We start from the raw sequence: 72,089 nt of genomic DNA on the forward strand, positions 1-72,089 counted from the left end.
CTAGGGCTCTAGGTCTCAACTCTGACAACCAGCTAAAGATGTTTGTGAGAATTGGCCACAAGTCAGGAAAATGGAGTCCACAATGCAGTTTAAGGTGTTGGGGAGAGGACGCCTGGCAAGTGGAATCATGTGGTGACTGAACCCTATGGAGCTGGAACGGGTCTTAGGGCCACTAGGAAGAAATGCGGGCGGCCGTAGGTTTGGAAATGTGGGAGCCATCTAAACGGGAGACTGGGGGAAAGAGGGTTAAAAGCCGCACGTGCAGAGAACCGTCTCCACTTCTTCCACAAGTAAATTCCCAGGGCCACTACGTGACCGTGCCAATCAGCAGACAGACGCGCGCGGGGCGCGCGGGGCAGGCGTGTGGGCGGAACTCAGGGGCGGGGCGGCGCGCAGGGGGCGGGCTCAGGGGCGGAACTTGCTTCCCAGCGCGGAGCTGTGGGGACAACGGTTGAAAAGAGCATTGGGCGAACCTCTCCGCTTCCTGCAGGCGCCGCCTCTTTCTCGCCTCCGCCCCCTCTTCGGCGCTGCGCCGGCTTCTTCCTCTTCAGGTTGCCCTCCGCCGGTGCGTTTGCCGGTTCCGTTATGGCGACTCGCAGCCCCAGCGTTGTGGTGAGCAGCTTGGCCCGTCCGGCCCTGGCCGGGGGAGCCAGCCCATGAGGCACGGGGCCTGCGGTGCGGGCGTGGGCAGGGTGGCCCAGGGTGACCCGGGGAAGCCCGGGAGCGGGGTGAGTGGGGGGGCGGCCGTAGCTTTCTGGGTTCAGCTTTACGTCACACCAGGACGGCGGGGAACGGAATGGGGAGGCCGGGGTGGGTGCCTCCTTTGCAGAGTCGTGGGAAAGCGTGTGGAAGAGTGTGTGTGTGTGTGGGGGGGGGGGTGCTGGGGGGGACGGGTAGGGGAGAATGGCGTGTTGGCGGACTTGTGCTATTTGCGAGTGTGCTGGTGGAGAGGGGCCGTGGGCCAATTCAAGAATTATCTGGTGGGGTGAGGGAGAGGCCCTTTTCTGTACATTTGGGGGATGGAAGTGATGGCTTCCGGGTACCCCTTTGGAGGGCCCAGGCAGGAAACCACCACATGAGAGGACACGTGGGTACTGATGTTTTCATCTAGTTCAGCAAATATTTGTGCCTCCCTGATCCCTACCGGACTCTTGGTAGCGGTAACCATGTTTACATTTTTACTCACGAAGGAAATAATGAAATGATATTAGGTGATTTTGCTTGCGTAGAGGTGACAGACCTGGAATTCAGATATGCTTGAAACCATATCCCATGCTCTTTGAGGCTGCAGGGGACAAAAAAAAAATGTCTATCTCATCCTTATCTTCAGGGACATTCATTCCATAAGCAGCCTCTCACATCGTCTCCAACCTCATTGGTTCCTTTTCTTATTTCTAGAACAAACCAAGCTGCTCCCCTTCCCCCCTCACCTTTCTGATCATGCTCGTTAAAATAGCCAACCCCTCCCAACACTTAGCCTGCATCATTGTCATCATTTTGTATTGCTCAAGCAGTTTCCTGATTACCTGTTGACTGTCTCCTAATAAAACATAAACTTTATAAGGGAAGGAATCACCACTGTTACCCTGCCTTTATAGTACAGCGTTTGACATGTAAGGCATTCTCAGTAATGGTTTGTTGAATGAATACTTTAATAATGTTTAAAAATTTTTTTATTGATTTTTATAGAGAGGAAAGGTGAGGGGGAGAGCAAAACATTGATCAGCTGTCTTCTGCATTCTCCCCAATTAAGGATTGAACCGAAACTCATGCTTATGCCCTGACTGGGAATCCAACCAGTGACCTTTTGGCAACCTTTTGGTGCCTAGGATGTGACCCAACCAACTGAGCCACACCCACCAGGGCAATAAAAATAATTTACCATTTGATCCCTATAAAAGAAAGGATTCTATTTCTTACTAGGCATTGTGAGTTCAGGTAAAGATCAGTGTTCTTTTATTTTTTAAATCCTCACTTGAGGACATGTTTATTGATTTTTTTTTTTTAGAGAGAGAGAGAGAAAGAGAGATTCGAGAGAATTATCAATCGGTTGCCTCCCATATGAATCTGGACCAGGGATTGAACCCGAAACCTAGGTATGTGCCCTGACTGGGAATGAACCTGAAACCTTTTGGTGCAAGAGAGGATGCTCCAACTAACTGAGCTGCAGGGGACAAAATGCTCTGGCCTGGGCAAGAGCAGTGTTCTTAATGGAATCTGGCCTAGAAATCAGTTGTGTGGTGTTGGGCAACTTATTTCACTTTTTGGCTTAAGTGTTTTAGGGGAGGAAAAATAATTTCCCTTCTACCTGCTAAATTCTTCTGCTGGACTAATAATCAAATTAGCATGAGACATTAACCAAAGAAAATGACCAAATTTATTATGTATGTACATACAGGGGTTCCATAGTAATTGAGGCTTATATGTGATCTTGAGAAGAGGGAGTTGTAGTTTGGGACTTCAAAGTAGGATGGCAATTTGCAGGGAGATGGAAAAGTAAATGTTTGGTAAATAAACATTTGCTGGGCCATCTTTAACAATGGGACACAGAATCCTGTCTGTTACACTTAATTCATATTAAACTATAGCTGTCTATGATGATTGCTCCCCTCTATCTAAATTCTTTTAGGTAGTTCCAGGGAAGGTCAAAGGTTTTTCCTGAGTCTTTTGTTTCTTGAAAATAATGAGTTTATAGTAATATACCCAAAAAGTCTATTTTGGGGTGGCAAATTCTGTTTCATCTTGGTGTCCTTAGGTATAACTGAAGTGTTAGCTACCTCATGGTATTATTGAAAGGATTATAAAATGCTTTATGGGAATCAACCTTTGTGTGGGTCCTGACTGGTAATAGTAATAATAGTTACCATTGTGTTTACCTACATGGGCCTACCCTCAAAACATCCCTGTAAAAGTAATATGATTATTACCATTTTACAGAGAAGGAATCTTTCAAGCTTCAGAGAGGTTAAGTAATTTAACCTCAACATAACATACCCACATCACGCAGTTATTAAGAGGAGCTCAGATTTAAACCTAGGTCTCTTTAAGAGCCCATGCATTTAAATGTTGTATTAGTAGTAGGTACTCAAAAAATGGTGGGGATTGTTTTTATTCAGTTGCTGAAGAAGTTGGATGCTTTTACCTTTGGGTATGATGCCTGCCCCAGCATAGGGTGAATTATTATGGCTAGAACTGGCTGGTGCTAATTTTGTTTATCTTTTTGATTTGCAAATTCCTGTTCTATTTTTTATTTCCTTCCCAGAAATTGTCTGCATGTTAGCAATAGTGCTTGCTATGTATTGGTTACAGTTTGATATTTAGAAAATAATTTATGAGGCTCAAGAGAGGTTGAGTATCTTGCCGAAGATCACTCAGCAATGCTAGGATCTGAATCTTAAGTTATCTGGCCCCAGAGTCTGTTCTTAACATCTTTACTTTTAAGTTAGTAGTGACAGTTGTGGCTAATTATTTATAACTAGAGGCCCGATGCACGAAATTTGTGCAAGGGGCTTGGCCCTCACAGCCCCAGCTTCGTCTGGAAGGACATCTGGTCTAATTAGCATATTACGCTTTTAGTATTATAGATTATTTAGTCAGGCATTGAGGTAAATATTTTGCAGACATTATTGACTGTGACTGTCCCAAAGTTACATAATATGTATCTGTGAGGTAGATAAATACTAGTATGACCTTGGCCCAACATCACTTCGATGAAATTGTCCCCCAGATATGTTTGATATAACCCATGCTGCTTATAACTGTCATTAAACTGCCAGGATAAGCTTGGATATAGTTGAACTAAGAGCAAACTCCTGGAGTTTTGCAAATTGATGTAAAACATCAAATATGCATTATGTGAATATTATATTTTCTAAATTTCAGGATGGTAATGTTAGAAATGTAATCCTGTACTAACCAGATTTAAATCTTACCCTACCAATAATTTTCACAGAATTGATAAAATAGTGCATTTTTTGATCCACAATCCTATCATTTTTTAAGAGAGAGAGAAGAGAGAGAGAGAGAGAGAGAGAGAGAGAGAGAGAGAGAGAGAGAGGAGAGAGAAACATTCATTGGCTGCCTCCCATATGCACCCCAACTGGGGATCAAACCTGTAACCCAGGTATGTGCCCTGACCGGGAATTGAACCTGCAACATTTTTTGGTGTACAACCAGCTGAGCCACCCAGCCAGGGCTCCCCTATTTTATTTATAACAGGGTTTAGACCAGTGATGGCAAACCTATGACACAGTTATAGGCAAACCTATGACACCTCTGACACGCGAACTCATTTTTTTGGTTGATTTTTCTTTGTTAAATGGCATTTAAATATATAAAATAAATATAAAAAATATAAATCTTTGTTTCACTATGGTTGCAAATATCAGAAAATTTCTATATGTGACACAGCACCAGAGTTAAGTTAGGGTTTTTCAAAGTGCTGACATGCCAAGCTCAAAAGGTTCGCCATCACTGGTTTAGACTGACAATAGTGTAGACCAAAGTTATTATTTGTGACCACCAAAAAATGGATCAGATCATTTGGAGGTTTTATTCTGCAAATTGAGTAATGTAGCACATAGTTATAGATCCATTTTAATTGTTTTCCATTATTTGTATCAGTGTATTGTGGGAAGTCCTTTGTAAGGAGGTAGGAAAAAAGACAAAAGGACCAATCACATTAGCAGAGAAGAGAGGCCATGGAATTTTCTGTAGTTCATTAGGCAGTAACTGGGCCATGCCATTTTCCCCTGTGTGAAGAGATGCTAAAGATGAACTATATATTCTTCTTTCTTTCTGTAATTTTATATTGTGTGGATTCAGTAAATTTATATGTTCTGAAATTATCAACCATCCTCGTTAATATCAATCAATGTTTTTCTTGCCAGTGATAACCAAATTGCTAGCATTTAGAATAATTTGCAACTAATAAGAATTCAGACAGATACTTCAAATTGCTATGGAATTACTATCTTCCACACTGTGATTCTGATAATTGATAGGTATATACTTTTTGCCCAGAATGAATATACTTATTATTCCACAGTGCACACTAATAAAAGGAAAGACCATAGTGTTGGATAAATTTATGTCCTTGCACATATAGTAGTTATGAGCCCACTTATCTAGGAGCAGCTAATAATTTATCCCTGAATTGAATAGGTAAGAATGCTGATTTTAATTTTGTAATGCTTACATTGTTTTAAAATTTTTAATTCTTTAACCATTAGAAGGGAGGGCAAGCAAGTTATATGTGTAATTTATTTGTAAGATTCATAAAATTGGAAGATGAATACACTACTAGCTTAAATTACTTTCACATTTAGGAATATGTGTATCAGTAATTCATAATTTTGGTTTTACAATACTCTGATATTGCATATTATCTTAAGGGGATGACATATCTGCTTTAGTGTGTTTTGAGAATTTTCAAGCATCCTATATAATAAAAGAGTAATATGCAAATTGACTCTAAAAGCAGAACGACTGGGAATGACTGGTCACTATGACACACACTGACCACCAGGGGGCAGACGCTCAATGCAGGAGCTGCCCCCTGGTGGTCAGTGCACTCCCACAGGGGGAGCTCTGCTCAACCACAAGCCAGGCTGACGGCTGCCAGTACAGCGGTGGTGGCGGGAGCCTCTCCTGCCTCCTCAGCAGCGCTAAGGATGTCCGACTGCAGCTTAGGCCTGCTCTCCGCTGGCAAGTGGACATCCCCCGAGGGCTCCCTGGCTGCCTGAGGGATATCTGACTGCCATCTTAGGCCCAATCCCCCAGGGAGCGGGCCTAAGCCAGCAGGTGGTCATTCCCCGAGAGGTCCCAGACTGCGAAAGGGCACAGGCCAGGCTGAGGGACCCCTCCCGAGTGCACAAATTTTTGTGCACCGGGCTTCTAGTCCAGTGGTGGCAAACCTTTTGAGCTCGGCGTGTCAGCATTTTGAAAAACCCTAACTTAACTCTGGTGCTGTGTCACATATAGAAATTTTTTGATATTTGCAACCATAGTAAAGCAACGATTTATATTTTTGATATTTAGTTTATATATTTAAATACCATTTAACAAAGAAAAATCAACCAAAAAAATGAGTTTGCATGTCACCTCTGACACGCGTGTCATAGGTTCACCGTCACTGTTCTAGTCTGAATATAAAAGGTAAAAATATAAAAATATGCCACCTAGCAATTTCTGCCCGTTCTAGTAGCTTAGAAATGTTGGTTACTAGGAAAAAAATGTAAGATCTGTTTTATCTATTATCGTATATCTTTTAACTCATATAGCTCATTTTAAGACTCACTTCTTCATTTCCATTCAGTCTTGTTTGGACCCAAAAACACTGTCTTTTTTTTTTTTTTTTTTTACCACAAAGAGACTTAAGCAATCCTAGTCACAGATGATAAATTGATGTTGCAAGTGTTATCTTAGCTCGAGTTAAATTCCTTGCTTACTATAATTTTATATATCTTTGTAATTAGAATTTTTATGTATATTTTTCAATTTTTCATATTAATAAAAGTACCTGTCTGGATTTTATCATTAACAAGTATATTACAGGTAGGTTAGAATTTGAGAGCTTTGTTCTAAAGCTCTGAAGAGATGCGTTTAGATTTCTGAAATGTCTGGCTAAGTGTTAAGTAGCTCAGAGCTATTAACCTATCCTTTGATTTCCAATTCAGCCAGAAATGGCAATAATGAGAAAGGTGCATCTGGAAAGAAACTGCATTTTCATTTGTCACCACTTGTGGTACCTCCAGAGCGCTCTCCCCAAATATTTTAGGGTTGGGTCCTCCCCAGAGCCATCCAGAACCTTCTTTGTGATCACTAGCCATTTTATGCTAAGTTTTTGTTACGGAATAAATGTTCCCACCCCTTCCCCCCCATATGTCTTGAAGCTCTAACATCCCCAACATGATGATATTTGCAGATGGGCCTTCGGTAGAAAATTAGGATTAGAAAAGGTCATGAGGTTGGGTCCCTTGTCTTTTTATTATTTTTATTTTATTTTTTTAAATATATTTTATTGATTTTTTTTACAGAGAGGAAGGGAGAGGGATAGAGAGTTAGAAACATCGACGAGAGAAACATGGATCAGCTGCCTCCTGCACACCCCCTATTGGGGATGTGCCTGCAACCAAGGTACATGCCCTTGACCAGAATCGAACCTGGGATCCTTGAGTCCGCAGGCCGATACTCTATCCACTGAGCCAAACCAGTTAGGGCTATTTTTTTTAATTTTTATTGATTTCAGAGAGGAAGAGAGATTGATCGGCTGCCTCCTGCACCCCCCCTCCTGGGGATCGAGCCTACAACCCAGGCATGTGCCCTTGACCGGAATCGAACCTGGGACCTTTCAGTCTGCAGTCTGATGCTCTATCCACTGAGACAAACCAGCTAGGGCAAAGAAAGGTTCCTTGTCATTTAAGAAAAAAGGGAGCTCCCTCCCCCATCCCCATCCTCTAGTCTATATTTATAGGAGAAGGTAGCCCCCAATGTGAAAGGTAGCTACTTACAATTAAGAAAAGAGGCTTCAGCCGAGACCGGTTTGGCTCAGTGGATAGAGCGTCGGCTTGTGGACTGAGGGGTCCCAGGTTCGATTCCGGTCGGGGGCATGTACCTGGGTTGCGGGCACCTCCCCAGTAGGAGATGTGCGGGAGGCAGCTGATCGATGTTTCTCTCTCATCGATGTTTCTAGCTCTCTATCCCTCTCCCTTCCTCTCTGTAAAAAATCAATAAAATATATTTAAAAAAAAAAGAAAAAAAAAAAGAGGCTTCAGCCCTAGCTGGTTTGGCTCAGTGGATAGAGTGCCAGCCTGCAAACTGAAGGGTCCTGGGTTCAATTCCGGTCAAGGGTATACATGCCTGGTTGTGGGCTTGATCCCCAGTAGGGGGCATGCAGGAGGCAGCCAATCAATGATTCTCTCTCAACATTAATGTTTCTATCTCTCCTTCTCCGTTCCTCTCTGAAATCAATAAAAATATATTTAAAAAAAAGAAAAGAAAGGAGGCTTCAGAATGAAACCTACTTTGTTGGCACCTTGATCTTGGACTTCCCAGCTTCCAAAGCTGTGAGAAATAATTACTATTGTGTAAGCCACCCAGTCTATGATATTTTGTTATGGCATCCTAAGCAGACTAATATTATTCTTTTAGAAGGTATCAGTAATAACCACATGCTTAGATATGTAACACCAAGACACAAATAATAAAACAGATATGACTTACATTCATACAGAAAGTGGATACTACTGTTACCTAGGTGACTTAGAAGGCTGTGCTAATTCAGTGTCAGAGATATGCCAGTCTACTCAATTTACAACCTAGGCAACAGAATATAATAACTTTGAGATTGATATTTCTTTTGGAAGGAGTCACTGGTGTTGGATGACCTTGGGTTCCAGGTTTATCTTTAGTGTACATATAACTGCCTTGACAATCAAAAGTTTGTGGGCTTGTCAAATTAGATTTGGGTACAATTTATAAGCTTTATTGTGCCATATAGTTAGTCCCATGTTTGTATGTATGTGTGTATATATATATATATATGCCTTTTCTACTATATTGCAAACTTTTTGAGTACTACAAATTAATAATCTTTGTATCCTTCTACAAATATTGCACAGTGCCTTAAACAAGGTGGATACTAAATGCATTTTAATGTAATTGAGTATATTGAAATCCCTTCCTATCAAAGCAGCCACTGCATTGTTAACTAATCCATATTAGATAAGGTTAATGAATATCAGATATTAACCAATATCAGATGGGACAAATAGCTTATAAGATTAAAGGGCACCAAGTACATGTCTAGCTCTTGTAGAGATTGAGGTTATGGGCCTATTTAATCTGAAGCTTTGGTATTTGGGATGATTAAAACAAGTTCCTATTTATTGGATTGTATCTTACATTATTTCTTCTCTTTGGTCTAGGTACAGGTGAGACTTCTGAGTGAGTTTGAGTGCCCCCTTAAACTCCCACAATACTTAGCATTTTAATACTCTGTGTTATGATTATTCATGTACATGTCATGTCTTTTACTATACTGTACTCTCTTTGAGAGTAGCCATGTTAATGTTTACCTAATTCTCTGTAGTCTGTAAAACATAGTAGGTACTCAAGTATTTGAGTATTAGTAATAATACAGGTCTGAGTAAGGACCTCACCATTTAAAATTAGTTTTCTAATATTTGATCATTAACTATAAATTTATTTTTTGTTAATCCTTACCTGAGGATATTTTTTCCATTGATTTTTAGGGAGAGTGGAAGACAGAGGGAAAGACAGAGAGAAACACATCGATTTGTTGCCTCCTGTAAGAGCCCTGACCAGGGCCCAGGCCAGGGAGGAGCCTGCAACCAAGGTACATGCCCCTGGCCAGAATTGAACCTGGGACCCTTTGGTCTGCAGGCCTATGCTCTATCCACTGAGCAAAACCGGCTAGGGCATGAATTTAAAAAACTTGGATTTTTTATTAAGTGTGAAATTGGTGCTTTGTCATCATTTAAATAAGTTGCTCCTTATTTAACTTTTTAAATATTTTTTAAATTTAATTTTATTATTATTTTTTAATTAAATCTTTATTGTTCAGATTATTACATTTGTTCCTCTTTTTTTCCCCCATAACTCCCCTCCACCCATTTCCCACCCGACCCTCCTCCCTCACTCCCCACCCACTGTCCTCATCCATAGGTGCACGATTTTTGTCCAGTCTCTTCCCGCATTCCCCTCACCCCTTCCCCCCCCCCAAGAATAGTCAGTCCACTCCCTTTCTATGCTCTTGATTCTATTATAATCACCAGTTCATTCTGTTCATCAGATTACTTATTCACTTGATTTTTAGATTCACTTGTTGATAGATGTGTATTTGTTGTTCATAATTTGTATCTTTACCTTTTTCTTCTTCTTCCTCTTCTTAAAGGATACCTTTCAGCATTTCATATAATACTGGTTTGGTGGTGATTAACTCCTTTAGCTCTTTCTTATCTGTGAAGCTCTGTATCTGACCTTCAATTTTGAATGATAGCTTTTCTGGGTAAGGTAATCTTGGTTGTAGGTTCTTGGTATTCATCACTTTGAATATTTCTTGCCACTCCCTTCTGGCCTGCATAGTTTCTGTTGAGAAATCAGCTGACAATCTTATGGGTACTCCCTGTAGGTAACTAACTGTTTTTCTCTTGCTACTTTTAAGATTCTCTCTTTGTCTTTTGCTCTTGGCATTTTAATTATGATGTGTCTTGGTGTGGTCCTCTTTGGATTCCTTTTGTTTGGGGCTCACTGTGCTTCCTGGACTTGTAAGTCTATTTCTTTCACCATGTAGAGGAAGTTTTCTGTCATTATTTCTTCAAATAGGTTTTCAATATCTTGATCTCTCTCTTCTCGCACCCCCATAATTCAGATGTTGGTACGCTTGAAGTTGTCTCAGAGGCTCCTTACACTATCTTCATATTTTTGGATTCTTTTTCCTTTTTGTTTTACTGGTTGGGTGTTTTTTGCTTCTTTGTATTTCAAATCTTTGACTTGATTCTTGCGATCCTCTAGTCTGCTGTTGGAACTCTGTATAATATTCTTTATTTCAGTCAGTGTATGCTTAATTTGTAGTTGGTTCTTTTTCATAACCTTGAGGGTCTCATTAGATTTCTTGAGGGTCTCACTAAATTTATCAGCTGTTTCTAGAAAATTCTTGAAAAACCTTACAAGTGTGGTTTTGAACTCTATATCCAGTAGTTTGCTTTCCTCCATTTCTGTCATTTGTGACCTGTTTCTTTGTCTCCACATTTTGGCAGCTTCCCTGTGTTGACAGAGTGGCTTTGTGTGCTAGGTGCCCTATAGGGCCCAGTGGTTCAGCCTCCCCAATTACCTGAGGTGGACACTCTTGGTGTACCCCTTTGTGGGCTTTGTGCACAGTCTTGTTGTAGTGAAGCCTTGATTATTGTAGGTATCACTGGGAGGAATTGACCTCCAGGTCAATTGGCTGTGAGAATCAGCTGTGTCTGCAGTGGGAGAACTTCTGTGCTGGAGACACACTTAAGGCAAGACTTGCTTCAGTGGGGCTTGGTGCTCACTGAGTCTGCCCCCTGAGTGTGTTCTTTATGGATCTGAGGAGTTGTAATCTGGATGGTCCCACTCTGACCACTGAGTACACTGGCTCTTGGATCTCTAAAGAGGCGCTAATTTAGCCTCTGCCTGAGGCTACCCAGGAGGAGCTACGAAGAGATCTGCAGATTCCTCTTCTTTGGGGTTTGGAGGTGCCCATATGAGGCACAGCTATGAAGCAATGCAAGCTTCTGTGGGGCCTCGGGCCTTTTTTTGGATGTTCTGGGTCTCTCTGACCCAGCTGCAGTTTGTTAGGTAATTTTAGATTGAAAAGGGCCAGGCCTCTGAGCACAGCTTGGGTGAGGCGGGGTCTCAGGGGATCAACAGGGCGGAGCAAGCAGCTATGGCTGATCCTCACCCCTGCCCTAAGAGGCCCTGTATCTCAGTGTCCCGCAGTAATCACTGCAAGCACCTCTGAGAGAAAGCCGCCCTTGAGTTCCGCCCAATGCCAGACAGTCCAATTTCTCCCCGTATGAGTCTGGGTCCCTAGAGACTCACCTAGAACTGGAGTTCAGAGCAGTCGGGAGCTCGTGTCTCCCTCCAGACTGAAAAAGACAACTGTGTCCTCAGTTGCCAGCCCTTTCCATGTGCGTCTCCATACCTCTGCACTTTACTTCCGCACTTCCTCTAAGTCTCAGTGTGCTTTTCTCTTTCCTTCTAGTTTTAGAATTTCTACTCAGCCAGCCTTCCTGTGGTTCTGGATGATGTTCATTTTGTCTTTTAGTTGTAATTTTTGAAGTGGTTGTGCGAGGCAGCAATTTCCGCTGTTTACCTATGCCACCATCTTGATTTCCTTTCTCTTAACATGTTTTTTATGCTTGATCTAATAAATCAGCCCTTTGACAGTAAATGTGATATACAGGGTGTCCCCAAAAATGTATATACAGTGGGGCCTTGACTTACGAGTTTAATTCGTTCCGAGACCGAGCTCGTTAAGGAGCTCGTTAACTCAAATTACTCTGTCAACTCAATGCAAAAAATCGGCCGAGAGACAGCTGGTATCTCAAAAAACTCGTTAGTTGAGACACTTGTAAGTCAAGGCCCCACTGTACACACTTTAAATAATTATAGAGGCAGTGTTTATTAAAATACATTTCATTTTTATTTAGCAGCTATCAGTTGTTAAAGTGTATATACATTTGGGGGGTCACCCTGTATAAATCTAATATTGATTGAACATAAGACATTTTTTAATTGGAAATTAACTTGGTATGTTGAAAGAGATAGAATTCCTATTCTGGGGTATATCCCTGCTGGTGTGTCTGTAATAGACTAATGGCTGGGATGAACTCTGGGCAGAATTTACATTGACTAAGACTCTGAAAGTTCTTAGGCTATTTGCAAAACCTGTAGTCAGACACTGAGCCATTTTCACAGAAGCAGTAGTCTTTACAAGTGTTGCATATTTCAGGTTCTGGTTGGGTCCTGGTTTATGCTTGTGTCAGAAGCAGTGAGTAACTGGGAGCAAGGGGTAAGCTTCAGGGAAGCCATTTTGGCACTCTGGATCTTGATTTTAAAGCACTATGAAATGGTGCATTTTCATTCATGTCAGGTAGTAGCAGATATATTCTGATGAACCCGAAATGAATGTTTATTCTTTCATCTACAGAATCTAGCACGTTCTTTCTTCTTTTCCGAAAACTTGAACTAAATTTCAGTTTATAAAATTTATCAAAGTAGTACTTGTTATAAAGTACTCTTGAAATGTTCCTGTAGGTGACAGAAATGTCCCATTTCCATTATTTGTGTAGTGAATGTTTCGAAATAAACATGATATATTAGAACTTCCTCTATGAGGATCTGGCAAAATCTTCCTCCCCCCAATGGAATTTTTTCTGCTTATGAAAATAATATTTGTTTGTTTAAAAACAAATCAATATTGACTTCCAGCTGCCCTCACACCAGCTGCTGAGCCAGTGTCTGTGCACTACTTGCTGTTGTCAGAACATGCCCATGGGCATGAGCCGGTTTACAATCACAGCTAGCCTCCTGGCCATGTGTGCAGACTGAAGTGGTGTGTCGGTACTACCAGCCGGACATCACTGTACCTTCAGTTCCACCAGAATCTGGAGAACTCAAAACAGAACTTTTGAGAGGAAGGGAGAAAACATGAACCTCAAGTTTCTCAGAATAGAATTCTGAATTCTGTGAATAATCAACATCTTAAATATAAATATTTTTTAATTTACTGAAAGCCAAGTTACTTGTCCATAAGCACCTACCTAATATGATGCTGACTGAAGGAGAAGAGGTGCTTAATAGGTATTAATAGATACATTGAGATTTAATTATGATCTGACCAATATTTCTTGAAAATTGCCAGAGCTCCTATCATGAGCTTCTTGAATGTGATTTGGAAGTTATTTAGTCTTAAATATCATGTGAGATAGAGTATTATAATTTGGGTTTATTTCTTTGAATAAGCATTAAGTATAATGGTGAATGAGAATTATAAATCAACTATAATAAAAAATTGAACTTGAAAGTGAAAAAAATAAATCCATATTAAAGTGTACAAAGTGGCAAGTTCCCACTTGTTATATTTGACCATTGTTTGATATATTCCTCCATACCCACCCACCTATCCTTCCTTCCCCCATCTCTCCCTCCCTGTTCCTCTTCCTTTTATAGTTTGTACTAGTTTTTTGTTTGTAGAATTTATTTTAATATATCTTTTAAATTTTCCCTATACTTTATATATATGTGTGTGTGTGTGTATATATATATATATATATATATATACACACACACACACACATTGCCAAAAATGATTTATAAGAAAGACTATTGTATTTTTTAAAAAGCAATATATATATATTCACCGAAGAAAATTTGGAATATATAAGGAAGGAACTAAATAAAATCTCTGTAACTCCCCTCCCCAAGATAATAGTTTTCATGGTTTTGTTATATATTTTCTCTGTGTATAGATGCATATATAATATTTATAAAATTAATCATTGTACATTTTACCATTGCAGGTATGACATCATTAGTGTTGTTATTAAATATTTTGTATGCCAGAGTCTGGGCATACCAAAACAACCAATATATGGTCCTACTCAAGCCATCTTGGAGTTTCTAGTATGAAGGCACCTCATGAGTGGATAATAACAATTTCAGACTTCTAGAAGTTTTTTTTTTTTTTAATATATGTTTTATTGATTTTTTTACAGAGAGGAAGGGAGAGGGATAGTTAGAAACATCGTTGAGCGAGAAACATGGATCAGCTGCTTCCTGCACATCCCCTACTGGGGATGTGCCCGCAGCCAAGGTAGATGCCCTTGACCAGAATTGAACCTGGGACCCTTCAGTCCTCAGGCCGACGCTCTATCCACTGAGCCAAACCGGTTAGGGCAGGAGTTTGTTTTTTTTAAGAAATCACTTAACTTCTTAATTTTAATATTTGTATTTATTAAATTGATTGGGGTGACATTGGTCAACATGAACATACAGATTTCAGGTGTGGGTTTATATGTTACAAGATCTGTATATTGCACCATGTGCCCTCCACCCTAAGTCAAATGAGATCACTTAATTTTTTTTTTCCTGTCCTAGCCAGTTTGTCTCAGTGGATAGAGTGTTGGCCTGCAGACTGAAAGGACCAGGGTTCAATTCTGGGTTTGATTCTGGTCAAGGGCATGTACCTCGGTTGCAGGCTCCTCCTGGGCTCAGGGCCTGGTGGGGGCGAGTGCAGGAGACAACCAATCGATGTGTTTCTCTCACATTGATATTTCTCTCTGTCTTTCCCTCTCTCTAAAAATCAGTGGAAAAATATCCTCGGATGAGGATTAAAAATAAATAAATAAATAAATAACTTTTTTTCTATTGTGAGATGAGAAAAGGGTATTTGGATTTGGGGTGGGAAATAGCATGTTTTCTTTGTTCAGTGATATTTTGATAGACTATAGTATATTTTTTTAAACTAAATTTTCAAACATTAAAAAATGGAAAGAATATTATGAGTCCCCATATACTCATGACTCCTGTTTAAAGTATTATCAAGATTTGCCACATTTTTCTTAGCTCTTTGAAGTTTTTTTCTCTTTAACGAACTAAAGGAAATTTCATATCATGTCATTTTACTGTTCATATCATGTCATCTTAACTATTCATCTTTAAAATATATGGTTGAGCCGTAGCTGGTTTGGCTCAGTGGATAGAGCGTTGGCCTGTGGACTGAAGGTCCCAGGTTCGATTCGGGTCAAGGGCACATGCCCAGGTTGTGGGCTCGACTCCCAGTAGGGGGTGTGCAGGAGGCAGCTGATCAATGGTTCTTTCTCATCATTGATGTTTCTATCTCCCTCTCCATCTCCCTTCCTCTCTGAAATCAATAAAAATAAAAACATTAAAAAAATAAAACATATGGTTGATTTCTGATATAAGTATAATTCATTATCATACTAGAAAGTTACTGAAAGTTCTTGATATCTGATACCTAAATTTCTCTTATAGGTTAAGGTTTTTAACATCTAAATCTAATTAAATGTATCTTGTAATGCTCTCATCGAAACAGCCATATTTCTTTTTCAGATTAGTGATGATGAACCAGGTTATGACCTAGATTTATTTTGTATACCTAATCATTACGTGGAGGATTTGGAAAAGGTGTTTATTCCTCATGGACTAATTATGGACAGGTTAGTAAGATCTTAAATTGAAGTTTGTGTCTTATATTAATTTCAGGTGTCAGCAATTGTTTTAAGTAGTTGATATTTGACCATAAACTGGACCAGCTTGTCAAAAAATAGATTTAAAAAAATTTAAAAGCCTCTTTACAAAAAAGGCAGGGAGGGTTTACTAATAACCCAGCATAAATTATGGTATACTGGGAATCTGTAGGGAGTAAAATAAAGTAAACATTGAAAGGAGATTAGAAGAATGAACTTTAGTCACAGTCTTTGATTTCTCAACCCTGAACAGGGTAATGGACTGGGACAGAATCACATGAAAGCAAGGTCAGATTTTGATTATTATGCACATCTAGCTTGAAATTTCCCCTTAAATAAATTACAGTGAGGAACTTTGATATTTAAATACTTGCCTTGTGTGTCAGGTTATTTTGTTTTTTATTTTAAATTATAATATCGATACATATGTACTGTGAATTTTAACTGTAGAGGCTATAAATAAGAGTAGAGTTCTCTCCTCTCAGCCTGTTTTGATACTGCCAAATTATCCTTCAGAAAGTTATGTTAATTTATATTCCCAATGATATATGCAAATACTGTTTTCCTCACAATTTCTTCTTATATTGTATATTGTCGGGTACATTTTATTTAATTAGAATTTGCCAATCTGGTAAGTGAAAATGGTATCTTATTTTAAATGGCATTAAAAAATTTATTAAGTGTTATAGTGAACCTAGCTTTTGAGGGTTTTTGAAATTTTTGCTTTATGAAATAAGGATATATACTTCATGGGGCAAAGGATGTATTTTGTGGAAGTTAATGATTAAGGGATGTTTGTTATAAAGTTTAAGTGTATTACTATTATAATATAAATTACTTTCTATTAAGTTCCTAATTTTATTTCTGTAGGACCGAGCGGCTTGCTCGAGATGTGATGAAGGAGATGGGAGGCCATCACATTGTAGCCCTCTGTGTGCTCAAGGGGGGCTATAAATTCTTTGCTGACCTGCTGGATTACATCAAAGCACTGAACAGAAATAGTGATAGATCCATTCCTATGACTGTAGATTTTATCAGACTGAAGAGCTACTGTGTAAGTATATTTAATATATGTTTATTTAATAAAAATTAAAAATAAAACACCAACTGTAGGTTTTCTGTATGTTTTTGAAGCTTTGCAAACTATATTTACATGTTCATTTCAGTTTTTTACAGTGAGATTTTCAGATATATTCAATAGTACTCGATATCCAAGTGAATTTTGTCTTTTTCTTTTTTTTTGAGTTAATCTTCACCCGAGGATATTTTTCCATTGATTTTTTTTAGGGAGAGAGGGAAAGACAGAGAGAAACACATCGATTGGTTGCCTCTTGCATGTACCCTGACCAGGGCCCAGGCTGGGAGGAGCCTGCAACCAAGGTACTTGCTCTTGACGAAACGAACCTGGGACCGTTTGTTCCACAGGCTGATGCTCTGTCCATTGAGCAAAACCAGCTAGGGCAATATTGTCTTTTTTTTTCTTCCCAAATTAGTCACCTTAGAGGTTATATACTTATTTTAAAGGTTTTTTGATTTTTGGGGGTTTTTTTTGTAGTTTTAACTTTAATTTTTTAAAATATATTTTTATTTATTTCAGAGAAGAAGGGAGAGGGGGAGAGTTAGAAACCTCAATGATGAGAGAGAATCATTGATTGGCTGCCTCCTGCAGGCCCCTCACTGGGAACCAAGCCCGCAACCAGGGCATGTACCCTGACCTGGAATCAGCTGTGATCTCTTGGTTCATAGGTTGATACTCAACCACAGAGCCACACTGGCCAGGCTGTTTTTTGGAGTTTTTAAAAAATCTTTTAAGAATTGCTGTTGGGACTTGGGTGATACTCTTTTGACTATATTTACTGGTGGCAGATATTTTCTCTGGAGCTAGATTGGTTTGCGGGGAAATCGAAAGGCATTTGGAGCTAGGTCTGATAAATAAGGTGGGCCTAGAATTATTTCCTAGCCCTAGCCAGTTTGGCTCAGTGGATAGAGTGTCGGTCTGCGGACTGAAGGGTCCCAGGTTCAATTCGGGTCAAGGGCACATGCCCAGGTTGTGGGATCGATCCCCAGTGTAGGGTGTGTAGGAGTCAGCTGATCAATAATTCTCCCCCATCATTGATGTTTCTATTTCTCCCTCTCCCTTCCTCTCTGAAATCAATAAAATATATTAAAAAAAGAATTATTGCCTAGAAAGCACACATGGAGCGAGAACGTTGGCACATTGGAAATACCACTTTTGATTCACAGTCACTGTGCAGTGTTACATGATCTCAAATGCTTCAGAATATTGACACTGGATGAACCAAAATCAGTGTGATCTTTTTGTTGTTGTTGTTAATCCTCACCCGAGGATATTTTTCCATTGATTTTTAGAGAGAGTGGAAGGGAGAGACAGAGAAAAACATGACGTGAGAGAGACACATTGATTGGTTGCCTCCTGCACGCACCCTGACTAGGGCCGAGGAACCTGCAACCAACGTACATGCCCTTGACCAGATCAAACCTGGAACCTTTCAGTCCTCGAGCTGATGCTCTATCCACTGAGCCAAACTGGCTAGGGCTCAGTTTGATCTTTACACATGAATTTCATCCACAATTTCTTTGATCATGTGAATGTTTGATTTCATTAAGAATAAGACCACTTATCTACATTTAGCTTTCAACCTTCATTCTCTTTGTTAATTATCTATTTGACTCAAGTCTTTGACCTTTTTCACATTTTCATCAGTCCAATGGGTGATTAGATAACCACTTAAGATTATAGATCTTTTCCCTATCCCACCAAAGCCCTTTATGCTCATACATCATGACATTACTTTGTATTTATAAGTTCCTTTTAACTTGTCAGTCTTGTTTGAATTAAAGACTTGTTTAAATATAAAATTTGGATTTTTACTTAACAGAAGTTATTTGTTTATTTTGATGGTTTATGCTCAGATTTAATGTTAGGCAGCATAGCTGCCAACAGTATAGCTGCCCAGTTTTTATTTTATTTTTAAATAATCTTTTTATGTTTTTATTTTATTTTTGTTAAGCTTCACCTGAGGATATTTTCACATTGATGTTTAGAGAGGGTGGAAGTAAGAGGGAGAGACAGAGAGAGGGAAACATAGATATGTAAAAGACACATCTTTTAAAAAAATCTTTTTATTGATTTCAGAGAGGAAGAGAGAGAGCGAAAGATGGAAACATCAGTGATGAGAGAGAATCATTGATCAACTGCCTCCTGCATACCCCCCCCACTGGGGATCGAGCCCCCAACCCAGGCATGTGCTCTTGACTGGAATCGAACCCGGGACCCTTCAGTCCTTAGGCCAATGCTCTATCCACTGAGCCAGACCAACCAGGGCAGTATTTTATTTTTTGAAAGCTGCCTAGTTTCTAATATATTGTTGCTTAGAGTCAAAACACGTACTTAAGTCCATGGTATGATTTCTCTTTGATCTTCTTAAGCACCCTACACACACACACACACACACACACACACACACACACACACACAAATTAATCTTGTTACTTTATGACTGATACTTCATTCCTCTGGGAATTTGGGCAGAATGTTCTTTCTTTGAAAAGAAAACTCGTAAAAACATGTAAGGGAGCTTTAATTTTTTTTAAAAGTATTTTATAGCTGTAAGAGCAATTCGAAGCAAAGGAACACTTTGACATTTTAATTTAATTTTCTACTTTTAGTTTTTTTCTCATTAGTTTTAGATCTTAGAGGATTATTAAGCTGAACTCCTCAACTGATAAAAAATGTGCAAATTTAAACACAAGCAAAGTGAATTTTAAGATTAATTTTCACTTAGAGGAAAATAATATCCATTCTGTTTTATGTGAAATTCTGTGTAGGTTTACTGCTAAGCAATAGAAATTAAGAAACCATCCATATACTTTAATTTTTCAGTTTGTCATGGAAAATATTCACATGTCCATATAAAATATAGGCAACTTAATTTGATTAAGTTGTAAAATGGAAATTTAAAATTGTTTGCAGTATCAGTAACATTGATGTTAGTATAGTTTTAAATGCTATCTTGACCAGTTTGAAATAGTGAATTAAACATTGATCTGTACTAATCCTAAAGGAATGCTCAATGAACTATTAAATATTCCTAGGATATATAAAGAACCATAACAGTGCCAGCACGCCCCATCTGGTTTTTCTCCAAAATAAAAATTGTATTTTTTTCTGATTAAAAAACATGTTTAATATAAAAACATAGAACCACAAAAATTATAAAGGAATTGTCACCCTAAATTTCACTACCATTTTTATTTCTAATATTTTAAAGAATTTTTTCTTAGAATATACACACATGTATATTATAGTTTACATACTGTTTATCAAAGAAGCTAGGCAGGATTTTCTTTGCTTAGTGCCTAGATGGGAAATTGGGGATTCCAAATACCATATTTCATTAATTCTAAATTAAAGCAGTTTAAGACCACTATTTTTTGTGCTTCTAAGGAAAAAGACCCTGTCAATTATGGTAGTAAGTTGTGATCAGTTGTAATATGTTGATTTCTGAGGTATAAAAATGTAAATGTGTATCTTAGAACAATGAAGTTTTAGTAAAGTATATTTAATGCCCTTTTCTATCCCTAAACTCTGTGATTTTCTGAAAAATTAAATAGTTGATAAGTATGCAAACATATTTTCTCTATTGTGAGTTCAATTTTGTAGTATTTTTTTTTTTTTTACTAAAATAGTTGAATAAAAAATAATGAAGCCTCAGTAGGAAAAGTTGTCAGGCCAGTAAATTTTTTGTGGGAATATTTTTGTGTGGGCCTTAAGCAAAGGGAAAATTAGCTTGATTTTTGAGATATGAGTTATTATCTCCATGTACATGTAAGAACAATGAGGTGTGAAAGGATTAAGTTACTTGCCCAAGATCATACAGGTCTTTGATCTGAACCCAAGCCTTTAACTACAGAACTCAGTCTTATTTGGGAAAACTTTTAACTGACTTGGATCCTCTAATATGGGCTTCCTTTAATTTCTTCACTAGAGGCACAGCACACAATTAAATCATGCACATGTAGGGTCCCCTAGACCTAGCCTGCCATCAGGGCCTTGTCCGCTGCCCAGCTACACCTTGCACACTCTGCGGACACTGCCGGCGCCCTGAGGTGGGGAGTGGGCCTGAGAGGTGCTTCATGCCCCTCCTGGTGACCGGTCATTTGGTTGTTTCAGTCGTGATGCCTCTGGCCTTTAATTATTATGACTAGAGGCCTGGTGCACGAAATGCGTGCACTTCGGACGGGGGGTTGTCCCTGAGCCCAGCCTTCACCCTCTCTCCAATCTGGGACCCCTTGGTGGATGTCTGACTGCTGGTTATTCCTTTCACAATCCAGGACTGCTGGCTCCCAACTGCTTGCCCTCCTGCCTGCCTGATTGCCCCTAACCACTTCTGCCTGCAAGCCTGATCACCCCCTAACCACTCCCCTCCCAGCCTGATTGACACCTAACTGCTCCCCTGCCGGTCACGATTGCCTCTAACTGCCCTCCCTTATCCACCCAGTCACTCCCAACTGCCCTCCCCTGCCAGCCCGGTTGCCCCCAACTGCCCCTCCCTGCCCGCCTGGTTGCCCCCAACTGCTCACCCGTGCTGGCTCAGTCACCCTCAACTGCCCTCCCCTGCAGGCCTGGTCCCCCCAACTACCCTCCTCTGCAGGCCTGGTTGCCCCCAACTGCCCTCCCCTGCAGGCCTGGTCCCCCCCAACTACCCTCCTCTGCAGGCCTGGTTGCCCCCAACTGCCCTCCCCCGCTGGCCTGGTCACCCCCAACTGCCCTCCCCTGCCGGGGCCGGCCATCTTGTGACCACATGGGGGTGGCCATCTTGTGTGAGGGTGTGACAGCCAATTTGCATATCACCTCTTTATTATATAGGATTCTCTGCTGGTCATTAGTTTTGCATGCACACAAAATCTATTTTGCCAATTATGGAATTTTCCCCTCAATTGCATTCAAGGTTCATAAAGCTATAACTTTCAGTCTTTTTAAAATATATATTTATTTATTTTAGAGAGAAAGGGAGAGGGAGAGATAGAAACATCAATGATGAGAGAGAATCATTGACCGGCTGCCTCCTGCATGCCCCAGACTGGGAATTGAGCCCGCAACCTGGGCATGTGCCCCTGACCAGGAATTGAACCTGGGACCTTCGTTCATAGGCTGATGCTCTATCCACTGAGCCAAACTGGCCAGGGCTATAACTTTCAGTCTTGATCTCAGAAGTTGCTTGATTAGTAGCTTGATTAGGCTTTCTGTTTAATATATTGAAAATTCAAATTCATTTATAGTAATTTGTAAGAACGTGGCTATTTGAGTAAGTTTGTTAAAGAAAATACAGAAAAATTGCAGCAGTTTCTTAAAGTATCTCTTAGGTCAGTAACTTTCAGTCTGACCTTTTTCTCTGTCTTTAGTTAATTTCGTTGAGGTATGCTTCCCCCCGCAAAACAGTTGAATTTAAATACAGTTGGGCCTTGACTTATGAGTTTAAGTTGTTCTGAGACTGAGCTCGTTAAGGAGCTCATTAAGGAGCTCGTCAACTCAAATTACTCTGTCAACTCAATGCAAAAAATCGGCCGAGAGACAGCTGGTATCTCAAAAAACTCGTTAGTCGGGACACTCGTAAGTCAAGGCCCCAATGTATAAGTATACCTCTTTGAATTTGACACTAAAGATAATATAAAGTTTATCTTATATAAATATGTCTATTTATATGTACATAAAGCTAGTAAAGTGATTATACCTTTCTCCTACTTTTTGAATTCAGACCATAGACATGGCTGGGGGAAAGAATTTGTTTAGTTTCAATTGACAGGAACGGGCATATATACTATCCGTGGTGTAAGGAAACTTTAACAGAACTAGGGTCAAAAGTACACTTTCTAGCCCTTTCCTGTGGATTTTCACTTTGATGTAGTCCTTGTCGGGCAACTGAGGTTTTGTATAAGAACCCTGATTCGTAGAATAGAAAGGCAGTGTTTTGTCCCGTGAGGCTACAGCTTTTGTAAAAAAATTGAGGAAATAAATTAATTCACTTAGCAAACTCATTGATCATATGTTGTCTTCAAGGTACTATCTTAAGCTATGATAAGTGCTTTTATTGAACATGCTTATGGTATTTTATCAGATTCTAGTTCCAAAAAGACATTGAATGAAAAGCATAAAGATAAAATGCAATAATTTCTGAAGGTTTGAAAATGGTGTACTTGAAAATACCAGGTATTAAATATCAGTATTAACTCTTCAAACTTTTCTAGTGTTAAATTGTGCTAAATGGTATCTTTTATTTGATTAGAGCAGTGCTGACCAATAGAACTTTCTGTGATGACAGAAATAGTCTAATCTATGCTGTATGATACAGAGCCACTAGCCACATGTGGCTCTTGAGCACTTGAAATATGTCTTGTGCAACAGAGGAACTGAATTTTTTTTTTTGACTCTGTATCTATTATTGTTCAAAAGTTTATAATGGTCTCTATTATCCATGAATGAGTGAGATCATGTGGTATTTTTCCTTCATTGACTGGCTTATTTCACTTAGCATAATGCTCTCCAGTTCCATCCATGACGTTGCAAATGGTAAGAGTTCCTTCCTTTTTAGAGCAGCATAGTATTCCATCGTGTACATGTACCACAGTTTTCTAATCCATTCATCTACTGATGGGCACTTAGGCTGTTTCCAGATCTTAGCTATGGTGAATTGTGCTGCTATGAACATAGGGGTGCATATATCCTTTCTGATTGGTGTTTCTGGTTTCTTGGGATATATTCCTATAAGTGGGATCACAGGGTCAAATGGGAGTTCCATTTTCAGTTTTTTAAGGAAACTCCATACTGTCTTCCATAGTGGCTGCACCAGTCTGCATTCCCACCAGCAGTGCACAAGTGTTCCTTTTTCTCCACATCCTCTCCAGCACTTGTCGTTTGTTGATTTGTTGATGATAGCCAGTCTGACAGGTGTGAGATGGTACCTCATTGTTGTTTTGATTTGCATCTCTCGGATGATTAGTGACTTTGAGCATGTTTTCATATGTCTCTTGGCTTTCTGAATGTCCTCTTTTGAAAGATGTCTATTTAGGTCCTTTGCCCATTTTTTGATTGGATTGTTTATCTTCCTTTTGTTGAGTTGTATGAGTTCCCTATAAATTTTGGAGATTAAGCCCTTATCAGATATGACATTGGCAAATATGTTTGAATTTTTAATTTTATGTAATTTTAAGTAATTGCCACATGTGCTTAGTAGCTACTGTATTGAATAGTGTAGGATTAGATTATAAGGGTCCTGCTACATCAGCATAGTTTTAAACTTAAAAGACCTTTTTGAAAGGACTGTGTTCCTTTAAAACAACTCATGAAGCCCTAGCTGGTTTGGCTCATTGGATAGAGCATTGATCCGAGGACTGAAGGGTCCCGGGTTCAATTCCTGATCAAGAGTACATACATAGGTTGCAGGCTTGATCCCTCGCCCTGGTCAGGACACGTGCAGGAGGCAAGCACTTGATGTGTCTCTCTGACATCGATGCTTCTCTCTTTTTCTGTTTCTCCCTCTCCCTTCCACTCTTTCTGAAAAATCAATGGGAAAATATCCTCAGGTGAGGATTAACAACAGAACAAAAAAAAAAATTAAAAGAACTCATAAAATACAGGTAAATAAATTAATTTATTATCTGAGCATATATCCTTCTAGTCTTTTTTTTTCTGCATATCATTTTAGAAAATTGGATATCTGACATTTTTCATCTGAGGTAGAGTTTATCTCAAAAAGTGTATGATTCTAATATTCTCACTTTTGTTGATGTTTGATCAGGGTATAGGAGAACAGTTAAGGTACAGAGGGTGGTTGATATTATGATGTGAAGAGAAAACGTGATTGAGTGTGGTGGACCTGAGGCCCAACTGGATGTAGAGGGAAGGACTTTCCCCAATGACTTCATTCTAGAGACCCGAAAAAATGATCTGAAGTTCACTGGAAAAAAGCAAGCTCTGCATAGTGCTAAGCCACTAATTGCTAAGCCCAGACTTTCTGCCTAATACTCCTTGTCTTGCCCTCTTGGGACCGTGGCCTTGGTGATTGGCCTCTTTGCATCTTCTCCTTATGGTCTCAATCTGTTTGTTCCAGCAATTCTTTTGCCAGCCCATTCATTATGTGTTTTTACACAGCTTTCTCTCTTTTCCTATACCAAGCTGCAGGTCTTGTTACTACTTTAGAGATTTTTCAAAATTCCTAGTGATAGACAAATAGAAATAAACACAGTTCCTTTCTGTTTCCCTTCTCATTTTTACACCTGGACTCAAGAAAGGTGGACAAAATGGAGACACAGGTGCTAAGGGTATGTATTTGTTGACCCAAATTGCTTCTCTGGGAATTTTATGTAGTTGACAGTGACACTCTGAGTTTAGGACAGATTGGGCTCTCTGGCTGCAAGGAATGAGGAGGTGGAAGGATACAGAAGAAGGAAAAGCAACTTGGGGCAGGGGAGAGGGTTTTTCCCCTCTACTGTGCCAGTCCTATTATCTCAAGATGAAGCACATAAGGATCATTCAGTAATGTAATGAAGCAGGGATACAGTGGGAAGCTTGTTTCAGACAGGAAGGGAGAGAGGTAAATTCTCCTGGTGTGGTAATTGATCCATGGATGTCATTTATATGTAATTTGGGCACTTTATTACCTTCACATGGACTGACACATTTTTTCTTTTTTAAAAAAATATAATTTTATTGATTTAAGAGAGGAAGGGAGAAGGAGAGAGAGAGAAACATCAATGATGAGAGAGAAGCATCGATCGGCTGCCTCCTACACGCCCCCTTCTAGGGATCAAGCCTGCAACCCCAGGCATGTACCCTTGATTGGAATCGAACCCAGGACCCTTCAGTCCACAGACCGACCCTCTATCCACTGAGCCAAACCCGCTAGGGCTTTACACATTTTTTCTTAAAGGAATCTTCTTTATTAGCCTCCATTTAAAGAATGGCTATGTTTACATGAAAAAAAAAAAGCCTCAGAAGAGACTTGATTTAAGCTAAAAACCTTAGGGCAAACAGGAATATGGAGATTTGGGTGCTAATTAAGCAACAGTATCTTGAATGCTTAGAGTTCTCTTATCTCTTACCGTATTACCATAGCCTTTACATCACAGGGTTGTTTTTTTTCTGTCTCCTTGCTTTTTAGTTCTCAGATCTTTTCTCTATAAAAGAGAGTCAATTGAAGTTGGACTGCAATACCAAATTTCTACAGAAGATGTCACTGTTCAACTTGATTTACAGTGTAAATCATTTAGTATGAGTCACATTGAAAGATTCAGGTTTTGTTATTTTTTTGCTATTAACAGTTCTCTGTATTTGAAACACTGGGTTTTAAGTTAGTTAGCATAAAGCATGTGCATAACTGCCTTAAGGTGAGAAGTAATTGGCAAGATTTTTTTATATCAGAAGTCAAACATCTGTCTAGTTTGCAACATTGAACAATATTGGGCACATTGGTGTTTTTTTTTTTAAAAAACACTCAATAAAAAATGGATATGTATATGGAAGCATATAACAAAAATAGAAGTAAATAAAAGTAAAAAGTTTTGTTATCCCCATTTTCACCATTTAGATATAATTGCTGTTATAAACTTTTAAAAAATGCTAAACAAAAGTGGTTTTATAGGTAGTACTTTGCTCTACTACTTGGTGTTTTTAATTATCATTGTTCCATGTCAGTTTGGATAGATTATCAGATTCTTTTCAGTAGGTGCATAGTATTAGTTGTGTGGATGGACTTAATTTACATAGTTCCCTGTTAATAGACATGTTGGTTGTCGCCAGTATTTCTTTTTTATGAACAGTTGATAACAGTGAACATCCTTGTATGTACTTTTGCATACTTGGGAGTGTTTTTGTAGCATCAATTTCTGGAAGTGGGATTGCTGGGGCAAAATGGCATGCATATTTACAATTTTAATAGGTGTTGCTATAGAATTTGCAACATTATAAATGGGCTCTTTCACCAACGAGTGCTTTTTTTCTCTCACTTTTGCCAACATATATCATCAGGCTTAAGTTTTGCCAGTGTGAATGGGTGAACAGTAGAATCCCATTGTTTTAGTATTTGTTTCTCAGGTAGATATCATCATAGATATCATTTTATGTTATGCCTTCTCTTCTGTGAATTGTGTATTTGTATTTGTTCTCCATTTTCCCATTTGGTTCTTATCCTTGGAGTCCAGTGTATAATGGGAATATTTGTTATAGATCTTTTCTTTCAGATTGGGTTCATATCATGCCTAGGTTTTTACCTTTTCTTAAGAATGTGAAAATATTCTGTTTTCTTCCATTCTGCTTATGGCTGTATTTTTTACATTTAGATTTTAATCCATCTGGAATTTATTTTTGTGTATGCTGTGAGGTAGGGATAAAACTTTACTTTATTCCCAAGTGGATAACTAGTTGATCAAGCACCATTTATTGAATAATTAATCTTTTGTTTACTGACTTAAAATACCATCTTTATCATATACTAAATTCTCATATATTTCTGGATCTGCTTCTGGGCTCTGTTTTGTTCCTTGATTTCTTTGTCTATTACTGTACTGATACAGCACCATTGTAATTGCTGTAGCTTTGATATGGTTTGCTGTCTGGTAGGGAAAGTCCAATCAGTTTTGTTCACCTGCTCTTTCAACCTAGTTTTCTGTCTTGAATCCAGTGCAGCCAAATTATAATCATTATCACCATCCACTACAGTGGGTGTAGAACATTCTCTTTTGAAATTCCTATAAGAGTTTCTACTGATTCTGTGATATCAGAAAACTGGGAGCCTAAAGAGGTATACCTTAAAAGACTACTGATCAGACCTCATTTCCCAGACTTTGCTTACAATGAATTGGACCTGGGCTAGACTTTTCAGGGAAATATCTTTGGGGTTGAGTGTGATACAGACCGACCCTTTAGCTTGCTTGACTCATGGGAATGGTTCAGGGCCAGAACCAGACACCTGCCATGCTAATAACTTCCTTCGTGGTTCAGAATTTACTGTGACTGAAGATGGATAGTTGCTATAATATTGCCCACCTGAACATGGGTACACCATATTTTTAGGGCTCCTAAAGCATCAAGTCAGTAATGGCCAATTAGGACTTTTTAATTTTTACTAATCTCTAATTAAAAGTTATCTACTCGTTCATTTCTAGAAACATAATTCGTACACTGTGTTCATTTAGAATTTCATAATGCTATGACATTAGATAGCTAACTTCTTAAATCTTCTAGTTCCTGTTCAGTAATATAAAATATAGATATGTGTGTGTGTATATATATGTGTGTGTGTGCGTGTGCGCGCACGCACACACACACACACACACACACACACATATATATATACACATATATATGCACACACACACACACATATATATATATATGTATATCTTTTTTTTTCTAGAATGACCAATCAACAGGGGACATAAAAGTGATTGGTGGAGATGATCTCTCAACTTTAACTGGAAAGGTATGTATCTTGAAGGAGAAGAAAGCCCTTATACCAAGAGTCAATTAGTAACACTATGCTGCCAATCAATCACTGAGAGGCAGTTTACATAGTTATTTATGCACATAGGTATCTTTCTCTAGGTCATATAGCAAAGAGACAGCGGAATCCAACATTAAATTTAAAAGTTCATGTTGCCAAGTACTGCTATCTGCCACTGTGGTGATCTAATTTGGGATCCTTCGAAAAAAATATATATGGGGAAAAGCAGTCTTTTTAAAAAATAGAGTCACAGGTTTCCCACCCCCCCCCCCATCTATTTAAAATTGATTGGAGAGAGAGAAGGGAAGGAGAGAGGAAGAGAAAAAGAGAAAGAAACATTAATTTGTTCCACTTATCCATGTATTCATTGGGTGATTCTTGTATGTGCCTGACTGGGGATCAAAGCCAAGACCTTGGCATATTGGGACAATGTTCTAACCAACTGAGCTATCCAGCCAGCGCACACATAGTTTCTGAAAAGGTAGAGGAGCAGCAAAATGTAGTGGCTGAAAGTGTGGGTTCTGGAGCTGGACAGCCTTGATTCAAAGCCTGGCTCAGTACTTCCTAACATGTGACCTGGGGCAGTTTATTTAATCGCTCTGTCTCCCATATGTAAGGTGGGGATGATAACAGCAGGCACGTCATAGAGTTAAGAAGACTAAGTGAAATAATGCATGTAGAGTTCTTACACCAATTTCTGGAATTAGAACACTCAGTAAATTCAAACATAACTATTATTTTAAGAAACTTCAAAGAGTTTTTTAAACATCAAAATTCTTGCAGTATAAACAATTGGCTGAACTAATAGAGATCTTAAGATATTTGAACATTTTTCTTCTAATACATGACATGATTTTTGAGTAACCAATAATAGAGTGCTGCGTTTTTAAGCTGCCATTTATTTTTTACTTATAGACCCTGTGCCTAATATAAAGGCATAATCTCAAACATTTCACAGTGTTTCTGTGAGGTGTATATTATTAGCTCCATTTTACAGATCAGGAAAATAAGACTCAGCAAAATTGAAGGACTTACTCAAAGTCACACTGCCAGTAAGTGGTAGAGCTTGTTTTTGAATCTAGATCTTTCATTCTCCGAAACACTTTTGTCATCTGGCTTTTACATTTTTAAAAAAATATGTTTTCATTGTTTTTTTTGAGAGAGGAAGGGGAGAGGAAGAGAGAGATAGAAACATCGATGAGCATGAACATTGATCGGTTGCCTCCTGTACACCCCTCCCGGAGATCGAGCCCACAACCTGGGCATGTGCCTTGATCAGGAATCTTGTAACCTCTTGGTGCATGGGTCGATGGTCAACCACTGAGCTATACCAGCCAGGTGGCTTTTACATTTTAATGTTCACATCTTATTTGACTGAGTATCTATAAAGAAACTTTAGCATACAGCACTTGTGTCAAATTCTGTGGTCCCACCCTGCAGGTGTGGCTCCGTTTGGTTGAGTGTCGTCCCATGAACCAGGAGGTCAGGTTTGATTCCCGGTCAGTGCACATGCCCGTGTTGCAGGCTCGATCTTCAGTGAGGAGCGTGCAGTACAGGAGGCAGCCGATCAATGTTTCTTTCTCATAGATGTTCCTATTTCTCCCTCTCCTTTCCTCTCTAATATCAATAAAAACATATTTAAAAAATTCTGTGGTCCCATATCAGAGTCATGCCAAACTAAAATCCTCTTCAACATCTTTGGAAAACTTTTAAAGGAGAAATTTTAATCTTTTGATCCCTTCTCCTCTCTGTCCATCCTATACACCACTGCCAGACCTATTCTCTTTCCTTTTCAGCATGCTTTGCCCATATTTTGAAGTCATTTGAATCCCTTACTTCTGCAGTCAATTTTTAGTGCTGGAAGGGGTCTAGCCTTCACATTCTGTGCTTTTATTTGACCTTGCCTTTCCCACTTAATGGCTCTGTCCCACTATGTAACTCTGTGATCTTAAAACATATCTAAAATAACTTTCTTTTCATGATAGTCACACTAAAGCACATTTATTGTGGAAAAAATCAAGACATAAATTGGATGAAGTTATTTCTTGGTGGTTAGATTATGGGTTATTTAGACTTTCTATTTTAGTTTATCTTTTTGGAACATAGTGTGTGCAGATACGTATTCCACAACCCCCTTTGTGCACTTAATGGGTTAAAATATGTGAAAACACCCCTTCAAATCTCTACTCTCTGACTATTTTTGTGACTTTAGGCAACTCATTGATCTCTGAGCTTCAAATTTTTCATTTAATAATTAAGGATGTAGCTATTTGACATAAAATAAGCTCTCAATGATAGCAATTTTCATTATTTTACTTATTTTTTTATTTTTTTAAAACAGTATTGATGTCTCTGGACTTTTATTTGTATAAAATGTCTCATACCAGTTAAAGTCTATAATTATGATTTAACCAAGGTTCTGTAGCTACTTAGTATTGGAGCCAAGACTAGAATCCAGTTTCTCTGTCTCCAAATTCAGTGATGTTTTCAAACTACAACTTCATCCAGTGGTGCTCATTGCTGCCACAGTGAGCCAGTTACTGATAGGAAAATATTATCCTTCAGATGTGCTAGCTATGGTAATGTAAATCTTGAGAAAGAGCCACATAGTAGGTGGTGAAACAATGATTAGTCAGTTAATTATTATATTCAATTTTATTAAATATTTGGATTGAAGTATCTATGGAAAGACAAATTAGTTGTGACATGAAGAGATGAATAAATATGAACTGTGGTAGTAATATATATTGTAAAGTATATGCAAAATTATTGATTATACAAAGTGAGGTTTTTTAAAAGTTCTAATATTTATTTCTTGCAACCCAATGTATCTTGTGTGCCCTACTTTGGTAATCACTGACTTAAAAGAATATATAGAACATTAAAATTCTAGTGCTATATATATATGTGACAGAGAAATGAGAATGAAAATAAACAATATAGTATGGATCTTATGACAATGATTATAACCAGTATGTGAAATGCTACTTTATTCCTATAACTAACACAAGAACAAATAGGACTATTCTATACATTGGAAATAGTTAGATGGTATTTTCTCTAAGGGTTCTTTCAGCTATAAAATTCTGAGGCATAGAAATTGGGGTGAAGGTTTTTGGTGGGAGTAAGCAAAGATTGGTACCCTTTTTAGTTTAATCTAATAATAAGAACTTATCCAGAAAATGCAGAACAATTTTAGTTTAATGAGTAAATAGATTTTGAATTGGATTCCATATGGTAAGTTAAATGCATGATTTTGGAGTTATTTTCTAAATTATAGTTCTTGAATTTTAGAGTTATATACATACTCATTCAAGTCCCTCATTTTACACATAGGAAACTGATGATCTGAAAAATTTTATGACTTTCCCAAGATTAGACCTCTGTTTAAGCAGTACAAACTTTTAAAAAATGAACATATGGGTCAAATTTTATTTTTAAAAATTCTATTGCAGTGAAAATTTTATATTAAAGAGTTCTAAATCCCAACAGATGGGATTTGTTATGATGTGATTTGAGTTATAATTAGAAACACTGTCTGATTCATTGTACTGATTTTCATTTCTCTTTTTCTTCTAGAATGTCTTGATTGTTGAAGTAAGTTCTACATACTTTTAATATAGTGTTTATGTTTTCTAACTTAGTATGCACAGTCCTAAAGGTAAGCTAGGGAAAGAAATTCCTCTTCATCAATTTTGATGGTAGGCTTGTGTTATAAGAAAATGAGATTTTTTTTTTCTTGTCAAATTTGTACTGGATAATGGAAAGTTTTGGTATATTTCTCTTTTGGCTTGAATTTTTTCCTTTTATTTATTTATTTTTAAATACACACACACACACACACACATACACACACACATACACTGAATGGCCAGATTATTATGACCACCTGATGTTTGTAGGCAAATTAGCTATAATTTCGCGCTGAAGTTGCTAGAGGGCCATACCATTATAAACGTCTGAGTAGCACAACATACCTAAGTATCGTTGCTGGTCAAGTTCATCTTAGCATGTTGATGGCGTATCCCAATGGAGATGGCTTCTTCCAACAAGACAGTGCGCCATGTCGTATTGTGCAGGAGTGGTTTCAAGAACATGAGGGAGACTTTACCTTGCTTAGGTGGCCCCTACAATCACCAGATCTCAATCCAACTGAGCATTTGTGGGACGAAGTTAAAAGAGCCATCAGGAAACTGGTTCCACAACCATCAAATGTCACAGAACTGGGCAGTGCTATTCATCAGGCATGGTGTCAGATTCCTCGCATCACCTTTCAACATCTCGTGGAGTCAATGTCAAGAAGAATCGCTGCAGTATTGAAGGCAAAAGGTGGCCCAACGAAGTACTGATGGGGTGGTCATAAAAATCTGGCCGGTCCTAATAATCTGGCCACTCAGTGTATATGTGTGTGTGTGTGTGTGTGTGTGTGTGTGTGTGTGTGTGTGTGTATTTATTTATTTATTTATTTATTTAATATATTTTTATTGATTATTGATTTCAGAGAGGAAGGGTGAAGGAAAGAGAGATAGAAGCATCAATGATGAGAGAGAATCATTGATTGGCTGCCTCCTGCACGCGCACCCCCGCCCCCAACCGACTGGAGACCAAAGCCTGCAACCCAGGCATGTGCCCTGATTGGGAATCGAACTGTTGACCTCCTGGTTCATAGGTTGATGCTCAGCCACTGAGCCACACTGGCTGGGCTTTTTTTTCTTTTAAAGTTAATGTATATTAGCCCTGGCCATTGTGGTTCAGTTGGTTGAGCATAATCCCATGCACTGAAAGGTAGCCGGTTCATTCCAGGTCAGGCCACTTCCCCAGGTTGAGGGTTTGATTCCCAGTAGGGTGCGTGCAGGAGGCAGCCAATCAATGTTTCTATTTCTCTCCCTCTCCTTTCATCTTTCTTCTCTCTAAAAGAATAAATAAAGTTAATGTATATTATTCACATGAATGTTTTTAATGCTTCTATTGCATACATGTATCTAGATACACACACACACACACACACACACATATATATATATATATATATATATATATATATATTTAATTGACTTTTAGAGAGAGAAGGGAAGGGGGGGAGAGAGAGAAAGAAACGTTGATGTGAGAGTGAAACATCGATGGGCTGCCTCCTGCATGCCCCGTACCATGGATTTAGCCTGCAAGCCAGGCATGAGCCCTGACTGGAAATCAAACTGGCAACCTGTGGACAACACCCAACCACTGGACCACACCAGCCAGGGCTACAATATATATTTGATTAAAAAATTTATATAGTGCCACATTATACATATTCTCTCTTACAACTTGTTATTTTCACTCAAAATTGGTTTTGAGGTTATTCATTTTTACATATATAGAGTCAGTTGTCCGTAAAAATGCCACATAGCATTGCAGTGTACGAATCAACCAATTTATGCCCTACAAATAGCGAGATTGCTTGCAGTTTTTCCTTCTACAACAGGGCTGCTAAGATTGCCCTTTTCATGTCCCAGTGCACATTTGTGTGAGTTCCTTCTAGTTGCAGGCACTTAAAAGTAGAATGACTGGGTTGTAGAATTTGTACATTTTCAATTATACTATTACTAGAGGCCTGGTGCATGGATTCATGCACCTGTGTAGTCCTTTGTCCTGGCCTGCAGGGATCGTGCTGAAACTGGCTCTCTGACATCCCCCGAGGGGTCCCAGATTGCGAGAGGGTGGTTCTTGGGTGACGCACCCTGGAATCAGGCTCCCTCCTCTCTGGTTCTGGAGCGTCACCTGAGAACCTCAGCTGCCAAGTCAGCACAGCTTAGCAGCTCCTGCGTTGAGTGTCTTTCCCCTGGTGGTCAGTGTGCATCATAGCTACTGGCAATTGGCCGGTCACTTAGGCTTTTATATATGTAGATTGCCAAATTACTTATCAAAGTGGCATATACTTTATACTCCCACCAATGGAATGAATTCTCATTCTTTTATGTAAAATAGTTTAAGGCCTAAGAGCAACTGTAAACCTGAATTTATTTCTGTTGTTTTTAAGGTTATTTAGAAACTTTAGCTTATAGATTAATGCTGGGGTCCAACCCCAGCGGGTCCAGGGGTCCCCAAAGGTGTGGACGGAGTCGGCGAAGAAGGAATGACACGGAGACAGCATTCAGTTGATCAGCAGCCTAGCCAGGATCTCCAGCCAGGATCTCCAGCCAAGTTCTGGTCTGGATCTCCAGAGAGGTTCTGCCTAGGATCTCCAGCCAGGTTCTGTGTCCATGTTCTCTTGCTAGGTTCTCCAGGTTCTCCAGTCAGGTTCTGTAGCCAAGTTCCCTCGCCAGGTTCTCCAGCCAGGTTCAGTCACCAGGTTCTAGTCAGGTCCTCTTGCCAATTTCTGTAGTCAGGTTCAGTCCAGGATCTTTTGCCATGTTCTCTCGCTAGGTTCTGTCTCTAGGTTCTGAGGCCAGTTTCTGTCCAGGATCTTTTGCCATGTTCTCTCCAGCGAAGTTCTTCTGTCTCTAGAGAACGTTCTGTGTAGGTTCTGTGCCTAGGTTCTGTCTCTCTCTCTGTTTCTTGCTGTCTTGTTACATCTGTATTTATACCAGTTGATTTTAATCCTGTCAATTTCTATTACAAAGGTTAGGGCGTTTCTTATCTCCATTCCAGGGAGTAAAGATTATGTAGCTTAAGCATGATTGTTTGTAGTTAAAGTGATTAATTACCCGCCTGGCACTTAGTTAAGAGGTTTTATTCCCTCCCTAACTTCAGGGGAAAATCCCTACCTGAGGAAACAACCTTTCTCAGAGACCTTGGTTAAAACACATAGTGCCAAGAAGGTGAGCAAACATATTAAGAACAGTATGCCATATATGCCAGGCCCTTGAAACAGCAAGGATGGACCAGGTCCCGGCAAATTCCCCCTTTTTTATTTTTTAAATCTATTACCCCAGGGAGAACTTGCCAATCCTGCACTTTCCTGGGGTGGAAAGGCTGCAGTGGGGTTAAGGATAAGGCTCCTTGGGCCTACCTTCTCCCATGCCTCTACATTTACCTTTCCGGCACCTTTCCTTCCTCAGAAAAGCATGGACATATTTCTTGTATAAAATGTTCCATCTGACTGGGAGTAACCTCAACTCCTCTGCTAGCAAGCATATGTGTTAAAAGATCAATACAGAGTCTTCTTTCTTTGGACTCAGTATGGCACATCTTCTCAATCTAAGTTCTGTACTATCCACCTTCTTACCCTACTTATCCTCTATAGGGGGGTCTGAAGTACCCTGGTGGAGTCCTATCTGTCCCGAGTGTGGGGTTCTCAATGGGGAGGGCTTACCTAGGGGAATCCTGTTCCAGGGGTTCCCAAAGGTGTGGACGGAGTCGGTGAAGACTATCCACACTCTTCCTATGGTGGAGTCCTATCCGTCCCGAGTGCGGGGTGCTTACCTAGGGGTCCCTGTTCGGGCGCCATATGCTGGGGTCCAGCCCCAGCGGGTCCAGGGGTCCCCAAAGGTGTGGACGGAGACAGCGAAGAAGGAATGACAAGGAGACAGCGTTCAGTTGATCAGCAGCCTAGCCAGGATCTCCAGCCAGGATCTCCAGCCAGGTTCTGTGTCCATGTTCTCTTGCTAGGTTCTCCAACCAGGTTCTGTAGCCATGTTCTGTCGCTAGGTTCTCCAGCCAGGTTCTGGCCAGGTTCTCCAGCCAGGTTCAGTCCAGGTTCTCCAGCCAGGTTCAGTCACCAGGTTCCCGGCAGATTAAAAGATAAACAAATGATAACTCTTTTGAAAGGTTTTGTGTACATGAATATCCCTGGGAATGGGTTGCTTTCTTAAAATGTAGATTCATTAATTCCACTTGAGATTGATTTATTTTCTCTGGGGTAATGCTGCCTAATAAATTACCACAAATTTAGCAGATGTAAACAACACAAATTTATTATATCAGTTTACGTGGGTCAGGAGTACAAGTACAGGTTAGCTGGGTCCTCTGCTCGAGGTCTCACCATGCTGAATCAATGCTGGGGCTCCTGTGGCTTATGGTTCTCTTACATGTTCATTCAGGTTGTTGGCAGAATTTAGTACCTGTGGTTGCAGGACTGGGCTCCATTTTTTTTTGCTGAGCAGAAGTTGTTCTCAGCTCCTAAAGGCTATCTTCATGTCGTAGCACATGGTCCTCTCACATGGCAGTTGACTTCTTCAAAGCCTGCAGGAGAATCGCTCTCCAGTCTCTTACAGTTATCTTGCACAATATAACCTAATCAGGGGAGTGACCATCCTGCCATTTTCACAGTTCCCTCTTTTGTGAGGGAATTATTCCTGGTGTGTACACCTGGGGCAGGAGTGTCTTGGAGACCATCAGAACAGAATTCTGTCTGCTACAGCTCAAAAATCTGCATTTTTTACTATTCTCCAGCCATGATATTTCTGATGTCTCACAGACCCCACTTTGTGAAGCACTGCTTTATACCATTTGTAGAGAGTATGTTCACTGAAGAGCATTAAGGTATGGTTTAAGAAATACTTTCCCAGCCCTAGCCGGTTTGGCTCAGTGGATAGAGTGTCGGCCTGCGGACTGAAGGGTCCCGGATTCAGTTTTGGTCCAGAGCATGTACCTTGGTTTCAGGCTTCTCCCTTCCCAGGCCCTGGTTGGGGTGCATGCAAGAGGCAACCGAGCGTTGTGTTTCGCTCACATCGATTTTTCAATATTTTTCTCTGTCTTTCCCTTTCTCTTCCACTCTCTCCAAAAATCAGTGGAAAAATATCCTTAGGTGAGGATTAAAAAATAATATCCCTAACCAGTTTGGCCCAGTAGTTAGAGTGTCAGCCTGGTGACTGAAAGGTCCCAGGTTCGATTCTGGTCAAGGGCACATGCCCGGGTTGGGGGCTCAGTACCTAGTGGTGGGTGTGCAGGAGGCAGCCGATAAATGATTCTCTCTAATCATTGATGTTTCTATCTCTCTCTCCCTCACCCTTGCTCTCTGAAATCAATAAAAATATACTTAAAATAATAAATAAATAAATAAATAAATAAATAAATAAATAAGTAAATAAATATTTTCCCAATTAGAGATGGGCTTGTTTTGAATAATGTCCTACTTTTGATTAACTTACTAAGATTCACTTTCACATAAAGATATTTTATATAGTAAAACCTTATTAATTTGGATACTTTTAAGATGGTATAAAGCAGAGTTTCCGAAAGTGTGCATCTGAGAGTTAGAGCATCCCAATCTTGAATTTATGAAAAAAATCTGAAATACTTTTTATAATGGAAGGCAGAGCATAATTCTCAAATAACACATGCATGTACACACACACACACACACACACACAATTAGTTTCATTGACCTCTTGGTACCTACAAAAATCCAGTCCTAAGGACTGGCATTCCTACTGCTTGCTGAGAGCCAGGTTATTTACAGATTCTAGAATATCTAGTGTATGAATTGTGGAGAGAATTACTGCACTGAAAAAATTGGCATTGTTCCAATTATACATGAAGTTTGGGTATGTTGTATTTATAGAATGACTGAATTTAAAGTTATGATGGTTTTATTTACCATATAAATGTCTTTTTTTTAAGGATATAATTGACACTGGCAAAACAATGCAAACCTTGCTTTCCTTGGTCAAGCAGCATAATCCGAAGATGGTCAAGGTTGCAAGGTATATATAACATTTTGTCATAGGATATTTTCTTCATTTGAAAGAGGATTAAGGAATTGCTCCTGTGTTAGGGTAAATGTTCTCAACGGCCATTTTATCTTCAAAAAGTAATGTAATCTCAAACTCAGTATCCTTTGTAAATAATTGTGCATTTCTCTTATGACTAATGATCTTGAGATTCTTTTCATTTGCTTATTGGCTCTTTGAGTATCTTCTCTGGAGTGGTTATCCATTTAAGCATGGAAATTACTTAAAAAACGAGCTACAGTCATGCCTTACAGATGGACCTTTATTAAACATTTAGATCTATAGGCATATGAAGTGCCAACTTCCACTGAACTCTTAGTATAGCTGGTACTGAGTTTGCTGATATCATTTCTGGAGTGTTCCCGAGTGAGTGTAGTTAGAGGGATGGGTTTTTCTGTGAATGACTTTTTAAAAATTTCTATATGGAAATTGAGTCCAGACATACCCTCTATTTAATGACTGGAAGAGAATCATGAAGGACTTGAATAGATGATCCCTTGGAGGCTAAGGCTTAGGCTAGTGATTTTCATTCAGGTGCACATTGAAATTACCTGAGAGTTAAAAACAAAACAAACAACAACAAAAAACCCACAACCGATGTCTGTGTCCCATCCCCAATGATTCTGACGTCATTGGTCAGGGGTGTGGCCTGGGTAGTTGAGTCTTTTTTTTTTTTTTTTCTAAGTTCTCAGGTGCAGCTAAGGTTGAGAATCACTTTAGGTCCTCTCCAGCTCTTTAAATATATTTATCTAGGAAGGTATGAAGTCATAAGTTTTATTGGGACTTCCTTTAACACACAACGAGGCTTTCAAAGTACCATCTACCACTTTTTTTAATGGCTAAAAATTTCAGCACGCAGCACTTGAGTTACAAAATTAGCTTTTGTTAGAGTTGACTCATCCTACCTGCAGTTTTTGCTCTCAAAGATAAATACTACCTCCTTTAGCATGCTAGTTACATTTTAACCTAGAATTCCTCTTTGTAAGCAAACTATTAAAAGTCTTGAAAGGTGATGCTCACCACTCCTACATTCTTTGTGGCTTAGGGATTGTATTTCTAGGGATTCTGGACTGAGAGCACTTATCTTTTCTTTGCTCATTGGCACTCCCCACCCATTTATCTTCCTGATTAGCTGTCTTACGATGGGTGCGTGGGTAGTTGGGGTGCAGCTCTCAGAACAGTCCATCATGTTCCAGGTGGAGATCAATCAAAGGCCTCATCTGTAGTGTGAACTCATCGCTGCCCCCGCCCAGTGATCCCTGTGATTTATTTAGCTCTCTGTTTCATAGACTTTCTTTGGGTATGTTAAAACTGACCATGGTATGCTAATTTCAGATGAAACCATGTTTCAGAACATTAATGTTCTCTTTTGTAATGCTCTGTAGTGTCTATATATGTCACATGTCACATTTTTAAATTAACAGCTTGTTGGTGAAAAGGACCCCTCGAAGTGTTGGATATAGACCAGACTGTAAGTGAATTACTTATTGTCAATCATTTAGCTATCTTTAACCCAAACTAATTTTATAAACGAAACTAGAGGGCCAGTGCGCAAAATTTGTGCACTCGGGGAGAGTCCCTCAGCCCGGCCTGCGCCCTTGGGGGATGTCCCTGCAGGGAGCGGGCCTAAGCCATCAGTCAGACATCCTTAGCACTGCCACAGTGCTAGCCATGAGCCTGTGGGAGCACACTGACCACCAGGGTGCAGCTCCTGCATTGAGCATCTGCCCCTTGGTGGTCAGTGCGTGTCATAGTGACCGGTCATTCTGCCATTTAGTCGATTTGCATGTTAGCCTTTTATTATGTAGGATAGGATGGTTTAGAGTTACATTAGAGAATATTTGTAGAGAAGGCACATTTGATATGAAAGTGATGTTTTCTGGCCCTTGCCGGGTAGCTCAATTGGTTGATGCGTTATCCTGATGCTCCAAGGTTGTGGGTTTAATCCATAGTTAGGGCACATACAGTGGTTAACCAATGAATGCATAAATAAGTGGAACAATGGAACAATGGCTGCATGTTTCTCTGTTTTTCTCTCCCTCTCCCCCCCTTTCTTTCTTTCTTCCTCCTTCCCCCCTCCTTCCCCCTCCCCTCTCTCTCTATCTCAAGTAAAATTTAAAAATACTTTTTAAAAAAGTGATATTTTCTGTATCTAAATGATGAATTATGATTCCTTTTAGTTGTTGGATTTGAAATTCCAGACAAGTTTGTTGTAGGATATGCCCTTGACTATAATGAATACTTCAGGGATTTGAACGTAAGTAAAACTTCTTTTTCTCACTATCATTTTTCAGAACCCATATAAAAATTTACGAAAGAGAATTGTTTTCTCTTTCCAGCACCTCATAATTTGAACAGACTGATGGTTCCCATTAGTCACATAAAGCTGAAGTCAAGTAAAGACGTCCTTAGAGCTGGAACTTGGCCAGGCTAGGGTGACACTTCTTTCTGGATGAAATAGTTGAACAGCTTTAATATACACTAACTGTCCCATTATTATTTCAGATGATAGATGTGCTCATAAGTAAGAAGTAAATGAACTAGTTTAAGTCTTTTAATTCACTCTCCTTCAAATACCCGCCTCCTACTATCGAGGCAGGAGTTCTGAGAATAAATTTATGAGCATAAGTGAGGAGATTAGTAAGACTACACAAACCTCTGTTTGTTTAGTAAAAATGCCTGCAGCATAATACTATTCTTATAAGGTATGCAAATTGCTGTTCTTGCCTTTCACTTCAGAACACATTTTTCTAATGTGAATTTCTGGATTTTTATTTTTTAGCATGTTTGTGTTATTAGTGAAACTGGAAAAGCAAAATACAAAGCCTAAGATGAGAGTTCAAGTTGAGTTTGGAAACATCTGGAGTCCTATTGAAATCACCAGTAAAGTTATCAAATGTTCTAGTTCTGTGGCCAGCTGCTTCGTAGAGCTTATTGCATGTATCTTCTAAGAATTTTATATGTTTTGTAATTTAGAAATGTCAGTTGCTGCATTCCTGAACTCTTTATTTGCACTATGAACCTAAAGACTATCAGTTTCCTTTGGGTGGATTGTTATTTGACTTGTGAATGAAAAATCTCTTAAACCACACCACTATTGAATAAAAATATTGAAATTGTATCTGTAAGAAACATTTAAAGAGAAGATATATTAGTTTTTAATTGGTATTTTGATTTTTATATATTCAGGAAAGTACAGAAGTGATTGAATATTGTTAATTATACCACTGTGTGTTTAGAAAAGTAAAAAGCAGTCAGGTTTTATATCTAAGACAGCACCTAAGAGATATTGTTATATCAGATAAACCATATGTCCTGGAATTATTTAAGTAGTGTTTCAGTATTATTAACTTTATTTTCCCGCTTGTTCACATTATTTTCAGTGAATCTTTGTCAACAGTTCCTTTTAAGTACAAATCAATAAATTCCAGAATAACATTACCACTTTTTGAATTCATCAGTGTAAAAATCCTTAAAATAAAGGCTGTTCTTTAAAAGAAACTATGCATACCTATCATTTCTCTACAAATTAACCTAGTGTAGTTTTCTTTTGGTTTGCTTTTCCTTGTCTGTTAAGTTTTAGTAACTAGTTTAATTGTAATCTTTACCAAGCATGGCAAATAATGATTGTCTGATAGAATGGATAGGTGGAACTGGCAAAATTCTTACCTGCTTCAGAGACATTAACTTTCATACAAATGGTATACCTTACTACATTTTACTATGCTAAAATGGTATGACTTTCTCTTGGAATTCTGTTGGAAATTGTTTAGATTGTAATCTCATCTGCATCACAACAATTTGTTTTCAGACATGTACGATTACCTTCTTTGTATAGACCAGTGGTCGGCAAACTGCGGCTCGCGAGCCACATGCGGCTCTTTGGCCCCTTGAGTGTGGCTCTTCCACAAAATACCACGTGTGGGCGCGCATGTACAGTGCAATTGAAACTTCGTGGCCCATGCGCAGAAGTCGGTATTTTGTGGAAGAGCCACACTCAAGGGGCCAAAGAGCCACATGTGGCTCGCGAGCCGCAGTTTGCCGACCACTGGTATAGACTAAAGAATAACAACACCAATATCTTTTGTTTTCTGGGAGGAGGAAGAAAAGTTTTAAAACAAACAAAAAAAACACTTCTTAATTGCTTCTCTGTTCCAGGTAAGGTATGAACTAGCAACTTGTAAGCCATCTAGATATATTTATAGCTTAAAATGTTTGCTGCAACTCCCAGCAGCAAAGTAGGGAACTTTAAATAATAATTTGTTATTGCCCTAGAACTTTCTAGTTAATAAAACTTTTTCATTTTTGTTACCTCATTTGATCTTCATAACCCTATGAAGTTGAGGTCAGTGTTACCACATGTGAGTGTAGTATTCAATATAACTCCTGATTCTTCCCCCCACCCTTGTTCCAATATGTCACCTCACTGAAGTAATTTACAACTAATCTTCCTCCCATTGCTAATCTTCTTTACCCAATCTCTTCAGTTGCACTCACGATCTTTATTAGGTTAAACCATATGAAATTATCATTTTTGTAGGTAAAGGTATTTGGGTATTGGCAATTTTGAGTGGTGTAACCTAATAACATGCTGTATAATTTACATTTGTATTTATTGCTCACTGTCTCCCCCCCATCTTAAAATGTAAGCTCCATAAGGAAGGCAAGAATTTGTATGTCTTGTTCACTGATGTATGTTTACCTAGTCTCTCAAAGATAGTAGAAGCTCAAATTGTTGTTGAAATAATGAATAGCTAAGAGCTTGGTTTTAGACTCCTGACCATGGCTTATATAGTTATGTGACATTGGGTTACTTAACTTTGGGACTAGTTTACTCCACTGACTAATGGGGATAATGCTGTCTCCTTCACAGACTTATTGTGAGAATTAATTAGATTAGATAGCACAGGTAAAATAGAACAGTGGCCTGGGACATACCAAGTATTTCATAAACATTAGTTGCTACTTCAAAAATGAATGTTTTGAGATGTTAGGTGCACAGCTAGTAAGAGGCAGAGATTTAACCCAAAATCTGTCTGATTCCTGCTACAGTATCATGAAGAAGCTGAACTGTTTCTCCTTCTGACTCATGTAAGCTCTTTAGTTTCTGGTTAAGTAATGTTTTAGCTGGTTGGCATACCCAACAAGAAATCTAGCTAACAGCTAGGAAGGAACCGCCTAAAGCTCATGTACTTTTCTAATAAGAATGTTCCTCAGACCTTCTTTAACCTGATTTTTGGGCATACAACTCTAATATTTTATTTGTTTAACCAATGTTGAACAGAATATAGTCCCTTTATAAGATGGGGGAAGGGAGATGCTGACAGCAACAGCAGTAATTTTCAGGAGAACTGTCTGTCAAAGGTAGAAAAAGATATTAAAATGAAAAAAGTTGTAGCCTCTTGGGGCCATTTTTTCATTTAGCATAGGAGCAAATGGTCATAAATGTCACACCTCAGTAACCCCTAAGGGCTATACTTTCATTACAGCTCTGTATAATAAGGGATGCTCGTAAGGAAAGGAAAATGAAATTTGCTTGATTATAAGAGATAGGGAAGCTTGGGATCTGTTTTAGGAATGTTACTATCCAAGGGAATGTTGGTGATTAAAGAAGAGGTGGTGACCTGGAAAATTCATATGTATTGAACCCATCATGTTTTCTTGTACGGTGAATGCTTAGAATATTATATGTGTACTATACCTATAAATATAGGTAGGTCCCCATTTTAATTCCATGTATAAAGGATTTATAGATAATCTGGCTACTGCTCTAATTAATTAGCTTGGAAAGCTAATCAATTAATGTCCTTTCCTACATTTGAGATTCTAGAAACACACTGAGCATCCTCCATGGGCCAGGTACTGGGGAAGACAGGGAAAGGTGGTTTCATGAAGATTGGGCAAAGGGATAGTAAATAAGAATTTCAAATAGTGGCAGGCTGTGCAGAACCTAAAACAGCAATGTAACAGGATGGGGGTAGGGATGAGGAGTAGGCACCATATGTTAGGTGGTTAGGGAAGGTCTTGCTTGAGCTTCAACTGAATGGAAAAGAAACCAGCCATATGAAGGGCTAGGTGTAGACAGTTCCTTGCAGTAGGAATAACAAATGCAAAAGGTGCTGAGATGGTGACTGTTAACCTAAAAATAAAAAGCAGTTCAAAGTGAGAAGCAGCAAGCACTTATTTGAGATCAAAGAATAGCTATTTGGGAAGCCCTGATTCAGGCAGAAACCCAAATAATGTTCCAATTAGGATACAAAGACTGATGTTTATGAGAAAGGGAAGAGGAACAATTATATCAAGAGACAACATAAACATAGTGATGTTAATTCTAAACAACTAGAGGCCCAGTGCACAAAATTTGTGCATGGGGAGGTGTCCCTCAGCCCAGCCTGCACCCTCTCCAATCTGGGACCCCTTGGGGATGTCTGACTGCCTGCGGGATCGGGCCTAAACCAGCAGTCAGACATCCTCTCGCAATCTGGGACTGCTGGCTCCTAACCGCTCACCTGCTTGCCTGCCTGATCGCCCCTAACTACCACTGCCTACCTGCCTGATTGTCCCCTACCTGCCTCTGCCTGCTTGCCTGGTCACCCCCAACTGCCCTACCCTGCAGGCCTGTTCCCCCCCAACTGCCCTCCCTGCAGGCCTGGTCCCTCCCAACTGCCCTCCCCTGTAGGCCTTAGTCACCCCCAACTGCCCTCCCCTGCAGGCCTGGTCCCTCCCAACTGCCCTCCCCTGCTGGCCTGATCACCCACAACTTCCCTCCCCTGCTGGCCATCTTGTGGTGGCCATCTTTGACCACATGGGGGTGGCCATCTTGTGTGTTGGAGTGAGGGTCAATTTGCATATTACCTCTTCATTAGATAGGATGGTATCCTTGAAACCTATATAATTTTACTAACCAATGTCACCCCAATAAATTCAATAAAAAATTAAAAATAAACAATTTATAAAAATAAATTTAATAAAATTGAAATAAAAATAAAGTAAGAAGTGAAAAGATTTTCTTTGCATTTTTAAAGACATAAGCACCTCTAAGCCATTCTGCAAGTAGTTGCAGGGGTTCAGGAATAAAATTGACAATGCCAGTAGTAACCACTATTTAAAATACTTTTAATGTGTGTCAGATGCTGTGCTAAGTGCTTTATAGACTGGTATATTATTTTTATTTATTCATAACACATTTCACAGAAGAGACCATTTTAGAGGTTCAATGGTTAAATTAGTGGAGGGAAGGCTACCATGATAAATTGGCCAGCATTTCTTTGGATTATTGCGGTAGCCTCTTACCAGATCTCTAGTTCTGCTCCCCTTCCCCTGACACACAGTTTTAACACAGCAGCCAAAGTGATCCTAACTAAAACATTAGTCAGAATGAGTCACTCTTTGGCTCAAATCCTTCCTGTGGCTCCCATATTTGGAATGAAAACCAAAGTCCTTACAATGGCAAATAATGTACTCTTTTCCCACCTCAATGCCTCAAGCACCTTGGCTGCCACTGTACTGCAAGCATACTGAGCAAGCTCCAGAACCACTCCCCTTCTGTGTTCCATCACCTTAGCGAGAACACTGGGACTGCTTCTGGAGCCTCCTAACTGCTCCCTCTGCTTCCCCTCTTGTCCCCACACTGCAGTTAAGGATTTTGTTTTAAATTTTGTATTGTTGACACTATAATCTTTTTCTTTTCTCTTTTCGGATGATTATCTTTGAAAAACATATTTCAGATTATATCACTTGCCTGCTTAACACTTGAAAACTCAATCTGTCCTTTGGCCCATTTGTAAACTAGCCACTGCTCACCTGTCTAACTTCATTTATCCTTCTCCACCTTGCTCACTTCAAGCACACTGCTGTTCTTTCAGTGCCTCAAACCTGCCAATTGTCTCACCTTTGCCTTAGGGTCTCTGTAATTGCTGTTCTTTCTGCCTATCACTCCATCCCCCCAGGTCCCCCTGGCTGGCTCACATATCACCCTGGTGAACCTTTCCCTGATCTCCCTTTCTTAACTGCCTCAAAGTCACTCCCCATTACATTATCTCTATTTTAGTTTCCTCATGGTTTTTAGCACTGTTAAGTGATCAAGCAGTCCCTAAATGACAACTACTACAGCTGCTAGGTTGGATTTGTCATAGATTCTGCTAGGAAGGAAACAGCCCAAGTGAATACAGATAGTTTATTACTTAGTATAAGCAAGATCCTGATGTCAGCTTCCCTCATCCCCAGTCCCACAGGATGACCCCAAACCAGAAAGGACAGATGACACAAGTGGTGGGTTGTCCTGTTCAGAAGGAGCTGGCTCCGTACTCCAGCTAAATGATTTTATATTTGAAGTGGGGAGGCAAGGTGGAAAGTCTCCTGCCTTACCGGCACCAGGGAGGCAGGTGAGAAACTGCTCCATGGTAGCCCCTACAAGATTGGGAGGTGGATGACAAATGGAAGTTCCTCACAAGGCTGCTTATCTTGCCATGTTCCTGGGAGGGTCACAGGGCATTCCTCTGAAACTTGGGTCAGACCGCAGTTGACCTTGTCTGCGTAGCCTATGTGGAGATGTCCATGGCAGAGCTGTTCCCTTACAAGCACCTGACAAATTGGTCTTTTCCTTTATTTCTCCCCTAGTAGACCATCAGCTCCATGAGTGCAGGACCTTGCCAGTTTTGTTTACTGCTATATTCCCAGCACCTACAAGAGTGTCTGGCAAATTATAGTGCTCAATACCATTTGTTGGATAGGTGATAAAAAGATAGAAAGCAAATAAAATATTTTGAAATTATATCTGAATTACTTACAATTAGAAGCAAAACTTAGGTTTTTCAGGTAGAGCAAAGAAACCCCTATTAATAATAGCTAATATTTATTGGCTTATTACCATATACAATGTAACTGCTAAGCACATTCCAATTTTTCTGATAACCCCAGTGAGGTGGTTTTTTGTAATCATCCCAATTTTACACATGAGAGAAATCAGGGCAATAGAGGCTGCATAATTTGCCCAGAATCACTGGCAGGTGAGGAATTTGAATACAGGAAATCTTATTCCAGAACCTGCCCTCCTTTTTCATTGCCACTTAACCTTTAGTTCCCAGCTTTTGTGTGGAAACTAATACACTGATAGCATAGAGGAAAATATTAAGCTCTTTGAAGGTAATAATTCCAAACGACTTGTACATTAAACAGCTTTTGAGGTCACAGATAATTGTTAAGAATGTAAACTGTCTTGCTCTGGCATTAGGAAGCATTTTCAAAGATAATTACAAAGTTCCTCCAATGTGATCTTCAAATTTTTCTGCTGGCTTATTTTTATGATCCTGTGGGCAGCTTCAGACAAAATATCTTTCTGGCATGAAGGATTGTATGTGCTCTTTGCCATTTTAAAATGTGAATTTTATAGATACTTCAAACCACTTGAAAGAGTAATGATTTTTTAATGGTTTTTCATAATTATTTGTAACTTCAAGCACTAACTGATAAAAACTGCCAAATTAAGTTTCAAGTTTTCTCTTTACACAATATGGGTGTACTTCATAATGAGCTTTCTCATTATGATTTATGACTGAAGTGACTTTCAAACTTGGTAGTTTTTCAGTAGAACTTCTTTCCTAACATTGTTTCTATTTTTCATTATGACAATATTTGAGGGCTCTGAACATAGATCAGAGGCTCTGTTATACTGTGCATGGCTTTCCTCTGGAACACTTTCCCCACATCTTCCTATAGCTCCTGTGTCCTCTTGTCATGCCTCCACCCTTTTTCAAGTGCTTCCCTATTTCCTGGCACCACAAGATATTACAGGTTCACCTTGTATTTGCCCTGCTCTGGTCCGTAAACAGCCATGACTCCAAGGAGCCCGGGTTCCTTTACTTAAGAATGGTATTAGAAACCAGGATCTAGGAGCTATGTGTGCTTATTATTGGGGTATTTGCTTCTATGTCCTTCCAGTGGATAGAGCTAGGAAATATAATCAACCCCATGTACACGCACACCTATATTTTTCTGTATCTGTCTATCTGTATACATATGAAAATGAACATACTGATTTTCCACTTTATACCACAAGATTCTTACTAGCCTTCCCCTTTTCTTTATTTTTAAGTATTTTTGTCTGACAGCAAGAATGTGGCTCCATTTACTTATTTTTTTACCCTAGTATCATAAAGTAGTTGCATATGCCTATAACAGATTTACTAACTAGAGTCTAGTACAGCCGTGGGCAAACTATGGCCCGCGGGCCTCCTGCCCGTTTGAAATGAATAAAACTAAAAAAAAAAAAAAGACCGTACCCTTTTATGTAATGATGTTTACTTTGAATTTATATTAGTTCACACAAACACTCCATCCATGCTTTTGTTCCGGCCCTCCGGTCCAGTTTAAGAACCCATTGTGGCCCTCGAGTCAAAAAGTTTGCCCACCCCTGGTCTAGTATTTGCCAACAGATCTTTTTGTCATAAGCCTTATTAGTTATTTTCGTATCCATCCCTTTCAGTGTTGTGTTATTCATCTATAATGCAGTTTGAATTATTTGTTAGTTTGTATTCCATTTAGACTCTTGGCTTCCATTTCCTGGTTGTAATTAATTAGTTATGGTGAAACATACTAAGAGTCAGAGCTATATAAAAAAGTCTGCTCTAAGATATTTTGTTCCCTCTAAACTGTTTCCATTATCCCAACTTTATACTCCTTTTCCCACCTAGCTTATGAATGTCATCTTCCTTTTTCATTAGTTAGTTTTGACAGTAATTTTATTTATCTTTCCACTTTTAAATATATTTTCATTGTTGACTAGAGGCCTGGTGCATGAAAATTGTGCACTTGGGGGGCGGGTCCCTGAGCCTGGTCTGAGCCCTCTCATAGTCTGGGAGCCCTCAGGGGATATCCGACTGACAGACATCCTTAGTGCTGCTGCGGAGGCGGGAGAGGCTCCTGCCGCTGCCGCTGCGCTTGTCAGCCGTGAGCCCAGCTTTTCGCACACTGACTCACCAGAGGGCAGCTCCTGCATTGAGCATCTGCCCCCTGGTGGTCAGTGCGCATCATAGCGACCAGTCATTTTGCTGTTCAGTTGATTTGCATATTAGCCTTTTATTACATGGAACTAGAGGCCCGGTGCACAAAAATTTGTGCACTTGGGGCGGAGAGGGGGTCTCTCAGCCCGGCCTGTGCCCTCTCACAGTCTGGGACCCCTCGGGAGATAACGACCTGCCGGCTTAGGCCTGCTCCCGGGTGGCAGAGGGCAGGCCCAATCCCTGGGTGCAGCCCCTGGTCGGGCTCAGAGCAGGGCCGATTGGGGAGTTGGGGCGCTGCCCCCTATCACGCACAGAGCAGGGCCCATCAGGGGGGTTGGGGCTCCGTACCCTGTCTCACACAGAGCAGGGCCCATCAGGGGGTTGAGGAGCTCCCCCCTGTCACGCACAGAGCAGGGCCCATCAGGGGGTTGGGGAGCCCCCCCCTGTCATGCACAGAGCAGGGCCCATCAGGGGGTTGGGGAACTCCCCCCTGTCATGCACAGAGCAGGGCCGATAGGGGAGTTGGGGCACCGCCCCCTGTCACACACAGAGCAGGGCAGATCAGGGGGTTGGGGCGCCGCCACTGTCACACTCAGGGCAGGGACGATGGGGGGGGGTTGGGGCACCGCACCCTGTCACACACAGAGCCACAGGGCGATCAGGGGTTGGGGAACTCCCCCCTGTCACACACAGAGCAGGGCCAATCAGGGGGTTGAGGAGCTCCCCCCTGTCACGAACAGAGCAGGGCGGATAGGGAGGTTGTGGCCCCGCCCCCGTCACACACAGAGCCGCAGGGCGATCAGGGGGTTTGGTCACTGCCCCCTGTCACGCTGATCCCGGTGCTGGGAGGCCTCACTGCTCTGCTAATCCCGGTGCTGGGAGGCATATTACCCTTTTACTATATAGGATAGAAGCCTGGTGCACAGGTGGGGGCTGGCTGGTTTGCCCTGAAGGGTGTCCTGGATCAGGGTGGGGGTCCCGCTTGGGTGCCTGGCCAGCCTGGGTGAGGGGATGATGGCTGTTTGCAGCTGGTCACACATCCTTCAGGGTGAGGGTCCCCACTGGGGTACCTGGCCAGCCTGGCTGAGGGGATGATGGCTGTTTGCAGCTGGTCACATGCCCTTTAGGGTGGGGGTCCCCACTGGGGTGCCTGGCCAGCCTGGGTGAGGGGCTGAGGGCCGTTTTCAGGCTGGCGGGTGACTGAAGATCCCAACCTGTCCTTTTTTCCTTTTTTTTTTAATTCTGGGCCAGCTTTAGCTCTGAGGCTAGGCTCCAGCTATGAGACCTCTGCTGCTGAAAACAGTTTTCTGGCCTTTGTTTACCTTCTGTATTTGAAACAATGTTGCGGTCCTGCTGGCTGAAGCCCGGGGTTTTGTTTAGCTTCTATATTTGTTACAATGTTGCTTAGAGTGCAGCTGAGAGGCCGGCAGGGCAGGCGGGGAATGTTGGAGTCCTCCATCACTGAAGCAAGCAAGCCTCCCCGTTCGCATCAGCTGCCTGGCTGCCGGCCGCCATCTTGACTGGCAGTTAATTTGCATATCGCCTTCATTCGCCAATGGGAAGGGTAGCGGTCGTACGCTAATTACCATGTTTCTCTTTTATTAGATAGGATTGTATTACAAATATTTCCCTGTTCCCCCTTCCCCCCTCTTCCTCATCTTCCTTGTTTCTTTTTAAATATATTTTTATTGATTTCAGAGAGGGAGAGAGCATCATTGATCGGCTACCTCCTGCACATCACCTACTGGGGATCTAGCCCACAATCCAGGCATGTGCCCTTATTGGGAATCGAACCCGGGACCCTTCAGTCCCCAGGCCGACACTCTATCCACTGAGCCAAACCAGCTAGGGCTTCCTTGTTTTTAATGGCAGCTACTATAGAGTGCATACTATAGATAGGCACTTTGCACACATTACTTTATTCCGAGTTCACAACAATCCCTTGAGGTAGGTACTATGACTACCTGCATTTCCTTAGGTGAGGGAGCTGAGCCCCAGAAAATGTATAGAACTGGTCCAAGTTGACATATCTGGAACATAACCAGTACTCAAACCGGGATTTGATGACAGGGTCAGTGTTCAAACCACCCCTTTCTAAAAATTTGTTTGGTTCCTCCTCAGTCTGGCTGTTCCTGAAGCCCGGCCCTTCCGAGTCACCTTTCTGAATACATTCTATTGGCTGTTGAGACCCTTATTCTAGTTATTCAGATGCCATTAAACAAACTCAACAAGGGGCCACTTGGCCTTTGGTTGGAACCCAGGGAAAGATGTCACCTTCAGTTGATTTTGCCTTCCCAGTATAAATATATGTTTACATGTGATACTTGTAAATTTGGAGATAAATTTTTTTTAGAATACATTTTTGTTGATTTTTACAGAGAAGATGGGAGAGGGATAGAGAGTTAGAAACATCGATGAGAGAGAAGCATCAGCTGCCTACTGCACAACCCCTACTAGGGATCGAGTCTGCAAACCAAGGTATATACCCTTGACTGGAATCAAACCCAGGACCCTTCATTCTGCAGGCTGACACTCTACCCACTGAGCCAAACCAGTTAGGGTGAGACATAAATTTTTTAGAAGGTCACAGAGCCATCAAGAAAACAATTGTCTGGGATCATAGATTAAAAGGAGCAACCACATTCATCATTGTTGCTGTTCAATTCAGGAGATAGTTAATTACAGGACCTCCCTGGGACTCAGACTCTGTGCTAGGTGCTTGGGGGATAAGATGAATGAAAATTGTCCTTGCCCTCCAGGTCTTAAGGCAGCGGTTCTCAACCTGTGGGTTGCGACCCCTTTGGCGGTCAAACGACCCTTTCAAAGGGGTCACCTAAGACCCTCCTGCATATCAGATATTTACATTATGATTCATTACAGTAACAACATTACAGTTATGAAGTAGCAACGAAAATAATTTTATGGTTGGGTCTCAACATGAGGAACTGTATTTAAAGGGCCAGAAGATTGAGAACCACTGTAGGTCTAGTAAGGGAGAGTGGTCCAGTATACAAATGATTCTAATGCAAGGCAAGGCTTCCTTCAGTGATAGAAGAGGAAGGCACAACTAATGCAATGGGAATTCAGAGAGGAAACTCAGAAAAGGGAGGAAAAGGTGGGGTACATTCTAGGGGAAGCTTCAAAGAGAATCAGCATTTAAAATGGGACTTTGGATAATAAAAAGGTTTGAACAGGTAGATACAGAGGAAGGAAGGCTAGGGAGAAAGTTTTGGCTGAAAGGTCAGCTTAAGCAAAGGCATAGGTAAAGAAAAAATTGCAGGCAGTGTAGGAAATGGTGAGTAGTCTATTTTGGGTGTGGCAGAGAGGATGTACCATAGAGTCCATTTCCCTTGGGACACATTGAACAAAATATGGATTCAATGAAAAAGAAGCAGGAATTGGTGCCGAGGAGACACCAACAATAACCTCTGTGTCTCAAGTGCCAAGAAAGTGGAGTATTGTGCTTGTTTAGTGAAAAATGAGGAACATGGAAAAAATTTTAGGTTTAATAAACCAAAAATATTCCTGTTTCATTGAATCAAAAATGCTATCAATTGTTTGTCTACAAGACAAACAACCTGTTTCTTCAACAAATAAATTACAAGGAAAAAAGACATAAAGGAGGAACCTATAGATTAAAAGAGACTTAAAGGAATATCAACCAGTAGTGATGTATGGACCTCATTTGTATCCCAATTCAAATAAATAAACTTGAAAACACACACACATTTTTGGCACCTATGAGACAACTGGAAATTTGAATACTGACTTGAATATATATTGATATCAAGGAATTGTGGTTTTTAAAATGTGGTATATTTTGTTTTTTAAAGTCCTATCTTTTAGTAATACATACTAAATTATTTACATATAAAAATGCCTGATTTCTGGGATTTGTTTCAAAATAATCAGGAATGGGTGGAATTAGGTAGGGATATGCTACAAAATTGGCTGTGTGAGCTGATAATTATTGAAGCCGAGTAGTATATTAAGAAAGGTTGAAAAACACGATCAGGATAAGTCTAATTGAGAAGGTAACATTTGCTATGGAATGCTCAGCATGTAGAGGGCCCCCACCACCATCTGTCATTAAAAATACTAAAAATCATATTGTCTAGGGTAGGGGTCCTCAAACTACGGCCCGCGGGCCACATGCAAATGCAAATATTGTATTTGTTCCCATTTTGTTTTTTTACTTCAAAATAAGATATGTGCAGTGTGCATAGGAATTTGTTCATAGGTTTTGTTTTTTTTTAAACTATAGTCCGGCCCTCCAACGGTCTGAGGGACAGTGAACTGGCCCCCTGTTTAAAAAGTTTGAGGACCCCTGGTCTAGGGGTTGTGATGGCCAAAAATTGTATTAAAAGTGGCCAAAATTATTTTCTAATCCTCCCATTAAGAGATAGAGCAAATTCCCTTCCGCTTGAATCCAGTATGGCCTTAGGGACTTGCTTGACCAATAGGCTGCAGTAGAAGGGACATTCCAAGACTCCTGAGGCTAATTCATAAGTCTTATAGCTTTGTTGGCTCTCTTGGAACACTCTGGAAATTCTAAGCTACCATATGAGAAGTTTGACCACCCAGAGTCCGTCATTCTGGTGGCTCTGCTCCAATAAACAGTCCCAGTTAACTCAGTCTTCTACCCATCCCCACCAAGGCTCCCAACTTGAATGTAGCCCAGGTGGACCTTCCAGACCCGTCCAGCTGCTAAATGAAATAGAAGAATCACCCAGATGAACCCTGCCTGAATCCCTGACCCACAAAATCATGAGCTATAATTAATGGTTGATGCTTTAAGACACTAAGTTTTGAGGTAGTTTTTCAGGCAGCAATAGGAGGCCAGAACAGAGGTATATATACACATGTAAGAACTTGTTTTTTTAAGCAAGGGAATAATAAACACAAGAGTCAGGGTAGTTGTTTAGGGGAGGGAGGTATAGGTAGGAAGAGGCAGGAGGGTAAGACAGGGAGTAACACAGGTAGAATCAAAGGTATCCATAAGGGCCTAGTTCTGAGTTTGGGTGTTGTGGTGGTTTCTCAGGTGTGCATTTTTATTTTATATCCACATTAAATATATATTATTATAAGTGTTGAATATTACATAATAACAACAACTTTTATAAAAGATCTCAAGCAAGCATGGATAAAATGTTAACATTCATTAAAGCTGTGTGGTGTTTACATGGTTGTCTGCATTATTCTATACTTTATGTTTGAAATATAAAATATTTTAAAATTAATGAATAGGACTTCTATGAGGACAAAAAGGGAACATAATATGTGTATACCTTTCTAAGCATAGACAAATGCATGAAAAGAAGAGTCTCTAAGATGCTGGGGTCCAACCCCAGCGGGTCCAGGGGTCCCCAAAGGTGTGGACGGAGTCGGCGAAGAAGGAACAACACGGAGACAGTGTTCAGTTGATCAGCAGCCTAGCCAGGATCTCTAGCCAGGTTCTGGTCAGGATCTCCAGCCAGGTTCTGTGTCCATGTTGTCTTGCTAGGTTCTCCAGCTAGGTTCTCCAGGTTCTCCAGCCAGGTTCTGTAGCCATGTTCCCTCGCTAGGTTCTCCAGCCAGGTTCTGTCCAGGTTCTCCAGCCAGGTTCAGTCACCAGATTCTAGTCAGGTTCTCTTGCCATGTTCTATCCAGGTTCTGTAGCCAGGTTCTGTCTCTAGGTTCTTCAGCCAGGTTCTCTCGCTAGGTTCTGTCTCTAGGTTCTGTTGCCAGTTTCTGTCCAGGATCTTTTGCCATGTTCTCTCCAGTGAAGTTCTTCTGTCTCTAGGTTCTGTCTTCCAAGTTCTGTGTTCTAAGTTCTGTCTTGTTACATCTGTATTTATACCAATTGATTCCAATCCTATCAATCTCTATTCCAAAGGTTAGGGCGTTTCTTCTCCATTCCAGGGAGTAAAGATTATGTAGCTTAAGCATGATTGTTCGTAGTTAAAGTGATTAATTACCCACCTGGCACTTAGTTAAGAGGTTTTATTCCCTCCCTAACTTCAGGGGAAAATCCCTACCTGGGGAAACAACCTTTCTCAGAGACCTTGGTTAAAACACATAGTGCCAAGAAGGTGAGCAAACATATTAAGAACAGTATGCCATATATGCCAGGTCCCTTGAAACAGCAAGCATGGACCGGCTCCCGGCACTAAAATTTTAATGATTATTATCTCAGAGAGGTTCTTATACTAATAAAATTTACTATTTTAACAATATTAAGTGTACAATTCAGTTGCATTAAGTACATTCACAGTGTTGTACAACCATCAACACCATCCATCTCCAGAACTTTTACATCTTCCAAAACTGAAACTCAGTATACATTAAAAATAATTTCCCAATCTAACCCTTACCCCCAGCCCCTGACAACCACCATTCTACTTTCTGTCTCTATAAATTTTACTAGGTACCTCATTATAAGTTGACTCACATAAAATTTATTCTTCTGTGATTGGCTTATTTCACTTAGCATAATGTTTGCAAGATTTATCCTTATGTAGCATATGTCATAATTTCTTTCCTTTTTAAGTCTGGATAATATTCCATTGTATGTATATACCACATTTTGTTTAGCCATTTATCTATTGATGGACATTTGATGTCATGGACTGAATTGTGTCCTTCCCCAAATTCATATGTTAAAACCCTAACCCCCAACGTGACTATATTTGGAGACAAGACCTTTGAAGAGGTAATTAAGCTTAAATGAAGTCATAAGGATAGGGCCCTACTCCTATAGGACTGGTGTCTTTATAAGAAGAGGAAGACATACCAACGATGTGTGAAAAAGCCTAACGAGGACATAGCAAGAAGGCGGTCAGGAGAGGTCTCAAGAAGAAACCAACATGTTGGCACCTTGATCTTGACTTTGGCTTCCAGAACTGTGAGAAAATTTTCTGTTTTTTTTTTTTTTTTTTTTTTTTTTTTTTTTAAGCCACCCAGCCTGTAATGTTTTGTTATGGCAGCTCAAACAAATTATTACATTTGAGTTACTGTGAATAACTTTTGACTATTGTGAATAATGCTGCTATGAACATAGGTATATTTATCTATTTGAGTCCCTATTTTCTATTCTTTGGGATATATATATATATATATATATATATATATATAGTCACATGATAATGCTATTTTTGAGCTACTGCCATACTGTTTTCTACACTGACTGCAGTATTTTACATTCTTACTAGCGGTAAACAAGAGTTCCAATATTTCCACATCCTCACCAAAACTTGTTATTGTCCATTTTCTTGATAATGGCCATCCTTATGGTTTTGAAATGGTATCTCATTATGGCTTTAATTCATATTTCCTTAATAATTAGTGATGTTGACCATCCTTTCATGCACTTAATGGCTATCTCTATGTCTTTTGTGGAGAAATGTCTATTCAAGTCCTTAGTTTATTTTTAAATGAGGTTGTTCTACCCATCCCCACCAAGGCTTCCGACTTCCTAGTTGATACCCTCTAATGTAGAGTCAAACCTTAGTTCTTGAATGTCTCCCATCTCAAACAGTTTGGTTCTTGACCAAGTTGTTCATGCAAAAAAAGTCTCATGCTGCCCTGGCCAGTTTGCTCAGTGGATAGAGCATCGGCCTGCGGACTGAAGGGTCCCAGGTTCGATTCTGGCCAAGGGCACTTGCCTGGGTTGTGGGCTCAATCCCCATTGGGGGGCGTGCGGGAGTCAGCTGATTGATGATTCTCATCATTGATGTTTCTATCTCTCCCTCTTCCTTCCTCTCTGAAATCAATAAAGAAATATATTTTTAAAAATGTTTCATACTCTAGCTGGTGTTACATAGTGGTTAGAGCATCGACCCACAGACTGAAGGATCTCAGGTTTGATTCCCGGTCAAGGGCATGTACCTGGGTTTCAGATTCAATCCCCAGCCCCAGTCAGGGCGCATGTGGTAGGCAACCAGTTGATGTGTCTCTCTTACATTGATGTTTCTCCCTCTTCCTCTTCCTCCTTCCCTTCCACTCTCTCTGAAAAAGCAATGAAAAAATATCCTCAGGTTAGGTTGTGGAACAAAACTTTGTTTTCTAACCAGACAACCCTTTCATGCTGACTCCTCAGCATGAAAAAAAGCATCTGTCAGGCAACAAACAAAGGAGAGAATTCTTCCATTGCTGGCAAAATTGATGATTAGCACAATTTTAAAACCTAGAGAGGCCATTGAGAGTGCTAATATTGCTAAAAGTGTGAAAGTGCTCATAAAACAACAATCACAGGCAATTGAATAGGTAGAAAAATTGTTGATTTGGATAAACAAACAGCAGTTGGCTGGTGACAGCATTCTGGAGTCAGTGATATATGAAAAAGGAAAGATACTGCATGCTGACCTCCTGAAAGATACCCCTGGAATGAGTGCTGAAAGTGATTTGTTGAAGGCTAGTAGGGTATGGTTTGATAAATTTAAGAAAAGAAGTATATATAGATTAAACATAACATTAAACATGTACTGTGTATAAGAAAGGTTCAAAAAGGAAATCATCCAGGGACCTGGAATGGATTAATTCAGTTTACATTATTTCTTTTTTTAAAATTAATATGAAACTCTTCTTTTATTTTTATTTTTTTTACATTTTTAAAATAAATCTTTATTGTTCAGATTATTGCAGTTGTTCCTCTTTTTCTCCCCGTAGCTCCCCTCCACCCAGTTCCCACTCCACCCCATGCCCTTACCACCCCCTGTCCTCATCCATAGGTGTAAGATTTTTGTCCAATCTCTTCCCGCACCCTCTATACCCCTTTCCCCCAAGAATTGTCAGTCCACTCCCTTTCTATGCCCCTGATTCTATTATATTCACCAGTTTATTCTGTTCATCAGATTTTTTATTCACTTGATTTTTAGATTCACTTGTTGATAGATATGTGTTTATTGTCACTTTGTTGTTCATAATTTTTATCTTTACCTTTTTCTTCTTCTTCCTCTTCTTAAAGGATACCCTGCAGCATTTCATATAATACTGGTTTGGTGGTGATGAACTCCTTTAGCTTTTTCTTATCTGTGAAGCTCTTTCTCTGACCTTCAGTTCTAAATGATAGCTTTGCTGGGTAGAGTAATCTTGGTTGTAGGTTCTTGCTTCTGGAATGCATAGTTTCTATTGAGAAATCAGCTGACAGTCATATGGGTACTCCCTTGTAGGTAACTAACTGTTTTTCTCTTGCTTTTAAGATTCTCTCTTTGTCTTTTGCTCTTGGCATTTTAATTATGATGTGTCTTGGTGTGGTCCTCTTTGGATTCCTCTTATTTGGGGTTCTCTGCGGTTCCTGGATTTGTAAGTCTATTTCTTTCACCAGGTAGGGGAAATTTTCCGTCATTATTTCTTCAAATTGGTTTTCAATATCTTGCTCTCTCTCTTCTTCTGGCACCCCCATAATTCAGATGTTGGTACCCTTGAACTTGTCCCAGAAACTCCTTACACTATCTTCATATTTTTGGATTCTTTTTTCATTTTGCTTATCCGTTTGGGTGTTTTTTGCTTCTTCGTATTTCAAATCTTTGACTTGATTCTTGCGATCCTCTAGTCTGCTGTTAGATCTCTGTATATTATTCTTTATTTTAGTGTATGCTTAATTTCTGATTGGTCCTATTTCATATCCTTGAGGGTCTCACTAAATTTCTTGGAGGTTTCTAGAAGATTCTTGAAAAACCTTATAACCATGGTTTTGAACTCTATATCCAGTAGTTTGCTTTCCAACATTTCTTTCATTTGTGACATGTTCTTTGTCTCTGCATTTTGACTGCTTCCCTGTGTTGATAGAGTGGCCTTGTGTGCTAGGTGTCCTGTAGGGCCCAGTGGCTCAGCCTCCCCAATTACCTGAGGTGGACACTCTTAGTACACCCCTTCCCTTTGTGGGCTATGTGCAGTCTTGTTGTAGTTAAGCCTTGATTGCTGTTGGTATCACTGGGAGGAATTGACTTCCAGGCCAATTAGCTGTGAGGACCAGCTGTGTCTACAATGGGAGAACTGCTGTGCTGGAGACACCCTTATGGAGCAGGACTTGCTTCAGTGGGGCTTTGGTGCTCACTGAGTCTGCCCCCTGAGTGTGTTGCTTATGGATGTGAAGAGTTGTAATCTGGTATGGTCTCACACTGACCACTGGGTACACTGGCTCTTGGATTCCAAGGAGGTGCAAAATCAACCACTGCCTGAGGCCACCCAGCAGGAGCTACAGAGAGATATGCAGATTCCTCCTCTTTGTTTGGGGTTTAGAAGTACCCAGACGAGGCCCAGCTGTGAAGCAATGTAGGCTACTGCTGCCAGGCCTTGGGCCTTCCTTTGGAAGCTTTGGAACTCTCTGACCCAGCTGCAGTTTGTTAGGTTTTAGGTTGCAAAAGGACAGGCCATTCATATGCAAAAGCCGTTGCAGGCAGCTTGGGTGGGGTTGTAAATTGGGTGGGGTGGGGTATCAGGGAATCACCAGGGCTGAGCAAACAGCAATGGCTGCCAGTCAGCCCTGCCCCAGAGAGGTCCCTGGGTCTCTGTGCAGGAACAATGAACTCTGCAAGTACCTCTGAGAGAAAGCCGCCCTCGTGTTCTGGCCCGATGCCAGACAGTCCAGTTTCTCCCCATATGAGTCTGGGTCCCCAGAGTCTTACTGTAACTGGAGTTCAGAGCAATTGGAAGCTTGTATCTCCCTCTCAATTGAAAAAAACAACAGTGCACCCAGTTGCCAGCCCGTTTCACACCCGCCTCCGCACCTCTGCACCTCCTACCAGTCTCAATGCACTTTTTTTATTTCCTTCTAGTTGTAGAACTTCCACTGAGCCAGCTTTCCCGTGGTTCTGGATATTTGTTTTGTCTTTTAGTTGTAGTTTTGATGTGATTGTGAGAGGTAGCAAGTACAGGTGTTTACCTATGCCACCATCTTGGTTGTTCTTTTTTAAAAAATATATATTTTTTATTGATTTCAGAGAAGAAGGAAGAAGGAGAGAGATAGAAACATCCATGATGAGAGAGAATCACGGATTGGCTGCCTCCTGCAAGTCCCCCACTGGGGATCGAGCCCACAACCTGGGCATATGCCCTTGACTGGAATCGAACCTGGGACCTTTCAGTTCATAGGCCGATGCTCTATCCAATGAGTCAAACCAGCTAGGGCTCAATTTACATTATTTCTAATGAGAAAAAAATGATTCATTTTCAAACAAATCACTTCTCGAACAGCCTTCCAGAACAAATTAAGTTCAAGAACCGAGGTTTCACTGTATTCTTATTTCAATTATTGTCTTCTTTATTTGTGACTGGTTTGTTTTAATGTTTTCTATCTCCATTTTTATGTTTCTATCTCTGCTGAAGTTCTCTCACTAAATTCATCTACTCTTCCCTCCATTCATTGAGCATCCTTATAACTAGTGTTTTGAACTCTGCATCTAGTAGAATGCATTTCTCCATTTAATTTCGTTGTTTCTCTGGAGTTTTGTTCTGTTGTTTCATTTTGACATGTTCCCCACCCCCCCCCCCTCATTTTGGCAGCCTCCCTATGTTTGTTTCTATGTACTAGGTAGAGCTGCTACGTCTCCTGGGTTTGGTAGAGTGGCCTAATGTATCAGGTGTCCTATAGGGTCCAGTGGCACAGTCTCCTGGTTCACCCAAGCTAGGCACTCCAGGTGTGCTCCTCCTCCACATGGGCTGTGTACACCCTCTTGTTGTAGTTGAGCCTTGATTGCTGTTGGCACGTCCATGGGAGGGATTTACCCCCAGGTGATCAGCTGTAAGGAATAGTTTTAACCACTGTGGAGAATTTGCTGTGCAGGGGCCCATCCCATGGAGCAAGACTTACTTTCAGCAGGGCTCTGGTGCCCACTGAGTCTTCCCCTTGAGTTTGTCACTTGTTGAGGTAGTTGGGTGGTGCTGTGATATGGTTTGAAGCTTCCCACTGGGGCCTACCAAGAGATGCAGGCTAAGGTCTTCCACCACCTATGTTCTGCCTGGGGGCAGCTGACATGAGCTACAAAGCAATCTGCAAAAGACTGCTTTTTGTGCTGGGCTTGGAGATGCCAGCAGAGGTCAAGCTGCAAACCAAGTTTGGCTGCCACTAGTGCTGGGCCTGGTGCCATTTGGCAGGAAGTATGGGGCACGCCAAGGCCAGATGCTGCTTATTTGAAAGATTTTAGGAAAGTCTGAAGCGTGATCCAAGACAGGCCATTCCTATGGAAAGCCACTGGAATCACCTTAGGTGGGCCCTCAATTTGGTGGGGTACGGTCTTAGGGAATCACCAGGGTGAGGCAAACAGTGATAGCCAGTTTGATGGAGACTCAGATATGTTTTGCACCTGCTGCTTCTGTGGGGGGTGGACGCAACAAAGGGCTCTGCCAGCACTTCTGGGAGAAAGCTTCCCTCTCAGTTCTCATGTTGGTGCCAGGCACTTCAGTTCCTCCTCATATGTCCCTGGTGCCATTTGAGCTGCTATCACAGCTTTGGAGCTCAGAAAGAGTAAGTCAGAGTAAATCCATATGTAGGACCTTTGAGAGGAACTGCCTGGGACTCCAGCAGCCTCTGAGTCATTCAGCCTCAATTCCCACTGGTTTTTACAACCAGAAGTTACGGGAATTTCTTTTCTTGGCACTGGAACCCTGGGCAGGGGGTGGGGAGGGGTGGATCTGGTGTGGGGCTGGGACCCCTCTCTCCTCAGGGAACACCTTCACAGCCAAGATATCCCTAGTGATTTTTATCTGCCACATGTAGGTGTGGAACTAGCCCATTCTGTGTCTCTAACCCTCCTACCAGTCCTCATGCAGCTACTTCTTTAAATAACTGGTTGTAGGATTTCTATTCAGCTAGATTTCAGATGGTTCTGAATGATGGTTGTTCTATAGTTAGGTTGTATTTATGATGTAGCTGTGGGAGGATGTAATTATAGCATTTACCTATGCTGCCATCTTGCCCAGAAGCCATTTCTTGTTCTTTGAATGCTCCTTTTTTTCTTTCTTGATGAGTGTATAAGTTATCTTAAGTCTCTGAGAATATTGTTGGTTTATCTAAAGTTATTTTTTGCTGTATGCATTATTTCCTTTTCATTTGAGTTTCTTTTTTGTTTTTTGTTTGTTTATTTAAAAAATTTCTTTATTATTGAAAGTATTACAGATGTCCCCCCCCCCCAATTGATCCCCTCCATGCCACACACCCCCAGGTCTACCACATTATTGTCTGTGTCCATGGGTTATACATATATGCATATAAAATCTTTGTTTAATCTACTCCTGCCCTCACCCCCTCCTCGCCCCATCTGAGATTCATCAGTCTGTTCCATGCTTCCATGTCTCTGGATCATTTGTTGTAGTCTTAGAGGCTTTTTAGTAATGTCTTGGCCAGAGCCAGAACTAGGGTAAGGCAAACAGGACACCCAAATTTTGAACCCGGGCACCTCACTTGCTTTACTCTAGTCCCAATCCTGAGAATTGATCCATATTTTGGGCTGAGACAGTAAAATGCTGACTGAAAGCTCTGTGTCATGCGTGGGGCCTGTTCACTGGCTTCGCTCTAGAATGATTGGAGCAGGACAGAGACTTCATTATGGCCTCTCCTCATGTAGAGTATCTTAATTTGTGTTCCCTCAAAAGTAGAAACTGAGAAAAGGATTTGAAAGCAGGTAGTTTATTCAGAAGTTGCTCTCAGGAGTTTGGACTGAGGGAGCTGAGAGAGCGACACAGGAAAAGAAGAAAAGCCAATATAAAAGTGAATTATTGAAGTTACCCCTGTGGGTCTTCCTTAGAATCATTCAGAGAACACACAGAATTGACCAGTGAATAACAGGAAGCTAGAGCATTGCAACACCAGTTCCCATCTCCCCATTGGTTCAGGGTTAACCCTGGGGTGTTAATTGACCACATGTACAGGCTGTTCTCAAAACTAAGCCAGGTAGGCTCTTACAGTGTCTTATTCCATTCAGGATGATATAACAAAATACCACAGGCTGAGTGGTTTTTCAAAAGCAGACATTTATTTCTCAGAATTCTGGAGGCTATAAGTCCAAGATCATGGTACCAGCGGATTTGGTATCTGATGATGACTCATTTGCTGGCTTCATAAAGGCACTAGTCCTATTCATGATGGCTCTACCCTCTTTACTTAATTACCTCCCTAATACCCCACCTTCTAATACCATGATCTTAGGGGTTAAGTTTCAACATATGAATTTTAAGTGAAGGTGACAGAAATGTTTAGAACATAGCATACAGCATCAGATACGGCCTTGAAACTGAAAGCAGAAAGAGACCTAATGTTCCCTGAAGGTCAAAAGCTGCCAGCATGAGGTCAGTCTGATCTTGTACAAAAGGGTGTACTTATACAGCTGAAATTAGAGGTGGCCCAAGGGGAACAGACAAAAGGCACCAGAGGTGTCTACTACATGGAGAAAAATTCAATCTCCTGCATGAGAGATATAAACTAGGTTTCTGGGAGCTCACTGGGGGTGAAGGTGATAGAGTTATTCATTTAGACTTTCAGTTAATTGTTCTGGTTTGAGTTTGGCAAATAACTCCCATACTCAGCTGTGTTGTGTTACCATCAACAGATTTATAATTCACCCTACCCCATACTAATGCCTGCTTTAATCTTTTTGGGCCCAGACACCCCATGCCAGGCAGCCTCTACACATGCATGTCCCCTCATGGCCGGCTGAAGTTTGCTGAGGTTTGCATCTTGTGGGTGGCAGCAGAGGGTGGGCATCGAGGAGGCACCCTTTCGGCTTCCCCCTTCTTAGTCCCCCCTGTTCAGGTATCCAGTGCATCAGAGTGCAGAGGTTTAAAGACACGGGGTATATCACCCTTGTGTTGGGGTTGTTGGACCTTCTCCCCCAGACTCAGCCTGACCAAGCCCTGGCCCTTAACTCCCCGATTTGCCCTGTGCTATCTCCCCTGCCATCCACCATCTGGAGGGGCCATTAGGTGAGGCTACCTGGAGGGGCTACCTAGAAGTCAAAGGTCACGGGGACCTTTGCATTTTGGGGGAGGCAAGAAACCCTGGGCACCTGTAGGGTATCCTGGTTCTCTTCCATGGACCATACAGATGCCCTATGGTTAAACCTTAGTCTGTTTTCATCTCTTATTGGCTGTGCTGTGCCAGGAGGCTCCTCCTCTGTGGCCCTCTCCCTCACCCAATAAAACTCAGAAGACTCTTAGCAGCATATCACAATGCTGGTAGGTGGTTGAAGAATGCAGCTAGCTTCCAGAATTAATGTACAAGTATCTATTTGAATCTGGTGTGCAAGTATCTATGTGAATCTGTGCTTTTAATTCTTTTTGTGTCCATACCCAGAAGTGGCATTGCTGGATCATATGTTAACTCTATGCTTAATTTTTTGAGGAACTGCCATATGGTTTTCCACGGCAGCTGTACCATTTTACAAGAAATGCACAAAGGTTCCAATTTCTCCATGTCCTTGCCAACACTTATTTTCTGTTGTGTGTCTTTTTTAGAGTAGCCATCCTAATGGGTGCGACATAAACTTATTTTTAAGTATAATTTGATTACACTATGGTAAACACAAAACCATTTTCACTTGCCATAAATGAAAGGAAACTAAAAATAAACACATAGTACTAAAATTTTTTAAAGTTTTCCTCTGCGGTCTAACCATCCTTTCATATACCACCAGTAGTGCTCATACACTACTGCACTAGGAGTGCAACAGTATCAGGTTCTCTGTTCCCTTCACCAGCTGTGTCCTTCCTCAGAGCTTAATAGCACATCAGACCTATGCTACAAGAAGTAGTAAATTGCCTGGCCAGCATGGTTCAGAGGTTGAGCATTGACCTATGAACCAAGAGATCACTGTTCAATTCTCAGTCAGGGCACATGCCCCAGTTGTGTGCTTGGTCCCCAGTAAGGGGTGTACAGGAGGCAGCTGATCAGTGACTCTCTCTTATCATTGATATTTCTATCTCTCTCTCCCTTTACCTTCCTCTCTGAAGTCAATAAAAATATTTTTTAAAAGAAAAAAAAAGAAGTGATAAATTAATACTGGCAAGAAGGAGTGCCCCACTTACTGATTGCTATAAAACAGCCACTCCAATACTTAGTCTCTTAAAACAACAACAATCATTTATTGTGCCTAGAAATTTGTGATTTGGTAGGGATGACTTGTGATATATGGGGACTCAGCTGGGATGACCTGACCCACTGGAGACTGGACCAGTTAGACCCTGCCTGATATCTTTCCTTAATGGAGTCTTAGGGTCTCTCCATGGAATCTCTTCATAGTTGCTCCAGCACAACTCTCTCAGAGTAGCTGGACTCCTACTTGGAAACTCAAGGCTCCAAGAGGCCCAGGTAGAAGCTGCAAGGTCACTTCTGCCACATGGGGTAGCAAGTCACTTAGGCCAGCCCAGATCTGAAGGAAGAAGACAGAGATCTCATAGCCCAGTTGGAGGAATGTCAAAAACTGTGGCTACCTTTAATCCACCAAAGGGGACTTACTTGTCTTTCAGGTGCTCCACTCTGAAGAATGTGAGTGCCTTAGGAAAATAGAAAAGCTTAATTTCAGTTTGAGGAGCAGTGGCAGTATGAAGCCATGATTTTGTGGAGAGAGAGAGAGGTAAATAGAAAAATGGGAGGGTGATGGGATGAGGAGAGGTAGATAGGAAAATGGAGGGTGATGGGATGAGGGTGTGTGTGTTTTTTTCTTCTTCTGGTTACCCCTGTGAGTCTGATTTTCACAAGCTAAGGGCTGAAAACAATCATCAAGCAGCAGTTTGCCATATCTGTTGGACTTGTGGTTTATTCATGATTGTCTTTGAATTCTTTCTTGTCCTGAACTGGGCCTGTGTGCCTTTCTAGTCTTTGTGGGTGTAACAGTGCTATTTTACATACCCATGGTGTAAAATACATGGAGGCAATATCTGAATCTGGTGACAGGCTGGACTGCAGCTTTAATGACTCATGTGCTACAGAGCATGTGGGAGCCAGATGCAGTCAAGTAGGCAAGACTTTCTGGAGCTCTAGAAAGTGCATGTTCAGTTCCAAATAATAGAGCATGGGATTGCAATATAGTGCTGTTTGATTTTATAAATATTCTGTCCTATATTAGGAGCCACTTCAACTTGGCTGTGACAACAGCTCCTTTGGTACTCTGTAGATGAGTAGGTGACAATATATTTTACCATGGGACACTTTTGAGAGTAAAAGAGGCTGCTATTGATAATTTACACAATAAAATAGGCCTAAAATTTGGATTTGGATATCTTTATCCCTGAGCCATTTCCTCAATCCGCTCCATCAACAAACCTGCGTTGGGCATAACCTCTGCTGTGTGAGGCACTCAGGGGTAGACTCCATGCAGGAGGTGGTGAAGGGGAGCCTGGTTCTTGCCTTCATGCAGCTTCCTACTAAATTGCAGGAGGCACACCTGAAAAAATTCACATCTATTATGATCAAGTGCCTGGACATGGGTGTTGTAGAAGTTCAAAGGAGGTTCAGCGTGGTTGGGGGCTGTCCTCCATAGAAGGAAGCACTTGGAATGGGTCTTAAAGTTGTAGTGGGTTGGGGCAGGGAGAGGGCAGCTTAGGTAGGAGCTCTTAAAGGTGTTCACATCAGCTAACATGTTCAGGTCAGTGACATATTCATTCTGTATACAGGTAGATGTCTGGGCAGCACATAGGCAAAGGACAGAAAAATGAAGCAGGCCAGTGAAGGCTGAAACAACAAACAAGGAGGGTGGGGGAGCACCAGAAGAGCTGAGCCTGGAGCACTTCCTCAAAGTACTTTATTTTCCTTCAAAGTTGAGTTTTATCTCAGGGACCTTGATTTGAGTATGACATCTTCTTTATGAGAGTATTTAAAAAATGGAGCAAGTCAAATCACAGCCATTCTAGCCTTACCATACTAACTTTTTCCAACCTAGCCAGTCTCAAATCTAGATTTCTGGGAAAAATCATGTGATTCCTCTGCTCAAGAATTTTCAAAGACTCCTCCTTGTTTATAATATAGACTTTCTCTGGTACTTGGCCTATGATATAAAGTCTTGCATGATCTGGCAGGCAACCCTGCTTCAGTTGCCAATTACAAAAGCACAAATCAATCTAGAATGTAAACTCCTTGAAAGCCGGGTCATTGTCTCTTTTGTCTATAGTTCTATTTCCAGACCCTAAAATGGCGCCTGCCATCAGGATACTCAGTAAATATTTGTTAAATGACTAAATGAAGCCAGCTTAAATAAAAAGGGACCATACATGCTCTGATACCTGAGAGAGACAGGAATGTAGCTAGCCTCAGAACCACCTGGGTCCAGGGACTCAAAAATCATCATCAGTCTTCTGTATATGTCTGTATTTCTATCTCTAGCTCTAGTGCTATCTCTATCTCTAGCTCTGTGTCACCCTCCCTCCCTCTTATGTGTTACTGTGTGCATGCTGTTTTCATTCTCTCCTGCTGAAGCTGGTTTTTCCCCAGGTGAAGGACATGGTAGAGCAAGTTAGTGAGAGTAAAGCCACATACGGCTCCAGGCTTAAACTACAGAAGAAAGAAAGAGTATCTCCATTAATGATTTTTTAAAATTCTCAGGGAAGTACTTTCATTGGTTAGGCTAGGGTCACATGAGCTTTCTCTGTCACAATCAATGCGAGAAGGAGCGGGAGACCATTGCCCTGACTTGGGTCATGTGCCTGGTGGGAGACTCAAGCAGTTTACTGTGACTGGGCCGAGGAGAAGCTGTTTACCAAAGGAAAGAGCTGTTATTAGAAGTTGAGGTCCCTAGTACTGGCAGGAAAAACAAATAAAAAGCCAAATGTCTAGAGATGAGTGCATAAATACTCCCTCAGAATGAGACTGGGGTGGGAGTCTTGGGATAGCCCACAGGGTTCTGCAACAAACTTGAAATTGTTTTGAGGCTCAGTTTTATTTTTTTGTATCTGTGTTTATCTATAATAATAAAAGCCTAATATGCTAATTAGACCGGACAGCCGAACGACCTTCCGGACATCATTCGGGACGAAGCTGCGTGGCAGGGGCCGAGACAGAGACAGTTAGGGAAGATCAGGCAGGCAGGTAGAGTGGTTAGGGACAATCAGACAGGCAGGTGAATGGTTAGGGGCAATCAGACAGGCAGAGTGGTTAGGGGTGATCAGGCAGGCAGGTGAGTGGTTAGGGGCGATCAGGCAGGTAGGTAGAGGCTCTTAGGAGTGATCAGGCAGGCAGGCAAGTGGTTAAGGGTGATCAGACAGGCTGGCAAGCAGTTAGGGGCAATCAGGCAGGCAAGCAGAGTAGTTAGGGGTGATCAGGCAGGCAGGCGAGCAGTTAGGAGACAGCAGTCCCAGATTGCAAGAGGGTGCAGGCCAGGCTGAGGGAGTCCCCACTTCTGCATGAATTTCATGCACTGGGCCTCTGGTAGGATAATAAAAGGCTAATATTCAAATTGACCGAATGGCGGAACGACCTGTCGCTATGATGTGCACTGACCACCAGGGGGCAGATGCTCAATGCAGGAGCTGCTCCCTGGTGGTCAGTGTGCTCCCACAGGGGGAGTGCCACTCAACCAGAAGTTGGGCTCATGACTGGCAAGCGCAGTAGTGGTGGTAGGAGCCTCTCCTGCCTCCGTGGCAGCACTAAGGATGTCTGACTGCAGGCAGTCAGACATCCCCCAAGGGTTCCCAGACTGTGAGAGAGCACAGACTGAGCTGAGGGGGACCCCCCCCCCCCGAGTGCATGAATTTTGTGCACCAGGCCTCTAATTTTAATAGAAAAACAATGCTTTAAAGAACTCACTATTGAATCAAATCTGTACTCTAGGAAGTGTGCTATTAAGTATTCTGTTTTTTTGCACCTCTTGGAACAGTTTTGTACCCTTAAGAGTCTGTATAGCCCACACTGAGAAGCCATACTTGACCTTAATGATTTCCTCCAGACCCGTCTCCTGACTGCACGGGTGTCATGCCACATTTGTTTTCCCCTAACTGGAATGTCCTCCGTTGCCCTCTCTGCCTCTTCTGGCCCTGCCCACCTTCAACATGCTCATCAAATCTCACGTTCTTTATAGCATCTTCCTGGGTCACTCTCTCTGTCCTTTACACACAGTGCATTACAGTGGAAAGGGCCCATAAGATTCAGGTTCTAGTTCTACCTTTGTCACCAACTCTCTGCATGAAAGTTATTTCCTCTCTTTGCAACTCAGTTTCCTCTTCTGTAAAATTAGGGGTTGCACTGACCCTGTTATTTAGCAAAGGGCAGCTTTCAGCCTGGGTGCTTCCCATCCCCTGATCCCATTTTGGCAATCTCCCAACTAGGAAGAGTGCTCTCTGTACTAGCCAAATTCTAGAACACTCTAGTCCCGTGGTTGGCAAAACGCGGCTCGCTTGCCACATGCGGCTCTTTGGCCCTTTGAGTGTGGCTCTTCCACAAAATACCATGTGTGGGCGCGCACGTACAGTGCTATTGAAACTTCATGGCCCATGCGCAGAAGTCGGTATTTTGTGGAAGAGCCACACTCAAGGGGCCAAAGAGCCAGCCGCATGTGGCTCACAAGCTGCGGTTTGCCAAGCCGCAGTTTGCTGACTACTGCTAGTCTAAGGGTTCAGAAATTCAGGGGCTGGAGCTTGTTTTTAAACTGGTAAATATAAAGAGTTTAAGGTCAGTGCTTATATTAAGGATCTCTCTCTCTTTCTCTCTCTCTCTCTTCTATTTAGGAAGAGGACTCTCCTACACTCTTTCTCTTTCTCTGCTCTTTGTCTAGCAGGGAGCAGAGTGAAGCCTAGGGGAAAGGAGGACACAAGATAACTAGATTAATTCAACTGAGCCTAGGATATTCTCTTTGTAGTCCTATCTGGCTCAGAAGGTCAAAGCCCCAGCTGATCCCTGCTCTGTACCCAGTAGCAAAGGAAAGGATTACTGTGTTCAAGGCTGTTCTGGCTCAGTATCACCTTAACCCCCCTCACCCCCTATTCTCTCCTGTCCTCTCCTCTTCTGACTTTGTGCCCATAAGTGAGAAGCACAAAGCTAGGCACCCAGAAAATGTTCTGATTGATAAAATGTGGCAGAGAAAAATGCTTATGAATGACTTAGAGCACACAACTCACAAAAAACAAGTTTGGTTTTATGATTATTCTTTTGTTGTTGTTGTTAATCCTCACCCGAGGATATTTTTCCATTGGTTTTTAGAAAGAGTAGAAGGGAGGGTGAGAGACACAGAGAGAGAAACATCAATGTCAGAGAGACACATTGATTGGTTGCCTCTCGCATGTGCCCCAACTGGGGCAGGGATTGAGCCTGCAACCTGAGGTATGTACCCTTGACCAGAATTGAACCTGTGAGCCTTCAGGATGCGGGCCACTGCTCTATCCATTGAGCCAAACTGGCTAGGGATGATTATTCATTCTTAAGCAGAACAAGGAGGGGCATGGCATCAGGAAATTGAAAAAATGTTCTTAAAGTATATTTTTGCCTCAAAACATTAGTTTCTGCTTTCGGAAATAGGATGGACATATTTTGAAGTACTGTCAAGTGGTATGGACTTGCTACATAGTGCAAATAGTTCTCTGGGGGAAAAAGTTTACCCAGAGTGCTTCTAAAAGGATGGGAAGGAACCTAGGTCTTTTAAAAAAATCTTTATTGTTGAAAGTATTATATAGGTCCTCCCCCCTGCCCCCCCCCCGCCCCATTAACCTCTTCCAGCCCCATCCCATCCCCTGCACCAGGCCCTCACTACCCCATTGTCCATGACCACAGGTTATGCATACATGCATACAAGTTCATTGGTTCCTAGGTCTTCTTTTAATGTGGTATCCGTTCAATTTAGTGCAACCAAGAAATGCTCAAAGCCTTGGTAGGTGTCTTGTCAGGCTGTGGGCCTGATATGCTTCCAAATGGTATGCCTTTCTTAACAGAACATGGAAAGCCTAAATTCTGGTGTCTGATGTGTTCTCCATCACCAGGATAGTCATGGAGCTCAGTAGCATTGGTGGAAAAATGCAGTGGGCTTTATCTCCAACTGTAGAAAGTTAGCTAAGTGGAACTAGACTTTTGGTAAGTTGTTCTCCTGACTCAGGCATGTCCCAAACGGGCTACCGTGTCTTGAGACCCTGGGCAAGCATCCAAATCCTGCCGTCCTGAATTGCTCCTAGAGGAAAAGGAGCCTGTTTCAACTCTCTGCACTTCTTAAAGTGTTACTTTGATTGGACAGCAGATAGCAAACAGTCTGTTTAGAAATATTACTATTATTACTCTGTCATGGTTATATTTTTAAATTATACTTTCTTTTTCTTTGCCAAGAGCAAACGATAACACACACTTGCACTGCAGAGCCAACCAAAGCTGTGTAGGGTTTCCCCAGACAGGTTTGAAAATGTATTCTAACCCACTGCTGCCCAAACAGGAAGTCTTTCCATACCTCCCCATCCCCAGGTCAGGGGCCCATGCCTTTTTATTAAAAACAACTCTTTTAAAAAATAAAGTAAGCTTTAACACTATAAAAGTAATACATTTTGTTGTTTATACAAGTATTACTTGGAAAATATACAAAAGTATAAAAAGAAAACCAGATATCATCTATAATACCAGAACACAGAAGTAACTTCTATTAAATTTTGCTATATTTCTTCCTAGCCTTTTTAAAATATATTGATACAAAACTATGGATGCAAAATGTTCCCAATACACTTATATTACATATTCAGGAACATATTGCAAAAATAATTTTGTACCTTACTTTTATCACTTTATCATATCACAATCCACATATAACCATTATAAGATTTTTGGTCTATTCCCTCCAGCCTTTTATCTGTATATTGATACAGAACCATGCATGCAAAATGCTCCCAATATATTTATACTGCATATTAGGAACACATCACAAAAATAGTTCAGCATCTTTCTTTGATAGACTTTTGGTATATTTCCTCCTAGCCGTCATTCCATATTATTGATACAAAACTATGAATGCAAAATGTTCCCAATACATTTATATTACATATTAGGAACACATCGCAAAAATAGTTTAGCATCTTTCTTTGATCACTTAATATTCCACAAGTCAGAGATAACCACTTTTGAAGTTTTGGCATATTTCCTCCCAGGCTTTCATCTCTACATTGAAACAAAGCCACATACAGAATGTTCCCTATATGCTTAGATTGTTTGATGGGAACAGTGCAAAAATTTTGTGCATTTCTTTTATCACCACATATTTCATCCGGAGCACATTCTCATGACAC

The 72,089-nt window shown here is 40.8% G+C and overlaps 1 protein-coding gene across 1 annotated transcript; it reads left to right on the top strand.

Moving 5' to 3' along the window:
• The first annotated feature begins 483 nt into the window (after positions 1 to 483).
• HPRT1 (hypoxanthine phosphoribosyltransferase 1) lies at positions 484 to 41,428 on the top strand. The gene is made up of 9 exons (XM_081115149.1): positions 484 to 612; positions 15,625 to 15,731; positions 16,632 to 16,815; positions 28,196 to 28,261; positions 31,862 to 31,879; positions 37,826 to 37,908; positions 39,360 to 39,406; positions 40,116 to 40,192; positions 40,718 to 41,428. The coding sequence occupies exons 1-9, from the start codon at positions 586 to 588 to the stop codon at positions 40,763 to 40,765; spliced, it is 657 nt and encodes a 218-aa protein (XP_080971275.1). The 5' UTR covers positions 484 to 585; the 3' UTR covers positions 40,766 to 41,428.
• The last annotated feature ends 30,661 nt before the right edge of the window (positions 41,429 to 72,089 follow it).

The sequence above is a fragment of the Myotis nattereri genome (assembly GCF_964212035.1).
Source record: "Myotis nattereri genome assembly, chromosome: X".
Taxonomy (NCBI): Eukaryota; Metazoa; Chordata; class Mammalia; order Chiroptera; family Vespertilionidae; genus Myotis; species Myotis nattereri.

Excerpts from the sequence above, each read along its gene's own strand:
- HPRT1 (XM_081115149.1), top strand. The coding sequence starts at position 586 with ATGGCGACTCGCAGCCCCAGCGTTGTG. Across the intron at positions 613-15,624 it reads CTCGCAGCCCCAGCGTTGTG|ATTAGTGATGATGAACCAGG; the intron begins GTGAGCAGCTTG and ends TTTCTTTTTCAG. Across the intron at positions 39,407-40,115 it reads TGTTGGATATAGACCAGACT|TTGTTGGATTTGAAATTCCA; the intron begins GTAAGTGAATTA and ends GATTCCTTTTAG.